Below are 72089 nucleotides of genomic sequence, written 5' to 3'. Positions count from 1 at the left end.
TTGTTCTGGCTTGATGTTATTTTCATATGGTGTATCCAACGGGTTCAAACTTGGGTCACTTAAATTTACCAGACACCTGCATTTGACTCAGTTTTTTTACCTGTACTAAATTGTTAAAATCAATGATAATAATTCAGATTCTCTCGTGCCACGAGCTGATATGAACAGAATGACGTCTCCGTGTATTATTGTTATGAAGGAAACTCGAAAGTGAAAGACTTAAAATTTTGCTCAAACTTTACTTTCTGAAACTTTCAACCATTGCCTTACCAAATCAGGAATAAAAATCGGGGGTCACCGTGCAAACTTTGGCACCAGTGAAACAAATAACCCAAGATTTACCGATATTTAAAACTCAAAATGGCCAGCATCCCGGTTAACTCTATGGCGAAAAAACAAAATTTTCGATTTTCGAAAAATTAAGCCAAGAAAAATATTTCTCACACCAAGAGCTTTAAAATGAACCCCACAAGTGGTATATAATAAAAGAATTGTACAAGTTTGAGAGTCCGACTATCTGTCCCCGAGGCGCGTTCTACCTTAATTATCACATGCCTCAGACGTATGCCGAACGTCGCACGCACCATATGATTCGATGCCACTAACTCGTTGATGAGATTGCGGGCCGCATAGTCATCATATGACTGAAAATGAACGGGGGCTATTTGAATTGACAAATTTGGGATTTAAAGCGTTCAATTACATGTTTTACATGAGTTTTTCGAAACATAATTAAAAGAATCGATAGACCGCATAACAGAGATTGAAATATATCAATGCGCCGTTCGATGATGAAAATCGTTCCATTTTTTAATGGATTTTCGTCTAAAATGGAAATAAAGTATATGATTATCTTTTGCCAATAAACCTTAACATTTTAAATGAAAACTATGTAAGAGGGGCATGAAATATAAACATATCCCAAACAAGGGACTATGTACCCTCGAGACGAGACCATTTGCCCTCCTGACGTCGGGCAAATGGTCACCTTCCGTCGGGCACATCATCCTTAGTTCGGGCTATAATTATTGTATGCCAGGTATTAACCTTCATTGAGAACAGAATTAACAAACGAAAAGTTCTAAGTTCAAATTCATGCGCTTCAGATCACTTTTCTGCTGTTAGATGTGCGAGGGTTTAAACATCTTAGTTTTTATTCCAAAAGGAACATGCGAAAGTGTACAAAGGCATAAGAACTTTTCAAATGTCTTTTGACATTGCATTTAATAGTGCATAACAAAAAAGAAAGTCATATAAATGAGATCCCAGACACCAATTTGAACGGTATTGTCAAGGCTTGTCAATTCACATATTTCAACAGAGAAATCGTGCAGCGTGTTCGCTAAAGGGAGGAAAACCCGATTTTGGAATGTTCAGCAAAACGCTTGCCACGTGACTATTATGCAAATAATGACTATGTACTGTGCACGGTCGAATTTTACAAAATCAGGGCTTTCAGGAAATATATGTTTTATTGGGGTTTGGGACTTCTATAGCTGAGAAAAAAATAAAAATCTGAAAGTGTCTATAATGTATGTAGCTATCTTAAAGTGACGAAGTGTTTGTCATGTCGTGTCAATTAGTCATGTCTTGAAAAGAATATTTTAAGCAAACTTATGCGCAAGCAGCTCATATTAACATTTCATCAAAGTTATTTTTAATGCATTGATCCGTTGTCGACATGTGTTCGCTTTTATCTGTGAATGATTTATTCATTATGTTTACCAGTATCGATGCTTTCATCCTCGAATTTATAAGCTTTGAACAGAATGTGTTAATTGTACAGTTACTAAAATGTCTGTCTGGCAGCACGACAACCAGGTAGACTCATATATACAATTTTCTTTTTTGAAAACTATTATGGTGAACATATTTCCTGGCAAATAAATGTACCTATCGAATAATTGAACCTGTCTTAATCTTTGTTGAAAGAGTTTAGCCTTGCGAAATACTGTTTTGTCTGACAAACACGTCTCATTGGTAGAAATGGTGTAATATTTTTTGTTGGTTCCATATTTCAAATGAACCTTTCAGCGATTTTGATGACTCATTGTGTGGTGATTTGTACGATTAACCCTTTGAGCGTCAAAGTCAATTTTTGTCATCCTTATAAATTATACCTCAGTCAATTTTTGTCAGATTTTTGTCAAAATTTTGATAAAAAACTGAGGCCAATAAAATGTTGTGTTCATTTGGTCCAAAATTATCAGAAAAATTACAGAAAAGTTTTAAAAAATTGGTAAAATGTTGGACTAAGATTTTGATTGGGAATAATACAGCACTCAAAGGGTTAACTGCGAGAAAGCTAAACTATACGCTTAAAGGTATACTGTCATCCGTTCCAATTTTGCCACAGTTACTATGGAAGACAAAATCTAACCAATCACAGATTTTAAGCGGGTGGCCTCTTTTAAAAAACAGTGCCCTCACATGGGCATTTTGAATACCAAGAAACGCCCCTTTGACCATATATGGGTATATTTAGATTGCAGGTGACTGTATACCTTTAATCTCCCGTAGCACTGGCAGTATAACTTGTTCGCAATTTTGTTCATGATTTTCCCCCGACAGCTTTGTTTCTAACTCCTTTGGAAGATGAAATGTTAATCATTAGCTTATCAACACAACTCACATGTACATACTCACCGCTGTAATCATCGTTTAAAAAGTGAATGGTGCGATTCTGTATATATTCAGGCATTGTCGGCAGTCCATAACCTATTCCATAGCCCGTCAGAACACGTCAAAACACGTGTGACAGAAATGACACAAAAGATACTGAATTTCCTGGGGCCACAAAAGCCAACAGTCCACATTTTCGACGCTAATCCAAGAGGGACAGTCGCAGACGTGTTGCAACAAAGCTTCCGCTAAATTAAAACGAAAGTATTTCTTTACAAGTATGCTTAATTTTTCGGAACTCATTTTATCAACTCGCGTGCATTTGTTCGGCTGCGTGTCAAAATTCTTAAAAGCAACGTAGATGACGCCTAATAATCCGACCGAAGTCTTAAATTTATATGCATATGGAACTAGGAACCCATCTTTTCCTGCATATCTTACAAAATTAACCGTAGGATAAGGTTCGACATAATGGATTATGGTAAAAGAAGCACGATAATGGAGTAAAACAGCAATTGTTCTGCATATTAAATAAAAGAGGTAAAGATAATTCGCGCATGCGTTAGATCGTTAGTCTCGCTTGTCAACGACCTCGAACATGGGTTCGAGCAACTCTGCGTTCGAGCTACTCTATCTTGCACATGCCGGAGCGCACATATAGTGCGTCCCGAGCTGCGAATCAGCGAGCAACCACCGGGAAGTTCTTCTTCATATAAACATTGAAAAGCTGTTAAATCTCGATAATTTATCGCTTAAATTGCATCATTCTTCTTGATCGAGCTTCGGCTGTTCCACAGGCTCCCGAAACAGGCTCATGAAAAATGTTTTAGAGGCAGTTATTTTCAGATATGTCAGCCCGATGACCATACACACATATCTTTTTATGGCATAAGCGTTTACTCATCACCACAAAAACGTTTTTATATAAAAAATAATGAGAGGTTTTTATTGTGTGCATTGAATACCGGAACTGAGTCTCCTGTCTTCAATTGACTCAAGATATTTTTAAAGTGTTTTCATTACTGCATGCTGATGATGATGTTATGAAAACTGTCGATTTAGTTTTTCTAATTATACAAAAGACTAATGGATGTTTAGGTCGATTCTGTAGAGAATATACTATGGGTGAACCTACAAGCGAGCGAAACCAAAGTATAGTAAGCATTGTGTTTCGACATGCTGATTTAGCATGCGCGGTTTAATGGGTATGAAATGGCAAGTCACTCGAAGTTGCAAGACATCACAAATACCTGCATGTGCTTTTTATTGTCGTCAAGAATACTTGGTAAAAGAAGCATAACTTTAGCTAGTCAAGCAAACAAAGCACTTAAAGTTTTGTCACTTTCCGGTAAAAAATTGTTATTTTACGTCCTTCTTTTACGTCGTTCTATTTCGCCATGACAATATTTGTGCGACTTGTTGGTGAGAAATCCTATCACAACGTCGACATTGCCGGAATGCCACGGTGCGGCGGAAAATTGCACAAGTGACCGTGCACCAGATATGTACATTAACTGTTGGCCCGAACATAGCCGCGGCTACACACTTCCGTGTACAGGTTACGCCACATAAACTACTCGTCTAATATAGACTCTAGCTTAGAGAGCTCAGATAATATTATCCGATAATGTCTAAAGTGCCAATGTCGCGGTATCCTCAGATTTTGCTCTGACAAGTGATGACAATACCAGCTCATTGAGACAAGCCAGTCGTGAGATTGACCGTAAACTAAAAACTCCAGCATGGAGCTAGCAACGTTGCTCAATTTTTGGAAACGTTAGCAACGTTGCTAGCTCCATGGTCGGAGGCTGATCTCGCCGCTTTACAGTGGTTGACGTCTTTTTCGTCTGTTTTTCTTTTCTAGGGAACGCACAGAAACTCATTTACATATGAATTTGTCGAACAAATGCCAACATTTCAATTCGACGACATCATGACAGATGATGCGAAGTTGTTGAATTTTCTGGAGGGCTTACGAGACTTTGGGTTCACAGTTTTGAAAGGCGCACCTGCAGAAACTGGGCCTATCGTGAAACTTGGAGAGCGGATATCGTATTTGAAACTTACCGTTTACGGGTAAGTAAATAGCTAAACCGAGCAAAACAGTTTGGATATCATATAATAATTTCATATACCTGCCTTACTTTTGTACATATACAGTGTGCCGTCATATGAAATTGTTTTTTATTTGTTCATGGACATGAGAAGTGAGATTTGACAGACAAAATTGATATGCGGTCGTCTGGTCAAGCTCGTTTGGACTGCACTTACAAACACCTCTGGGGCGGGAGAATTGACGGGGGTTGAAAATATGAAGAGCATGTTGAGGGATTTGGGGACTTTAAAGGGGGACTCGAAACGAAACTGTCTCTGATTGATATGAAATATGTGTTCTGTCGTCCTTTTATAGCTGTAATGTTTGGCTAATTTTCAAGTTTGATGGTTTTGTTCTGTGTATTGACTGCAATAGTCTATAGTTCTACTACTTGAAGCGTGATGAAAAGTCCAGATTTTATCTTATCAACACAGCCATATGTGTACAGTCAGCATTGTTGTTGTTGTTGTTGTTGTTGTTGTTGTTTAAAATTGAATTAAAGTCCTGACTAAATTCATTTGTCATCAATATTATGATGAAGGTCTTTACACGTATGGAGAGTATTTTGCCAAACAGGGTTATTTGTTATTCTAGCATGATGTTGGGAGTAGAACAAGTAACTGCAGTCAATACACAGAACAGAACATAATGGAAAATTTGCCAAAAGGTACAGTTAATGTCCCTTTTATACAGTAACTTTATTTAGGGACTGGTCAGTTTCTTCGGCCGGGGGGGGGGGGGTGCCCGGTGGATTATTTTTTGCCGACGTCAAAAGTGACTGAACCCCCTATTCCAATTTTGAAAGCAGGGTGAACCAAATTTCGAAAACAGGGTGACCCCCCCCTCTGCAGGCGACAACTGTCTGTAACACAAAAGGTGGACACAAATTATATATATGTATATATATATATATATATATATATATATATATATATATATATATATAATATATATATATATATATATATATATATGTATATATATATATATAAATCAAACTAACTACAGAATAACAACTTAGAAACTTTATATATAATATTTTACATACATTTATATTTTAACAGTCATTCTGTGTTTTAAAGACATTGTTGACATGTCAGTTGTAAGATAGGAATTCAAAGTGCCAATTTTAAAGATTGAAATGCAGTATTTCGAACGAGTTGTGAACGTATTTCACAATTTCTATGCTTAACCAGATGTCCCGTACTGTTGTACAGAAATGGATGTCAATCATTTGTATCAAAGAGGAAAAACCAGTAAATCAAAAACTGTGATGGGTGTTAAAACTTGCCAGCCATCCAATTAAATCTCCTGAGGAGCCATAGAGAGGCATTTTAGCCAGTCTGATGTATGCAGTGTCTGAGATGACCTTTTCTTTTAACTTTGAAACCATAAAAGCACAGCTAAAAATGACAAAAACTGCCCTTTTAACTGTTATTTTGTTCATAAAAAAGCATCATTCTACAGAAAACCTGAGACACAAAGGAAAATAGTTGCATCAATGAGAACGAAAGATATCTTGTCATTTTTCTATCTCTAAAATAAGTCACTGTATCAAATATATATTGTGAAATATTTGTGCATGTTGCTTTCTCATACTGAATTCTCATAGAGAGAACAGAAAACTATCAGGAATTTGTCATGCTTTTCATATGAAATGCAGATTTCATAACGGTACACTTTCACTTAGCAAACATCAAGATATCTCTGGCATATATCTCTGATTTATTAAAATAAGGCGCCCGAAGGGCGCTGAGAAAAATATGAAACATCCTGATATATATGTCTTGTATATTAAAGTCATGTACAGGAGGGGCGTGCTGAAAAATGTCTGATATGATATTAAAATAATGCGCTCGAAGAGCATGCTGAAAATGCCTGATATGTTAAAGTAAGGCGTGCTGAAAATATATATGATTATTAAAGTTACGCGCCCGAAGGGCGCGCCGAAAAATGCAACTGAATGATGAAATTTGAGGCTGACACGATGCATTTTAGGCAATGATGAGCCTGTGTTGAAATCAAAAACACACTGACCCCCCCCCCCCTATTTGGCATTTCAAAAACATGGTGACCCCCCATCACCAAAGTAAAAAACAGGGTGACCCCCCATGAATCCACCGGCCCCCCAGGCCGAAGAAACTGACCAGTTCCTTATGTGCTATGTCGTTGAATGCCTGCCACAATTAAGCTATGCCATTTGTTATTACGTCATGCCGTTTTTCAGGCGACTAGTCGCCTGCTGCTTAGGACGAAATGCCTTGTGTTCACAGCACGGCGTCGTGTCGCCTGAGGAAACTGAGGACACCACCTCTGCGCATGCTCAGAATAGTCATGCTTTTAGCTTGTTAGTATAGTTCACGAAACTCGAACAGGAACGATACATACTGTAAACTGCAAAAAAACTAACCAATCAATCAATAACTTAGTAAATCAATCTATAAATAAACCCCAAACAATATCGACCCCATCCCTATTAATTCTACTTCTTACAAAAATTACTGAATTTACTCTTTAAATATAAGATCCACTGCTGAATGATAATTTCTGCAAATGAGTCATCAAATTTTTCTGACGGTCCTTATACATGGATTGCTATTTCAAGGCATAGAAACGACGAAAGCATCGATCAGGTCGGAACGACATAGACAACACATCAGCCCGACGAAAGGCGTGGTGAAAACGCACACAACCGTCACGTGACAGATGCTCGTTTTCATCAAGTCATTTTCGGCAACCGGGAAAAGTTCTTAATACCTGATAATCAAAGCTGTTTTAGGTTCCAAGACAAGTATTGGACACTTCAAGAACTCTCTGCCGAAAAGTGAGCTCGTAACCCCATTAAAGTGTATATTTTCTGAAAGCCTAGATATTGCAGAAATATGCGTTAACTTCTAAACTTATATGCTCCAGCTTTGCAACGTCATCGTGATATTAATATTTCCTCCCTTTGCATCGAAGAAAATTTGTATAAAATATACTTCCTGATTATTTATGTTCGTCATTTAATCGAAATTTATTTCATTTCAAATTTACTGACTCCTTCTCTCTGTCTTTGTCGATCAAACGAAGTATTTTCATCCGCAATGTCCTGTCCTAATTCGTCTGATTTTTCTATCGTATAACCTCTTGTGACGTAATCCGGCCAACGAACACTGACAGACATGGCTTGACAGGCCCAGTAGAGTACTATACAAAAAAAACCCCGGACAATGTGCGAGATGTTTTTGCGAAACGGCGTTTAAATCAAGTGTTGCGGCGCCACACCAGGTCATTGCATGAGAAGACACAGCTATACTGAGAGGACAGCACTGAAGTTTGGTTATTTCAAGACGGGGAAGTCGAGACGGTAGCAATGGCGGTGACCAGAACAAAATTGTTTTAATAATGAATATAACATCAGATCTATTGAATATACAGTGTCCACTAGGTTTTACGGATCACCTCTGGACACAGATTTTTAGAGTTTCACTCATTTCTTCTATTACTGGTGCGTTCGTTGTTTACTTTGTCAAAGTTCATTCGGTGATAATCTGGTGACAGCGTCCACAGACTCGCTTATGAGAGTTTCTTGTTTACAAACAATGTATTTCGTGCACGCACGTGGGTGGAGGGACGGTGGTGCACGATATCTAGATGCACCTCATCATCATAGCTGCAACATTTAAATTATACGATGTAGATTATGACAGACATGGTTTAGCTTTCATCAGGGACCATCGTACCTTAGATACAGCGTTAACATTGGTCGTATAGATCCCATGCGACTCGGGCCTTTGAGCGCAGTTCCGATGACTGTGTACCCCTATTTAATGAATATAGTAAAGCTACGTTGTGACACGGTCCGTCTATTATACAGGGACATTGAACCTGCATGAGAGGTATAGTTCTGAAGAATTAAAATAATCGATATTTTTTGGTGATTTTGATGATTAATTTTTTTATCTTTCAATTTTTGCCATTCCTTCACATTCTTTGATCGGCGATCTCTGGTAAGCTGAGAGCTGGTTTTTACCGGGTACAAATGTATTGTCACCGTTGGATTCTTAAATATTGTTCCTCAGACGCTTATCATGCAAAAAATGAAATTAAAATATCAGTGTCGAATGTTATTTTCAAACAGTCTTAGTGCAAAACGAAATACCTCTCATATTGAACCATTGTACATGCAAGAGGGGTACATCTCGTGCTCTCCCTCTCGGCCTCTTGCACATTCTCCCCTTGCAATTTCAAATTGCCCCTGAGAGATGTCTTACTATAGCGAAAATCCTGACTTATTACACATTTTCACTCCTTTTGCGGCAAAGTCGATCGAGAACCTTTGATACTTTGATATCGGTGTTATGTATACAGTGATAGACTGACACGGTTTTTGAATCAAATAAAGGTGTTTTTATATGAATCACCCATCCTGAGTATGTTTAAAGTATGATTGGAAGTATCACAGTAAGGAAATAATGGGAACCTCTGATCAACATTCGAAAATTTTGTTTCATGGGAGGGGGGTTGCAAAATTTAAAGAATGAAGTTTTTATCAGACATTGAGCTTTGAACTTATTATGTCGCCCCTTATCAGAGCCACACCCAATAACATCAACCAAACGGCAAAAGCAGGCGGAAACGAAAGGCAAAGTTTTTTGACTTGCTCAAAATTGACGAAACTTGGTATGTATATTGAAGATACTATGAGTTAACATCATTTAAAGTCGTTAAGCATTTTAAACTTCACCAATTTCTAATTTGCATGTTTAATGAACTTTTGAGATTAGGGATATATCTGAATCGACTACACCAAAGTTTATGAAACGTACTATGTACATTAAAGATACTATGATGTAACATTATCGAAAGTTCATTTCAGCCAATTCCTAATTTGCATATTTAATGAACTTTTCTAATTGGGGATATATACATCTAAATTGACTCGACCAAAGTTGACGAAACTTGGTACGTATATTGAAGATACTATGATACAACATCGAAAGTCATTAAGGCCAGAAAGAAAAAATAAATTGTTCATCGGAATCGCCGCTTCTACTTTGCCCGATTTCGAATGTGTTTTTTTTGATTTCGGCAAATTCATACTTCCGCATTGCAAATACTTTAGTATCGCCGCTGGCGGCGCCCTACACTTCGTCGGGTTTTCGTGGACATGTGGGATTCTGAATGAGACTTCCGACGTGTCGGCACTGAGCTCTGTCAAACGTTGTTGCGACGTCTGAATTTTGCAAACCACGAAACAAACTGGGTCAAATTTGGCTGAAATTTCTCCGTTTTGTCAAGGTTTGTACACCATGACTATTAATTTGATCGGCAGCATTCGATGTGATGGCCAACACAGGACGGTGAAATTAAAGACGCTGAGTGTTTGTCCTGATAAAACGTTTGGCGATATGTTTACCAAGATCGTGACAGCAGACGATGGGCGGTGCATCGGATTAAATTTATTTTATTTATTTTATTTTATTTTATTCTCGTCAACAGCGCCGGCTGACAGCCACTTACAGACAAGTAAAAAATGAAATATAAAATACAAATCTATTAAACGACAAAATTGAAAATAAAGAAACTACATAAAAGAAACATACGACAGAAAGTCTTGGATTAAAAATCACACAGACAATGAAAATTGCATCGAAAGTATAAAAATTTATGACAATGAGAGCATGTTGAAATACTCAGAATATGTTGTGCAAACACCGACTGTATATGTAATTCCCTATGTTATTGTTGAGAAATATAGTGTTGAATTCAATAACCAGTATCAGTGTATCTTGTCTGAGATATTTCTGGTTAGCCTGAAAGGGGAAAAGATTATTTTGCCTTGTCTGCATCCGGCAAAAAGTCCGAGGGACCGCGGTTACCTTTGGCCTAAAAAAAAATTTAAAAAATTGGCTCGTCGCTCCTGAATCTCGTTTGAAAAAATCCGATGAACAAGTTTTTTTTTCCTCTGGCCTAAGCATTTTTACTCCAGCCAATTTTCTAATTTGCATATTTAATGAACTTAGGAATATTTATCTGAATTAATTTGACAAAAGTTGACGAAACTTGCTATGTACATTAAAGATACTATGATACAAGATTATTGAAAGTAATAAAACATTTTTACTTCAGTCAATCCATAATTTGCATATTTAATGAAATCATTTCAGTCCATTCTCAATTTCATATTTAATGAACTTTCCTCATTAGGGATATATACTGGGATTTACATGATCAAAGATGGCAAAACATGCTATGTACATTTATGATTATACCAGGTTATAACAATATTGAAAGTCATTTCGCATTTTCATGTCAGCTAATTTATAATTTGCATATCTAATGAGCATTCACAGTTTGGCATATATAGCTTGAAGGACTTGACCAAAGCCAAATACACTTGCTATATAAAGTGGTGACACAATGACAGCAGTCAAAGAAATTAAGTATTTTTATTTCAGCTAATTACATATTTGTATACTTAATGACCTTTAGAATTAATCTGTGGTGAATATTGTTCATTATGTTAATCATACTGTCAATGAAATTGCAAACATGTGGCAAAAGTTCAAATTTACACATAACTGCAATATATAATGGAAGACGTGGGCATTTACAGTTCATATCTGGTTACATATGTGCTAGCTTTGGGTCGCTTATTCCGAAAAAGCCATTTTCGCCATTTATAACTCGCGCTTTATCGCTGTCTTCACTCATCTGTATACACGCAGCTTGTTTCTTTGTTTGATACCCTGATGTGGATAAACAAAAGTTAACACTTTAGTCAATGTTGTGCATGTTATTTACATTTAAAGCTTGCACTGACTATGCTTTCTTCATTCATTCATTTACTTCTGGTGTTGCAGGAATGTAGTTTCGCTGAAAAGCAAGATAGATCCTCACAACTTGGGGTTTACTGGACACAAACTCGGTCTCCATACCGACCTGCCTCATTATCACTACCCACCAAATGTAAGTTACATGAAGTGCTGGATTGCTGGACTGCCAAAATAACCGACGTTTAGTCATTTTAGCCACTTTTCATAGCCGCAATCATGGAAAGCTACAAAACATTGTATACGTAGAGCCAACCTGCTTCATTGAAAATGGCACCGGGATAATGAGATGCTGTCTAGCGTCAAGCTGTTTGAATTTTCGCAATGATACGTTCTAAATATATCAGTATGATGTTCCTTAAAAAGATGCACATATTTTCATTTTTATCAATACATATGTTTTGTTAGATTATGCATCGACTTATCCGATCGATTTGTTATCATCGATTTAACTATTTACTTGTTTATTTCTTCATACCTTTCAGAGACACTCAAAACATTTCGAGAACTCAAACATTTCATAATACGTTTTTGGTCTACCACTTGTTGGGCCTCACTTTGAAGCTCATGAAACATATAAAGATGTGACCGGCCTAAAAACAAAAATCTTATTTTTACCTTAGACTAACAGGGATGTCGGCCATTTTGAATTTCAAATGTTAGTGATTAGTTTATCTAGTATAGAAATTTTGAACCTCCGCCAACAACCCCCCCCCCCCCCCGATTGTTATTTTTGATTTCGAAAGAGCAATGAATTAAAGTTCCTTACTGAAAGTTTGCACACAAGTTTAAGACTTTCAGTTTCGAGGCGTGAACTACCTGAGCAACTAGTCAGTTATTTCTTTAACATCTTGGCCTGTCAGCTGTTCAAGCTATATACCGTTTTAGCTGCCGTTAGCCAGTGTTAGCCCACTTACAACCTAGCTATCAGCTATTTTGTTATTTGAGTAATAAGAAACATGTATTCTCTTTTATTGAACTCTACGGAAGGAGCTTTCGTTATATACTTCCTACTTTTCTGTTATCGTCCATTACAAAATATAGTTACTGGAGTTAGTCAGCTTACATTCTACTTTCAAAGATATTCTTTACAGTATGATAACTGTATCTTTCCAATTTCCAATTAGAATTACTCAAAACTAAACTTGAATCATTACCTAAGATGGCAAGCAATATTTTGTAATTTGTGCATTCCATTCCACTAACAATTGTAACTTCCTACATATTTTAAGTAATACAGCAGTTTTTAGCTCAGTCTGTAACGTACGTTCGAAATTTAAAGCCCAGTCGATACAAACTTTGTCCAAATACAGATCACAGTGTTTCACTGCATCAAACAAAGTGCAGCAGGTGGAGAGAGCGTTTTCGCTGACGGTTTCAAGACTGCCCTTCAACTAAGGGAAGAAAACCCCGAAGCCTTCCAGATACTGTGCGACACTAACTGTGATTTCATTAACAGAGGTCAAGATATGATCGAATACTATACTAAGTGTTCCCGGCCAACATTCAGGTAAATGCTTAGAGAAATGTATTTGGCATCCATGTGCAGATACCAGTTGGTAAATATCGAATCGATTTCCTTCAAAAACTGTCACTCTTATTTCTCCTGTAAAAGTTGGTATCATTAATCTATTACCTAGCCGTCAATGAGTTTGTATGTGGTGATGTAGCACCTTCTTTTATTTTCAAAACAGGTTGGATAAAGATGGCAATATTTCAGAAGTTTACTTCTGCAATGTAGCAAGGGACACAAGACTACGCATGCCGGTAGAGAAAGTCTACCCTTATTACAAAGCCATTAAGTCTTACGTTGAACTGATGTACCGGCCAGAGAATACAGTCAATTTTCGATTGCAACCTGGTAAGCGATCAGTATAGATATAAATATAGACAGCAGATGTAACCTAACTTTTCTTTAGCATGATCCATTGTTTTAAAATTGGAAGTCGTCAGACTTGTCAGTTGTTGACTCTAACATGGTCCTTCCACGTGACTCTAACTGTAGGGGCTTGCGTAAATGTCCGTCCCCAGGGGTGGGGTAGGGGTAGGGATGTCTTGATCACAGCACAGGTTTCTTGCTTCTATTGTTTATTTTATTTTAATACGCTGGACTATGATATTGCCAATAAAGATTTATACTACCGACCTCGGGTGTCTTAACTTAGCTCTGCTTTTGTAAAGATTTTGCTTTTTTCTCCTTCACTGTGTCCTGTGATAATCTCACACCAAGTTTTATCACAGTTGCATCAATTATCGGATGCGTTTTATCGCCTAATGCGCCAAAGCAAGCAAGGGTAAGTTACTAATCTGTGGACGCTGTCACCGGATTATCATCGGATTAACTTTAACAAACTCAAAAACGAACGCCCCAGCAAGGGTATAACAGACGAAATCTGTAATTACTTGTTAGGCAAAAACATGACACAGTAAAAGAGAAAATAAATATTAACAAAACCAGTGCTTGGATAAGACCAAGACACCCAAGGTGCGTGATATAAATCTTTACTGACAATATCATAGTCCAACGTATTCAATAGTCCTCTTTTATTGACAATTGTTTCATGCCACCATTTTCCACCATTGGATGCACCATTTAGTACCATAACATTCTTTGTCAGGTGACATGGTCGTGTTTGAGAACACCCGTATTCTGCATGGACGAAACTCATTCGAGGCTACTGAAGATGCCGAGAGACACCTGGAAATAGCTTTCTTAGATTGGGATGGTGTCTATTCGAAGATACGGTGTCTTAGGGAGAGGCTGGCAATGTCTTTCCACGAATATTGATTTCTGAAGCCGCAGACAATCATGTCGTTGACTCTTGAAGTGGAACGTAGAAATGACCAGGATTACATCTGCCGAAGTGAAAACAAGAATCAAATTTAAATTTGAAACGATTTTAGTGGAGCTTATCATATACATTTATTACCATTTGGCGTGTAGCATGTTGACGTCAATCTGTCACTTCTTCTCTGAAAGTCACCGTCAGACAACTTTGATACTTGGCATGCAACAAGAAACTGGGGAAGACGTCACTAATATTTGTTCAAATGATATCATAAATAATTATAATATGCAGCTGTACTTTTTAAGGGCCAGCTCTCTCATTTTAGTGATTAGCATCCTCTACAGCAAAGCTTCTATCTATCTATCTATCTATCTATCTATCTATCTATCTATCTATCTATCTATCTAGAAAATTTGTATAGCGCCTAATATCCAAAGTTAAACAATGCTCAGTGGCGCTTAGAGTTACAATGAAAATGCTCTCTGGAAGATGTAAGTTTTTAAGCGTCTTTTGAAAATGTTGACATTAGGAGAGATTTTATGTCCAGGGGCAAAGAGTTGCAAAGGACAGGAACTGCTTGTTCAATTGCTTTCATTATTTTTGTAAGCTACGTTGTCAGCGGCGCGAAGCTTATCTAATAGATGGATGTGAGTCGTCGTCCGTCGTTCGTGAACTTTTACCTTCAAAGCTGCTTCTTCAAAACGGCGAGTCCGAAACCTTTAATATTTGGAGTACGGGTCCCCAGGAGAGACCTTAACCAGATTTGTCGAAATTGTAATGAAATATGCAAATTTGTATTTTTGACGCCAATAAAGCTATTTTTGGGCAAAAATCTTCTTATAACGGCTGGTCCGACAGCTTTAATATTTGGTATAGAGGTACCTAGGGATAACCTCATTCACATTCTTTCGAATTGTGATGAAATATATGCAAATTTGTATTTTCAAGGCAATTTTTGTCATTTTGGTCAAGAAAATCCTTTAAACATCTTCTTCAAAACTGCTGGTCAGACAGCTTTTACATTTGAAATATAGGTCCTTAGGGATGATCTACTTCAGATTTGTTCAAATTGTGCAGAAATATGCAAATTAATATTTATGGCAATTTCTGTCATTTTTGGTCGATTCTTATCACCAAAACCATTTGTCTGACAGCTTTGATATTTGGTATACGGGTTCATAGGGATAATCAAAAATTGATTAATTGATCTAAAAAATTATGATGTAATTGCAATTTTGTAATTTTGGGGCAATTTTTGCCATTTTTGATCAAAAAAATTGTCTCGCAAAAACTGCTCGTCTGATAGCTTTGATATTTGGTAGACATGTTCCTAGGGATGACCTTAATGTGATATGTTCAAATTACGATGAAATCTTCAACTATGTATTTTACAACTGTTTTTACCATTTTTGGTCAGACCGTCGTGAAGTGAGCTATCAAAGATTTCCACCTTCATCAACACATGAATCGTAAGTTATTCTCCATAAAACACAGCGCGGAGCTCGGCCGCTTTGTCGCTTGTGTTTAGGCGCAAAGAGCTAATTTAGATTCGTTAAAATATGCAAATTCTAATAGTCGATAAAGTTTCAGAACTTCTCTGAAAGTGAAATAACTGTGAAATTCTAATGCTATTAAAGTTTCTGAGAATGTGGTGAAATGGTTCATTAACTAGCATGACATTTGCACTTTTTGACGTTTCTGGCTAGATTTCAGTCAAGTTGGTAATTGTGTCAAGTAAAGTCATTTAGCACAACTTTAATGTGTCGATGCTATTTTGAAATTTCAATGTTTTGACTTGCATTCCGCATTCCGGCCCTACGCCGTAGTGGATTTGCGCATGCGTGGAGTAAGTTTCTCCCGGAATCATGACAACTCCACGACATCACGATCGGGGAAAAACAGTCATGATGCTCTATTACTTCGCGTTCGGTAATCACTTCTTGGTCTTCTGGCCAGAGGTCCATATATCTTTCTTTCATGAATATGACTTTGTTTGTGTACCGTCTATTTACTGTCTGTTCTGTGCTGTTTTGTGTCTATGTTTACAACTATTGTCTTACGAATTCTGACCTGCAGTCATTGGATTATGGATTGGTATGATTGCGATTGATTTACTCACAGACTTTGATCAAGTATTCTTCTTTGTATCGGGGAATTCCTTTTTTCCCTCCACTTATTTTTATGGAATTCCCTTTACAATATCTTTGAGGGTCTGAGGGATATAGAGCTTAAATTTTCTCACGCTTTTCACATTTTAATAATGTTTTAATTTTGTTAAATAATTTTACGGTGATAGGCTATTTTTGACGTCGACGTCGATCTTTTTGTAAGGTGAAATAAGGTATCAAGATTGATGACATGTAAGGTGAGAATTATTATTTTAGTTGTTTAGTTTATTGTATCGGAATAGTTAGAATTCGATGAGGAATTTATTCTGGTTAAATTTCACATAATTACATCCAATCAATGGAGTGATTTTTCACTGTTCATTTCAGACTCCCTTTGATCATACAGTACGGTGGCCCAAAACTACGTGTTCTTCGTATGTGACAGTGGCCAAAAGTTGAATGCGACGCTAACATCGAATGCTGACACATAAGTCGGGGAGGAATTCTAAATCTGGGAGGTATTACTAAATAAGAAGAACACGTACTTTTGGGCCACCGTACTGTAGTATTTTCTATTTACCGTGATATATGATGGAAAGCAAATAACAAATGGGATTTATGAGGACCCTATTCAAGCTCTTTTTTTGCAACCCGTAGAATCTGTATACATGGAGCTAGGAACGGAAATACAACTTTACAGGTATATTTGATCTTTTGAATTTCATAGAAATAGCGAAGCTGGTCCAGATTTCAAAAAAAATAGTGGTTACCATCTCGTTTCTTGTGATTTTTTATTGAAAACGATGCCCTTGACACATTACTTTGCGTAAACACACTCTTTTCATAACACAAAGTAAAATATTTGACGAAAATCTCAGTGTGATCCATTAAAACTTCGCCGATGCTGACATGTACACCTTTTTTTTGTGAAGAAGATAAATTTATTTGAACATGGTCACAAATAAAACAAATCTACATAACTGTGAATGCATTAAAATTATAATGCATCTTGTCTGAAACAAACAAAAACAAACAAAAAATAAGTAGCTGTTTAATTACAAAGGTCATCATATGAATGCATTCAAGATGCATTCTTCTCCTTCAAGTCTTACAAGTCTTGAAAACTTTGTGATGAAATCCTCAGTTTTGTTCATCATCTTATAAGTGAAGTATAATGTGTTCATCCATGAGGAAAGATAATATTTAATTGCATAACATAGGATTGAAGGGAAATTTTAATCCCATCAAGAATAACTGAATTTCGATGGGTTAAAGTTTCCCTTCTATCCTATGTTAAGCAATTAAAATTACCTATGAATGCCTGTTAATCAGATGCGAAAAAGGGCCACCTGTATGCATTTCGCGGCGAAGTGTAAATGAAGTTATTTTGCTCACAGTATTAGGTAATGAGGGGATTATTGACGATGATTATATCATTTTTTCAAATTTCCATGGGATTACGAGAAAGTGGATGTAATCAGATAATTTTCTTGAACTACAAGGCTATGATCACCTGATCCAATCATTTTCCGAATGATCTCTTGATGTATTATTGTAGTGTGTCATGATCAAAGTTTCACTTTATCACAATGCTGAACTAAAGATCGATTACTTTTACCATGTGCACACGCCAACGAGATGCTGTTGTTTAGATTACCCCAGTGGCTAATGAATGCCTTCTGATCTGAATAAAACGTTGTGTATCTTCAGAACGGCAGTGTTTCACACAAGCGAGACTAGACGAACCGGAAGTTGACCGGGCAATTCATTTCGCATTCCAGTTTCTTCCAGTGATTGTCATTCCGAGTGTTTTTTCACAAAGGAACAAGCTATAAAACCTCTCGACCAGTATTTGCCATTTGCATAAATCAAAAAACAGACAGACAAATAGCTAGATAGATAGATCATGTGGGTTGATAGATTCTCTGTGTACTACAGCATGCTGGATGTATGGTGACAGCGACTGTGTATGAAGATGCAGACAGAGAAGATACATGTAGAGGGACAAAGAGACGACGAGAAACAGGGAGAAAGGAAGCAATCATTGTTCGCCGGGTTCGTTCAGTGAAATTTAAAATCGACGGAGGCTATGCTACACCAACAGGACTAAAATACCAACATTAATGTGGAAATGGAAATTCAAACTTCATGGTCACTGTTTTGGCCATGAAATGATATGATTTTAAAGTGACATGTATCCCTTTAAAAAAAATCAGCGATGATCACAAAACTGTTTCAGCTTAGTCATTTTGAAGGCAGTAACATAGGATGAGCGATATTGGCGTTGGTTGCCTTACAACGAAAACTCGCAGTGAGAGATATCCTTGTTTTCGTGAAAATTGTCTTCCTTCAGTGACTGTCACTCTCACTGTACATGTGTTTTAGCCTAGGGAGACTTTTCAAAAATAATGTTTACCAACGGTAAATTGCAGCTTGTAAGCTATGTTCAAAAAAGGAACGCAGTCCTCGCTTCTAGCGTTTATGCGGCTTATGCTGGCGTAAATATGTTTATCTAATTTGAATAGATAAGGCTAACAACGTGAAAGAGAGTTCTGTAAAAATATGCGAATCACTACCAGAGGAATAATTCCGATACCTTTTCATACCCCATGAACTTCCATCATGAAGGTCCATCAAATGTTGTTTCAACAAATTTTGCAATGTTTTGATGCATTATTTAGACAAAACATGATCTAACCTTTCGCCAAGGGCATTTGGCGAGAGATAAGCAGTATGGACCACGTGATCCACTGCCGTCCGCCGATAGGATTCAAAATTATGGTGAAGTCACCGTGGTTTAATGACCAGTTAGTAAATACAGCAGTCATGAGCGTTCGTCTTACACTTTACACCCTTTGGTGCAGCAAATACTGAGTCCGAATCACCACAAATTCAAGTAAATCAAAGTCCGAATCAAAAACCTTTATCTACGACTGAAACTGAACTCATTCCGTTCGAGACCCGTGGCCCCAACATGATATCATCACCGGCACAAAAAATCGGCGTCATCAAGGGACTTTCAATTTTTATTTTTATATTTTTTGATTCAGATGTAGCTTTACCTACACTTTTGGTATTTAAAAATTGAATTCGTTCTAAGTTGATGTCAATGTTCTGCTGGGAGTGCTTGAAGACTGTGAGACAATCACAATTATCGCCTGTGTTGTTTGCTGAATTATCAACCTCAAGAATGGTACAAAATTTCATTACAATTTTCTTCTGACGGAAATCCTTGTCTGATTCAAACGTTTGATAATACGATTGTGACTGGCGAGGCTACATCATTATGCAATGCACTCGAGTCGAATAGATAGACAATGTCTCTGTTTTTCTTGTGAGATGGGGTGAGGTAAGGTATGAGTAAGGAAGGTATACAGCTGCCGCTATGTACATGTCATAAGTACGGGCCGAAAAAAAGTAGGAGTTAGTCTTGTAAAATATGAATTTTAGTAGCAGTCAATACTACAAGCTATAGAAGTCGAGCGGAGTCTGTAGCCACGGTCATTCCACTCGCTTTTGTGGAGTGACCGTGCTTAGTGTCGTTCGACCATTTTCAGCTTTTGTGCCAGGTTTGGTACAACAAAGCGTCTTCAGTTCTCTTGTACCGATGTCGCATCGCAATTGCCAAGTGGCGTCAGAATTCGAAAATACCACGAGACCATCAATAGTCCCTCGTGGAGGGACTGTGACGAAGATAATATTCAATCAAACTTCACGAGGTTCAGGTGCAGCCAACGGAGCTATTCATTGATAAAGCTATTCCAAGAGCAATTATGAGGGCAGGGGAATTTTAATTTTGCTAGGGCAGGGGACATGTTTTAGGTGGCAGGGGAGCAAATTTTAATTTTTTTGTAGGGCAGGGCGGATATCGATTGATTGTCCTGGGGACAGGGCTTGGCGAAAAACTTTTTGAGGGGAATTGTTTCCAGGGCAGGGGAAATTGGCAAGTTTTTTTTCGCCACAGGGCGAGGGAGCTTCAAAAATTCACAGTGGGGAGGGGAAACAGGCAAAAATAAGTGGGGAGTGGGTAAAAATGAAGTTTGAGTGTGGGAGGCCCGTAAGTCGAAAAATTGTCTGTGGCAGGGCAAATTATGAACAGCTAATTAATTAACCTCTTGACTTAAAATTAGTCAGTTAACATTATTTGTCATGCACAATATATCTTATCATAGTAAGGACCTTTTAAAAGTGCATTGTTCGTTGGCTGCACCTGAAGGTTCCGTCGTAAATAGTCTTTTTTTTTTTTTTTTTTTTTTTTTTGAAAAAGATAAATTTATTTCAACATAGTCACAAATAAAACAAATCTACATAACTGTGAATGCGTTAAAATTACAATGCGTCTTGTGTGAAAAAACAAATAATTAGCTGTTTGATTACAAAGATCATCATATGAATGCATTCAGGATGCATTCTTCTCCTTCCAGTCTTACAAGGCTTGAAAACTTTGTGATAAAATCCTCAGTTTTGTTCATCATCTTATAAATGAAATACAATGTATTCATCCATGAGGAGAGGTGACATTTCAATTGCATGACATAGGATTGAAGGGAAACTTTAATCCCATCAAGAGTAACCGAATTTCGAATATTCCAAACTGTATATTTTACAAAGGAAGTAATACAGTAAATAATGTCAGATGTTGCATTATTATCATTTTCGATTCCTGCAATTGCTAATCTTTTGATATTGATATTATTATCAAAGTTGTGGTTTCTGACAAAGAAAGAAATACATTTCTGCCAGATTTCTTTAACATATTTACACTCAAATAAGATGTGTTCCAGTGTTTCTTCTTGGCCACAAATATGGCATTTCCCATCACTTAAATTGAAAGTTTTGGCCAAGCTTCCTGTGACTAGGCCTCGATGGAAAATCTTCCAATTTAAATCATTTACTGAATTGCTGACAATTTCTGTTGAATTAAGACGGCTGAATAGAGTAACTTTGTAACTGTCAGTAAGACTTAGATTCTCAGCCCATTTTTGACCAATCTGACCTCTGACTGCATGCCATTTCTTATCAACTAATTTCCAATAAAGTGACTTGGTTTTGACCTCACTTTTTGTCAGACCATAATTCTCTAAGTCTAAGATATCATAGTTTTCTTCATTTTGGATGTTTGAAGAAATGATTTGTTTCCAGGAATCTGGAATAGCATTGAGGAGTGTTTCATACTCTGTTTTGATTTCCTCTTGCACATGTCTATTTGTACCTCCTCTAATTTTTGCAATTATTTCCATTGTTGAAGCCAGTCATTTCTGTCATCATTCAAATGTCCCTAAGCCTTAAAATTCCACTCTTGACCATTTGTCATAAAAGAGGACACTTCCTTCATTCTTAATATTGTCGTTATACCACAGAACTTCTCTAAGAAGATTCTGTTTTGATGTTGGCAGATTCACTCTTGTAAGTCTAAGTGACTTCCAGGTATTTAACATATCCCCATACACCATTGGGGTTCGTTTGTTGTTGACTTTGAAATTGAGATGCAGGTAGTGATATCACTATTAAGGTAAAGGGCGACGAATTCGGACGCGCACACGCTTTAGAACGTTTCTGCGCAGATTTAACTCCAGCCTGCCGCAAATGGGTTATTTTGCAGCGCATGTATTTAACATCACCTGTCATTGTTGAAATTGCGCTTTTACCTAATTTTTTGACCCAGTCTCTTAGAAATACATGTGACCTATAACCGTGTCATATTTTGACCCCTAGGAAGCTGGATTTTATTCAATATGAGCGCAAAATTAACATTTCTCTCCCATTTACTTGGCGCATATTACCCATTCACCTGGAGATATTGTAAAAAGTAGCGTGGTGACACCCTTTTATTAAAAGTGTAAACTAAATGGTATTATGTCAGGATTTTATTCGCCAAGTTTGGTCAAAATGACACCATTCAAAGCGACAGGAGGAAAGTTCGAAAATTATGTAGTGATATAATTTCGATATCGTCATTTTGTAATCGATACTTATGTTAAAATTTCTTTACAAACATCATGAAAACTATACATTCGATAGATATTGATCTTAATCCTTGGTATTTATTAAAATTAACTCATTTGCTAAGCGTTTTATAATTGCTTTCTTTAGTTTAAGTGAATTATATCATTTTTATTTATTTCTAACGACGCCATTTTAACGTCCGTTTCCATGGAAACGAGCGTGGTGACCCCCATTTTTTATTTCATTTTTGCACTTGCACAACTTCAAAGAATATTTGTGCAAAGTTTCAAGAAAATGACACCACAACCTAATTTTGACGTAATTCGTAGTGCTTCACCTTAAGTTTATTGTCATAACTCGCTATGAAATATTTTGATAAGCTGGCCCATTTAGGGGTCCCCTTATCTGGATTTTTCTCAAATAGTTTCATAAGCCACTTTAATTGGAGTGCATTAATTTTTCTTCAATGTCGACAACTTTTTTGCCACAGTCATCATATCTTTGAATGAAAATACCCCTTTTTATAACTTCTCGTTTACCTCTCCAAATAAATTTCCATAATTTACTATTTGCTTCATTAATAATTTCCTTAGGTACGTGATCAAATGATGCCAGGTACCATAATTTTGATGCAGCCAGCATATTAGCTACTATTGCTCTGCCTTTAAACGACAGATTTCTAGTATTCCAGATCTTAAGGCAATTCGTAAATTTTTCCATCACTGTTTTCCAGTTTTCTCTAGATGTGTTACTGTTTCCAAACCCAACTCCCAAGATCTGTAAACCTTGTTCGAGAAATCGAAATTTTTTAATTTTTATCCACTTGATAAAGTCAGTGCCAAAGTTGAATTTGTCAAGGACTTGAAAAAGGAAGTCTCTGTTTAACCTGTCAAAGCTTTTGTTTGGTCAAGACTTATGACAATAAGAGGTTTATCAGTAAAATTAGCGTATTCAATAATATCTCTAGTAAAGACAATATTATCACCTATCTCCCGCCCGTCGTAAATAGTCTTCCATTTGAGACAATGGATAGGAGGCCCTCTACGGCTTTATTATGAAGATCGTCCCTTCTTACCCCAGCCTGAGCCAGTCATATGAGTCTGTGCCATATCGTGCATTATGTAACGAAGTGAGAGACAAAGTACATGTATTTGACGTAACAGCGATCGATAGAACACCGCAGTACAGTTACATGCAAATACAGTGTGGCATACTGCGTGTCAAGGCCACACAAACAGCATCAGAGTTGATCGACATCGACACAACCAAGCAGAGGCTGACCACGTCTACAGCCGTAGCGCTCGATTCGTCGGTATGTTGACAACAGCTTCAAGACTTGCGGGCCGCTCTCGGTCGCTTTTGAATCTATCAAACAGCGTACGATGCAGTCGGAACGTTCGACCTTTCAGGAGAGCGACGCGATGGCTCGGCACTGCATCGGCAGAGTCAAATGGCGATCATAACAATGGCGTTCAACCTGCGAGTGGAGGGCGAGCCTTCGTTTCTCGCGGTGTGACGTCGCAGGCCGCCCCATCTGTATCAGATGAGGCTCAACCTGCGATAAAAGGGTCAAAAATCTGCGATTCGTCAAAGATGGTATTGTTAGATTGGGACGATGGAACTGTTTCCAGATATCCCTTCGTCTGGCTGCGCGACAACTGTCGGTGTCCAGCCTGCTGGCATCAAGACGCAGAAGGCAGGATCGCTCTAATCGAGGACTTGAACGTGGACATTGAACCCGCTAGTGTCACCGTATCCGATGACGGGGCAAAGGTAGACATCCTCTGGCCAGACAACCACCTGTCCCCGTTCAAAGCAAGCCTGCTAAAGGATGTGACCTTCAAGGATGAACTGCCAAAGAGAAATATCCGCATGTGGGGATCTGAGCTTCTCGACGAGATGCCAACGTTTCAGTTCGATGACGTCATGACAAAAGATACGAATTTGTTGCATTATCTTGAAGAGCTACGAGACACTGGAATTACATTGATGAAAGGCGTACCCGCGGAAACCGGTCATGTAGCAAAACTTGCGGAACGGATATCGCACATGAAACTTACCAGTTATGGGTAAGGCGTCACCATACCTACATGAATATGTACACACAGTCAATTATGTTAATTTATGTATGTATGTATGTATGTATGTATGTATGTATGTATGTATGTATGTATGTATATGTATGCACGGTCCCTCCACAAAAGGAGGGACCGTGATGTATGTATGTATGTATGTATGTATGTATGTATGTATGTATGTATGTATGTATGTATGTATATGTATGGTTGTATGTTTTGTATGTAGGGTTTGGTTGTATGTATGGTTGTATGTTTGGTTGTATGTTTGGTTGTATGTTTGTATGTATGTATCTTTGTATCTATGTATCCCTGTATGTATGTATGTTTATGTCAATTGGTGCATTATTGTTCAGATGTAAGAATTGTGCATCCTGTTGATGTTTTCAATGTGATTAAAATCAGATGCAGCGATGAAGATGTCCACTTTTGCTTGTTATTTCCTGTTAATCTATGGTTTGATGGAATGGCGGACAGTTACATTTCCGATAAATGCGATAGAAATAACTCTGTATAAAAGCGATGCAATGGTCGTGTGAAGTGTAATTCCATAGAGTGTGTGCAAAGAAAAACGGCGGTGAACTGCGTAGAGCGTTTTGCGTCCGAGTGTTAACCTCTGGTCAACCCGCAACCGGTCCCTTGTCGTCTATGTTGTGCTGTCGCGTGGTATTACGTAATGGTAAGCGTGGTGATGACGCCACTCCGCGCAGATACAGACTGCTTCACTGTTGTGATTACTCTTGACGTTGCAGGTATACTCACACTGTGAAGAGCAAGGTTGGAACCAACAGTTTGGCCTTCACCGGATTGAAACTCGGCCTCCACACTGACTTGCCGCATTACCACTACACGCCTAGCGTGAGTAATTACATAACTTTAGAGAACATGTTCTGCAGAGTATAGAATTGATGCTCTTTTCCATATTATATTCGAGCACGGTCCCTCCCTTATGGAGCTACTGTGATTCGAGTATAAGTTGGTGAACTTGGCAGATATTTTAACACGTAAATTCGACAACAATTTTTGGGCTTCCAAGTCATAGTTACATATTGCCATTTGTATCTTTGAACTGTCTCAACATGTACAACATACACACTCTTTAATTGGCAATAAAATGAAATGAAATGACATATGGTGGCATGAGGTATTCGAATATGACATGAGTAGTTGAAAATTTCAGTAAATCCCACTTTGAACAGCATGACGAATTTCTCCGAGAGACCATTCACGCTAGCCAGACTCTTTTATTTCCACCTCACGATGCTATGCAAACGCTCAACGTGTTTAACTGTAGCCAGAATTTTGAGTGTCGTCTATGTGGCATAGACACTTATTAGGGCCTACACGATGGAGAGTTTGGTGTACGCCGTCTTTGCTCTGCGTGGCAGGGCTGTGTGTTACCGGCATTATACGGCCTCCCACCACAGGCCGTATAACGCCGGTAACATACAGCCCTGCCACGCAGAGCTAACGCCGTCTTAGTGCGATATAGTTCTGGCGCCGTCGTACCACGGATTTGCTCACTACGTCATCATTACATGCATCTAACGTATCTAATGTTGGAACCATTGGGATGCACACTACAATATTTCAAATCAAAAGGGGAAAAAAACAACGACCCACCAGTGTATGTTTTTTGAAAGCCTCGAAAATCCAATCTCAGTGAACTCACCTTTGCCATTTTCCGCCACGGTTTGTATACAGATCACGGTATTCCATTGCGTCGAGCAAAGCGGAGGTACAACTGGCGGAGAGAGCATATTCGCCGACGGTTTCAAGACTGCGATGCAACTGAAAGAGGAGGACCCTGAAGCCTTCAAGATACTTTGCGACACCCACTGTGATTTCATTGAAAAGGGTTATGATATGATTGAATACTACACCAAATCTGCTTGGCCAATTTTCAGGTAACTGTGTTTTCAAAGTGTGCTGTACGGATACAATCGACAGGCTCAGTTTGATATATTTCATTCTGGCTCTCTCTCTCTCTCTCTCTCTCTCTCTCTCTCTCTCTCTCTCTCTCTCTCTCTCTCTCTCTCCAGTCTGACACAGGTAGTGTAAGGTTAGTCATGTCAAAATATACGGTAAATACTTCTTAGAATATAGAAAGGTATTCTGAGTTTAGTCGAATTTGTAAAAAAAACCCGACGTTTTAGTACAAGTGGATGGTGAGTACGTAAGACTAGCTACAAAGAATGCTGTCTCCCTCTGTTTAGAAATTGTGTGACTAACAAGCTCGAGTGGGTGTAGCCACTGAAAATGAGGGATTTTGCTTTACTTCAAGCTCTCCCGACACGACAAAGCTAAAGAGATGTCTTTTTGAACTCCATTGTAATGTCGAAAGGTTCGGGCACTGAGTTGTTTGTTTCACTGGGTATAATAAACCCAATATCTCATGATAAAAAGGACGATAGCATGAAGTGTTACATGCCCTCGGACTTTTGTTCACTACTAAACGGCATTATTTACGATACAGCACCTTTGGCTCTACTTTATTACAGTTATTAGCACCATCCCGTTGGCAGGCAGTAACACGCAATTTTGCTCCCCCCGCTATCATTTGTGATTACTTTTAAATGATTTTTGCTTTATAAATCTCAAAACAGCTTTGACAGACACGGCAATCTTGCAAAAGTACACTACAGCAACGCTTTGCGGGACTCCCGACTACGCATGCCTGCAGAGAAGGTCTACCCGTATTACAAAGCCATCAAGACTTATGATAACCTGATACACAGGGAAGAGAACACAATCATCTATCGATTGCAGCCTGGTGAGTGTCAGCAGGATCTTACCCAAAGTTGATCTCAAGACTAATAAACGCATTATTAACAAAAACATTATAAAGGAACAAAGTCTACATTTACGAACAATACTAAGGAGTTCCAATGTTTGCAGAGCTTTGCGACTGAGTATTGATGGCTATCAACATGCAGAAAGGCAGGCCACATAGGATATGATATATATATATATATATATATATATATATATATATATATATATATATATATATATATATATATATATATATATATATATATATATATATATATATAAGAAACTGTAGGAATTCAGGTGATCCCCAGTGGAGCGTGGAGTGGGGTGAAGATAGAAGAAACTTGGGTTGACACACACTACCACACCTAGTTGTTAGGTTCCAAACGTATTTATTATACCTCAAACACAACGTTTCGCTCTAAATTTAGAGCTTCTTCGGGTGTTTTCTACAATAAAAAGTACGAACATGAAAATTACAATGGTTGAATTGTGTAGGAAAACGAGCAATGTAGAGTTATAAGTCTGTGAAAATCTGGAAATGAGATAAATTTCCAGATTTTCACAGACTCATAACTCTACGTTGCTCGTTTTCCTGCACAATTCAACCATTGTAATTTTCATGTTCGTGCTTTTTATTGTAGAAAACACCTGAAGAAGCTCTAAATTTAGAGCGAAACGTTGTGTTTGAGGTATAATAAATACGTTTGGAACCTAACAACTAGGTGTGGTAGTGTGTGTCAACCCAAGTTTCTTATATATATATATATATATATATATATATATATATATATATATATATATATATATATATATATATATATATATATATATATATTTATCTCATACATAAATATATACATATATGTATGTGTGTGTGCATGTGTGTGTGTGTGCATGTGTGTGTACACACGTGCACATACCTTGGTCTTTGGAATGTATTTTGATGTACATATTTGTCACGTGATGTTGAATACTAATATGTCTTCATACGCAGATGTGCAAGTAGGCACATGAACAGTCCCCATGTGTAAATAAGCTATTTGCGTTTTTCTTGAATGAGAGGAAAAAAGTTTTCACGGATTGTTTGACTGACTCGTTGACTCCTGTTCTTTGCCAGGTGATATTGCCATGTTCGACAACACTCGCATTCTTCATGCAAGGAAGGCATTTGAAGTCACCAAAGATGCCGTCAGACACCTTGAATCCACATACTTAGATTGGGATGGAATTTATTCGAAGATACGTTGTCTCAGGGAGAGACTTGGAATGCCCTTCCACGAATATTGAGCTCTGTAATTGGAAATCTTGGCACGCCGAGTCTGGGAAACGAAAGTGGACTATATATATATATAGCAGCATGAAATGTTAACGGGTATGAGAGCGCCCTCATTTTATCCTTTAGCTGGGCGTAATCCTACTCTTCGAACTTGCGGCGGCGCTGTCACTGTCGAAATACACAAAATAATAACACCCTGTCACAAGCAGTATCCGAGCAGCAGTCTTGAAGTTTGTGGCAGGTGATTAATTCTCTTATCGTTGAACCTTTGCCGTTATAATCTTGTCCCAAAGGTAATACACACTGGAATCTAGATACATTTCGGAAGATACATTACCAGCTTGTTACTAGGACTTTGTATTTCATTGATAATCCATGTTTGTATGTTTGCTGTGTTAGCTAGCTCTTGAAGTAATTCATCTGCATCGCTTTGCCCCGGTAGCCACACACTTACCTTGGCCGTATGCAACTTTCATCACCGGTACACCAATTGCATACTATACCAAGAGAAAAAAAAACAGTCTCCATTTCATAGTAAAGCAATTACAGGTCGCTTTGGTCGTCATCGTCATTGTCATTGTCACCATTCGTGTTTTCATAACAAAGCCTTTTATTGTATCATACAGCGACTCACCAAAAGTCGCATTGCAAGTGTACGTGCTTGTGTGTACAATGAATAAATTTGAGGGTAAAAGTTGCGACTTTAATCACCAACGCACCATCTATTAGTCTCATGTTCAAGGTTATTTTAATTTTTCAGAATACCCTTTTACGATTAGCACTGTAACAATGCCGCTTATCAAATTTGGGGGAATGGCGTCAGACATGATATGTTAGCGAAAAATTAACCTGAACTTGTTACAACGCCTATAAACAAATTGTTTTATTTCATTCAAGATTGCTCTACGGCAGAAAGCTGTGGACGTTTTAGTTTGGACTTATTAAAAGTCTGTTCTGATTGTAAAGTGAAAGTTTCAAGATTCAAAAACAGAACTTGCGGCCTAGAATTTCCGAAAATCCAGTGCACACTGACTCCAACGTTTGTGTGAACAACATGGAGAACGCCGCCTTCAGTTTGGTGCGCATGCGGGAGTTTTGACAAGAGTGCTGTACGTTTCACTGTTCCAGTCTTCGTGCGTGTGCTTTTAGATGAACAAGGCTGTTTGTGTTTGTGTTTGTTGATCTTTTTATTCGTAAAATGTAATAACGATGTCAGTTTGCAATCCAAGGACAAGCAAGCTTTAATAATCGGTGGTTTGCCTTCAAGTGAAATAATTACCTTCAACTTTCAAGCCGATATATTTTAGAGATGTTTTAATTAGTGTTCAACACCTCCAATTGTTAGGTCTACATTCAAGTTCAAGTTCATAACCTTCTTTTTCATAACCTAACTCTATTGGCAGTTCATCGTTTCATGTGTTTGGATTTAAAATGCACATATTTAAGAGCTTTCACTTTTGCGAAGGCTTGACAACTTCAGACTGGACTCTAGGGAGCGATTTGATGCTGTTAACTTTTACTCGATTTTAAACCTTTAGTTTCAAAGTAATAAGTCTTTACTGTATTGAAGTTTCTGATAGTGCGTACAATCAGCCCAAGCATTAGAGAGTCTGTTATGAAGAGATTTAGTTTCCAAGCATCCCCTATTAATGTGCAATTATGGTATTACCAGAGTTTTGTCAGGAGACAAATTAGCAACATTCAATGATGGTTTACCTTCAAGTCCAACACCTTCAAGGTGGAAGTTCAGCACCTTCAACTTAAGTTCCAACTTTCAATCTATTTTAACTGATCGTATTATGAGTTTGTGATGTAAAAGGACAACAGCCGTAAATTTTGATAACATTTCATGATATCTGCTAAAAAAGATACAATTTCTTACTCGTCACCCTAACGTATACGTGGAATTTCAAAATATTAGCCTTGCTGAAATGGCGCATTTTATAAAATTGCAGTGTTATTTTTGACAAATGAATTAAATTCAAACGAAAATTCAGTTTCCAGAAATAGGATTGGGCGTTTCACGTACATGGGCTTTGTTTAAGAGTTTAATCGACATACGTATAATCACCATTGTTTTTCAAGTAGTACTTAGCCCTGTATTGTACTAAAACATCAAATACTCGAAAAAACATAAACTAAGCTATTAGAGCAGAATTGAAGTGCACACATATTGCAGGAACATAATTAGTGGTTTTCACGATTTCGTCGAGCTCAACGCCTGTCAAGAATCCATCAATTTGATACCGAAGACATTTCTCAAGGTATTTTCTAGATCATGACCATCGCATAATACTGTGTAATTTTGCCTGTTCTGAAAAAAGTAAACATAATATAGAGCTCGTAATTGTTTTATGTGTACTGTCACATACTGTCTTTTATCAGTCATACTGTTTATTTTATAGATAAATTTCATGGCTTTTTTCCCGACACTCCCTGTTTTCTGTTGTGTATTTTCTTGGTAAGTCACTTCTATTGTAAAGCATCTTCACGTTGACATATATCTACAAGACCGTCAAGCGCCCACCTCCATACACTGCGACAGACAGACAAAAATAAAACATTGATGTTTCTGGTTGCTACAAATAAACTTTGCCAGTGAGCTTACGACGGACGTATTTTTAAGTAAATAGCTATAGCGACTAATAAAGCACCAACGAGATCAGACCCACACGGTTCTGCTATATCTTTGTCATTTATCGATTTTTCGGTGATCGGTTAACTTTGAGTAGGTGTGTTTTTTATTTTTGTTTTCTTTTATTTATTTGATTTGATTTGATTTATTCAGAACCAACATGCCAAATGTCCACTTACAGGTCGGTCAATAAAAGGCAAGGCAAATACTTCTCTGACACAAACACTTAAACACACAGTGTCACATTAACGTAACTTATACAATGAATCTTTGACAGTCTGGCGGAGGGCAGACCTGACCTATCGGTGAAACATGTCAATAGATTTGATCTTGGAAGAAAGGAAAACTTCGTAACATTTAAACGAGATCTCGTTGGTTTGAAAGCCTATGGGTGACGAAGGCCCCCATTGGAAAGTTGAAATTGATCTGTTCCTGTACTACGATAGGGTGAGTCCACCTCAGAGTGGACATGTTTATGTGAAAGAAATATGGTATGTGTGGCACTTACTAACGAGTTGGTGCTTGAAATGAGCATAAAACGAGGGACTCTGAGCCTGTACAGGCACTCATTAAGCATATGTACGGTCACGTCAATAGATATTTAGCTATATAAGACCTAGAGCAAGTCATCATGACAGCTCCCCCCCCCCCCCCCCCGGTCTTGGCATTTCACTTTCAAGCAGTTTCATCAGTGAATTCGAACTTGTGGCGGAAACCCGGGCGTTTTTGACCCTGGTCACTCGTGGGATTAATTTGTTCGTCGATAGCTGTAATAATGGAAGACTGTTTAATCGGAGAAAAATCACAACAGGGGTAATATGCTGTAAAACCTTTATTCAGTCAAAAGATCTAAGCATTTTCATTGATTCTGTCATTACTTTACCCTTCTCCATACATGACTGGTTACCTTTTGCATCTCTAATATTACAGTTTGCTGTTTGCAAGAGCAATCGCTAAGATGCGGACGGAATCATCCAGTAAAAATATAAAAAAACTGTATATGGACGTTTGATAACTGTAACCTAAGCAGCGTCATCAGGGAATATTTTCTTGAATATTTCTTAGTTGTTTTATCCGCGTTGCTGCGTCACATATATATTAAGCATTGCCAAATATGTTGATGGTTGATGTATAATTAGGAACAGAAATGGTGTTATTGCAGATGTTTATGAACAGAAAGAGACCAGGCGCACACAAAACTTGCAGAAATCACAATACGTTTCATGTAAACTTGAATGTTAGCTGGACTAGTAGATGGTATCACCCGTTGTGAAGGGGCCCATGGGTTGCAGACTCGGTGCCGCGGCAACGTGCTGTAGGGCGACAGGTTGCAGAGTCAACGGTGCCATACCAGCATTCTGCATTTCGACCGGTTTCTGCGAGACGACGGTTTGGGTTGTCAGTGTGTCCGGCGAGAATGTGTTCATGGCGAGTTGTTGATGATACTGGTGCTGCTGATGCTGATGCTGCATGTGGCAATGGGAGACGGGCTGGACGGGCACCAATACGTAAGTGCCAGCGCCACTCACGACGGAAGGTACTGCAGCACCTGGCAGGATATCGACTGGTAACGCAGCTCTCGGCATCGCAGCAGCTCTGGGCTGTAAGTCGACGGGTGGTGACGTAGTTTTGGCGTTCTCCTCCGTCGAATGGCGTGCATGGTTCATCACGGGGTAACCATCGTTATCACCGGGGTAGCCAGGGGGTCCCTCATTGTCCGTGTCAGGCTCCGCCATCGGCTGGACCTTGTTCTTCGCACTTGGTATGTGGATCCGTGTGACCGAGGTCTGAATTAAACAAAAAGGGTAAAATGTGTTTGAGAATTTAAAATCATCATGACGCATGACGTCGCCAGATCCATCAATCAATAAATCTGAGTTCATCATTCCCGAATCCCAAAATATGGTATATTTTCAATTAACTCTTCTTCAAAGTCAGATCCGAAAGCCCCATGCAGTCTTAATCATATCTACAGTTTTTGCATTGTCATTTCTTATACCCATATGATAATTTTACGAAGAACAGACGCTTTCACTTAGGTTTGGAATTTGATTCATGGATAGATATTATAACTCAACGTTGAGTAAAGCCACGACCGGTGACCAGTCTTGTTAGAAGAAATGACTGCAGAAACGTGAAAAAAACTAAAAGCCACGCCCGGCTACCCGGGTCGAGGAGGAAAAATACAGAGAAAAAAACTCTATATACTGAAAGCTGCAACCTGACGACCGGTCGTGTAAAGTTCCAGACGATATAAAGAACAGTGGAAATTCGCCTAACATCTGGTCGTGGAAAGAAATAGCAAAGAAATAAAGCAAAGAAGTAAAGTTCGCCAATGCAATTACTGATTAAGGCTCTGTTTCTCACCTTGGTGACTTCTTGGTCGTCTTGGCAACAGAGGAAGCCGAAGCAAGGTACGACCATCGTCAGAACGAGGATGGCAAAGCAGACGGTCGACATGGCTGCGTAGATGAGGAAGCAGTCGGTCGTTCCCTTGGTAACGAAGGTCGCGTAGGCATTCAGTGATGATAAGATACAACAAGTCATGCAAGCCATCGCCAAGATAACACAGAACGCCAGAAAAGCAGTCTCCTGTGTTCATAAGACGACATGACATTTGCTATCACTCAAACAAAGTCGACGTTTAAGACGAACAGAAATAAACTTCAACATATCAATATAAGATACATTCCCAGAGAGAAAAATTCCTATCGATATCAATTGAAATTCGTTTCAAATACATGTAAATAATGTGAAATATCTACAGAAATGCCAAAATATTCTGCAGTCATGCTGTGTTTAGAAAAACAAATCATATGAAAACGGCGGGAATTTTTTTTTTTCAAATTTTTAAAAAGATATACATATTGTGCGAAATCCGAAAAGTTTGTCAAATATCGGGTTTGGAAAAACTTTGTATTTCGGCTTTCTCACCCACCAAGGATGTTATGATCCATCCCTCTGGGTCCTCTTAAGGATTTGTTCATTTTTTTTGTGCTACTTACTTTCACAGAGTTTCTGTATGCGTTCACGATGCCGAAGATTCCGGTGAGAATTGTCTGAAAATCAAAACACAATGTCATCAAGTTGCCCCAAGATGCGCATGTAGAATTTCATGAATAAGTATCTCCAAACCTTACTGTGACTTCTGTTTCTGAGTATAATTTCCCGAATGACAGATTTCTGTGCATTTTGTTGTCAAGTTGAATTGGCGAAAGGTAACAAGTTGGTAAGGCGTTGGTGTTCAAAAAGTCACAGCGACTGACATGTGAGCGCAATGATTGCGCTACTCAATTAAAGGTAGACAGTCACTTGCAATCTAAAATATGCCCATATATGGTCAAAGGGGCGTTCCTTGATATTCAAAATGCCCGTGTGAGGGCGCTGTTTTTAAAAAGCGGTCACCCGCTTAAAATCTGTGATTGGTTAGATTTTCTCTTTCCACGGTAACTGTGGCAAAATTGGAACAGGTGACAGTATACCTTTAAAAGAAATAGTATTGTTCGACTGGTATTACAACAATAAATTGGAACAATACTTTAACCATGAAGAAGCAACACGATGGCTCCATAAATGAGGTATAGCAAACAAGTTCACTCACCCATCCAGATGTCCAGTAGGGCGAGTAGTAGAGAGGGTACAATTCCTCGCAGTCGTAAAACATCCACACAATAGCAACTGCCAGTAAAGACATGGCGAAAAACAGCATACAGATGCCGGCGGAAAACACCCTCTTGGCGGCGAACTTCATCTTACTGAACTTCGGCCAAGGGGCATCAGATCTGTAATGCAAAAAAAAGCATAGATATCATAACTCAGATAGATTCTTACAACGGCATTTTTTTTTGCCGACAATGGAAAATCTCTGATAACCATAGAAAGCTTTTCGAAAATATCTAGGATAACTGTTGGTATGATTTCCGTTAATGTTACCAACTGGGAAAATTAATGATGTAATAATTCACATGAGCGTTCATATATGATAATTAAAATTACAACTATTTATTTGTCACGATCCTATGCAAGAAAATGTGTTAGCATGTAGACTTTTATTCAAATGATTGTCACATTACTTTAGAATAGGCTTCAAGTTCGGAGGATAAACATTAGGACCCCCAAATGTTTTCAATGTCTTTCTGGTCTACCGCTTGTAGGGCTCTCTGGGAGTAAGAAACAAATTCACCGTCTTAGTTTTTTTTTGGTTTTTTTTTTGAAAATCAAAAATTTATCTCTCCACCCCACTCGAGTTAACACATGGATGGCGGCCATTTTGAGTTTCAAATATCGGAAATTACTGCTGTAGGTAATTTGTTTCTCTGGTATCAAACTAGAATCTTAATTTTTATTCTAAATTTTGATAAGAGAATGGGGAAAGTTTCGTTGTGAAAAGTTTGAGCAAACATTTAAGTCTTTCACTTTCGAGGCGCATGCTACTTTAAATTAGAGTATACTTGAATCATGAAGTATGGAGCACCATTCAATCCGCGAGCAATAATTGTATAACTAAAGGCATAAGAAATAAGGCAAAAGAGAGCTGCGCACACATTACCAAATGATTTAGTTTTTCGTGTCGACAGTAGTGTCAATTATGTGATCTGTTTTGTTATCTCCATAGTGTACTGTTACTATTGGATCGGAGTAGGTCTGAGCCCAAACTACCTATAATTAAAATGACTTACATTTCGGTACTCAATATAGCCAGAAATTCACCGTCCAAATGATCGAGGGCATGCGTCAGATACTGGTAACTCGAAATTGTTTTTGCAAGCAATCAAAACGCGATCAATGGGTTTATTTGTTTTTCTTTCACCGTATCGAACTGTTCCAATCCGCGATCCAATAAATCATGATCGAGATCTGACATAAACTGAAACTATTTGAGTTTCCATAATTTCTCCTGAGGGCTAGCTTTATCGACCACCGTAAACTAATTCTTGAGTAATTGTGTGCGATCATACTGTAGAACATCTGTCCAAGTAACATGCACCCTCCTCAGTCGTCGATCCCATAAATCGATTAATATTTCTCAACATAATAAAACAGAAGTTATTGCAGGTAATTGTATATATGTCCGGGTCAGAAGAAGTTGATCATTAACTAGTATACACCCCTGTGATTTGTGTCCAGTTATTAATTGGGTCACGGTTACACATGGTATTTTCACATGGATGCATATTTGAATTGTTTTGTCCTATTTATGAGGGGTGTGCCGTTTCCTCGAGCATGCGCACTCTCCTTGCAATCAGACCGGGCACGTACAAACCCTGGCGCCTGAAAAATTTACTGTAGCTGCACGGCAAAAACATTGATAACCCCATGCCCCTGAGTTCTTCGCAATCACCTGCCTTAACAAAAATACAACTGTCACATTTTTCAACCCTAGAATTATTGCCCGAGCCAAGTTATGATATGTACGACCAGTTGCTATTAGGGCGTGACGTAATCATTGGATATCAACAATACGCATATCAAGAGAATCTTAAACTGTAGTTAACTGCAGATAGCTTTGTCCTTTTGTTTCTGTCGTCATGGGCGCACAACCTAATCTATTTATTAGGCGTCGCGCCCCTACTTGTGGGGGCTCATAAAGCTCTTAGAGAAATAAAATCTTTTACCGTCTTAGTTTTTCCAAAATCCAAAATTTTATTTTTATCCCATATAGTTAACACAGGGATGGCGGCCATTTTGAGTTTCAAATATCACAAAATATGACCCCTGATTTTTATTGTTGAATCGGTAAGAGAATGGTTGAAAGTTTCATTTAGGAAAGTCTGAGCAAAAGTTTAAGTCTTTCACTTTCGAGGTGCATACTACCTTAAGACCTTATCTTGTGATTTTTTAGCATGATAAGGTAATCAACTGATGAAAATTATGTAAAGTAAGTTTAACATAGAAATATTATATTGTTATTGTTTGATAACTGTTCACTGAGCTCACAGAAATAATATTTAAAAAAAAACAATGCAAATGAAAACAAATAAAGAGATTGCATTTTGTAGAAATTCACTGGATGCTATTTCCTCGTATTCAAGTTCAACCATTGAAGTTTCAAGGTATCCATATTTTATGTCAAAACACAATGGTGAAGAGCTCTCACTTTTGTTCAATGACAAAAGATCCGATTGAGTGCTAATGAGATAAATAAGGACGTAAAAATTTTGATGACATCGGGAACGAGCGTATAAAGTCTTTACTGATAGGATCAGCAATTTAAAAATGTTACAGAAGTAAATTTTTCATACACACAAATTAAAGGTGGTATGACGTGCGATATGTGATATACACATCGTTTCTTAGCGTGTATGTAAGTATACTGTTGTCGCAAAGTAACTAGTCAGTTTCTTGTTCAATCATTATCGCAAATTAAGGAGATATGCAAATTTAGAAGAATATAGACATTAGATTAAGATAACACCTGTGATGGCATTTACTCATCTTTAAAACGTGTAAAACAGGTTCATCTGTGTACATGAAGATGAAGCTTAATGTTACTCCTATAACGCCGATTAGCCGACGTGTGTCGAATACCCGCAACAGAAAGAAAGCAATCAACATAAATACGAATGTTGACATATATTTTTCCACAGGAACACAATCGGTACATTTATCGCGTGTTTATTCCAAGCTTTCAGTATTGGAACAAGTATAGGAAATACTGGATCAAGGACAATGTGAAACGCAAATTCTTCACTTTATACTGTTCTTCATCTGTCAAAACTTAAGATAATCACCGCCAATTTTACGAGGCTTACAGTGGGGGCTTTTGACATAGCGTTTCTATGTCGGTAGTCATTAACTCCTGGGCCGTTTACTATATGCAGTCGTCGGTTTCCTTGTCTTTGATTTTTTACCCTCTGAGCGCCAAAGTCAATTTTTGTCGCCTATATCAAAATATATGCCAGTCAACTTTTTTCTATATTTTGCTTAAATTTTTGATAAAAATCTGAAGTCAATAAAATGTGATGTTCATTTGATCCAAAATTGTCAAAAAAATTACAGAAAACTTCACAAAATCGGTAAAATGTTGCACACAATAATTTTGGTGGGAAAATTGCAGTGCTCAAAGGGTTAACAAGTGCTTTATTCTGTGGATTTTGAAATACTAAGGAAACTGAGTGAAGAATAGTGTATGAAGTTTCTGAGATCGGAAAGATCCAGTCAGGTTCACTGAGACAAACCCTCCATATTGCGTACTAAAATTTCGTAAAGCGATCCGGCTTCCATTTAGTGTCAGGATTTCAACGTATATCATGACCTGAGTGACAGCTTTGACGGGGAACATGAAAGCAAATTCAATATTAAAGAGTTTGCTGAGCAATGAAAAACGTGACACATACACCGTGACTGTGACTTCGGCCGGTAATCTTCCCTGTCAACGAAACTGATCGCTTAATTTCTTCACCGAAATCGTTGCTTACACTGAGAAGTTACACCCACAGCGTGGCATAAACACTCTGAAAGACTCTGATCTGAGTTGACTGACAAATGTGAGTTTCCACAAGGATTCGAAAACTTACACGTTGACGACCGTCGAGAGCTGAGCGGAGGTTTCAGGATGTTGCGATAGTTCAGTGTTCTTACCAGCACCGTGCAGTTGTAATAATCTTACCTTTTCAAAGAAAATACAGATGGGAATATCCTTTAGTATAAAACTTCAACAGCAACTTCTCCAACGTCGTTGTGTATGTTACGCTATTACAGTGGTATTTTCTTTTCGCAACTGTGTCTAGTGATAAAAACTAAAAGTCACGATTCACAATAAATCAAAGCGCGTTATTGATTTTTCACGTCAACGAGCCATAAAGTCTAAAATTCGGTTGCTGGGACGATGGGAAACTTCCGCAACTATTCAACGGGTAAAGTTATTTCAATTTCCACCCTTGAGTGAAAACTGTATCACAAGGTTTTATTTTTTTGGGTTGTCTACACAGAACCATCTTTCTCTGTGTCTGTCTCCCCTACGATAAGTTCAAGCCAATAGAGCCAATAGAGTTTTCTTTGCCTTGTAGTAATCGTTCGGCCGCGCACATTTGACGTGCCCCCTCATTTTATCATCACATTTTTGACATGTAGTAGCAAAAATATGAGACTAGTTTCATGGTATTTAGGAGCTCGAAACAAGATATTTTTGATTGATTGCTGCCAAATTCACAAAGTGTCAACGCAATTTCTGCCTATTATCGGCTTTGCACATTTCAATGTTGTGTAAGTCATATAAAAGGGAATTGATCATGATAAGGAAATGGCGTGAGTCCATCGAACTGCAATCAAAACTTTTTAAATACGATTACCAATCATAAATTGTAAAACGAAATAAAGACCAGTCGTTTCTATGTTGCCCAGCATTTTGTCTATCTTATAACTTTATTTGATTAAGGCGAAACGGTTAGCAATAACAGCTAACAATGTTATAAAATATACTTATCGATTGCATTAAAACAATGGGCGTTTGTTTCCTTCTTGGCTGCGGGTTTGTCTTTAGGCATCCGGTGTACTTCTTAAGTAAAAAAAAAATGTTTTGTGTGTATTAGTCTGATAGTAAATATGAGTGAGGGACAAGGCGAGAGAATATTGGATATACGAGCCTGCACTGCTCTAAGTGAATAGATAACAATAATTCTAACAGTCTTATAGGGTAAATGGGTCAATGAAATCGGTGGTGTCCGGGTGCGTGTGTCCGTACATGTTTGTACGTGACGGTGCACGCTAAGAGCCCCAAAACGGTCGCCCGCGCCGCTCACGTGTAAACATTAGTGTTTATGTTTGCTAGGTTTATGGACGGACGCGCTCTTTGTCTTTGACAAACTGTAAATGTGGTTATCATTTATAAATGATGAGTAAAATCAAAATGTGTTCTGCAACGTTAGCGTCAGTTCGATCACTTAACAGACAGTGAAAGATTCTCCATGGGACTATGGTTTAATAAACAAAACAGAATTAAAGTAGGCCTTGTGAGGCGGTGCATTAAACATAAAAATGGAATAACGTAGCGTAGTTCTTGTTAAAAGGCAACACAGAAAGGAAATCTTCTGCGATATGCAGACAGTAACTCCCTTCCTCTTTTCTTGTGAGATGTAAAGACTTCTGTATGGTTTTGTCGCATGATTGATTCATGATCGTCACATGAAAGCAGAACAACGTTAACCATATTGAGTTTATTCCAAATCTCGCTTAATCAAAACAATTTTTATCACTTCGGGGGGGGGGGGGGGTTTGGAGTTAAAGTGCTCACAAAAGTAATAGAGTATTAAACGGGTGACAATAGCATTTGAATAACTGCGAAAAGATAAATAAAAGCACAGTCGGTAAAATGGATTATGCCAAACGTTGACAACGTCGATCTTGTTTTGGTGCGTTTCAGAGTCTGTGTAGACAAAAAGCGCGTTCCGCATGCCGGGATATCATGCTGGTTGTTAGCCGCGACGATGAACAATAAGTTTTGTTGTCACTCTGTGATGAACAGCGCCCCCATTCTCATCGAACGAGTTACGAAATTGCAACAAACACACAAGGCAGTTCCTTTCTTCAGGTAGTGCACACACAAGTGGCTAATGACAATTTCGAGGGAAATACGAGTGTGGACGGATTAATTTCGCAAAAATTACCTTTCGGACAAAGCAATTAGTTACAGCAGAAGAGTAACTCATTAAGTAGGGGTCCATATTATGGATCACCGGGTGAAGAAAAGGATATGGCAAGCCAAGAAAACCGCCCGACCAGGTAATTGACTGTTTATCGCCTATCCACGCAGTTTACTCTAGTACTATGTGATGTGCACGTAGGCAGCGTGACGGGTTACGGTGTGTGAAAATCAAGCTACTACGTATATTTCAACGGCAATAGGCTTGTTGTTTCCCGATTGTCCCGATAGAGATGTTAGGTAACTGCAAGGCACACAGGGAAGGGCGCCAATTATCTGACCCCAACGTGACTGCACCACACCAGTCACTACAGTGAAGCTGCACTTCGCGCGTGCGTATGTATGTCCAGGCTAGAGTAATATATTATAGCGGTTTTGCGTAAGCGCGTACGTGGGCAACTCCGGAGTGGGTTAGTTGACAGTACCGTATGCAAGTCAAGTAGTTATCTACACGATATTATCACATTCCCGTGTCGAAGTATTCATGGATTAAAGTTTGACAAATCTTCAAATATTCGGTGTTGAAAATGACATTGTTCGTTTGCGCAATTGCAGTGTGCATATACAACTAGTATCAGTAGTTCTTACAGTATATTTGAGATATGGGCCCTGGAGTCTGGACAGTGTATACTAGTATTAAAATATTGTTAACGCCCAGATTATACTCATTGAGAACTACGGACTTGGTTTCGAGTAACGAATATCTTTCGCAAAACGTTGGGTTTTTTTTTTAATTTGTTTCATTTGTTTTTGTTGAATAACTTTTCCCTCCTCTGTCACTGTTCCATTCTCAGAACTCAAAGAAAAATACGACTGGTACAAGCTGAAATACTACAAACTTTTTGACCTCTCCCACGAGTCCATTCCCGATAGCGTGGAAAGGATCGATTCCAGAAGGGTCACCAGGGAGGAATTCATTGAGAGTTTTGAAAAACCTCTGATACCGGTGGTAATCACTAATGACCAGCTTGAGTGGAGGGCTACAAATAAATGGACGGCTGAGGTAAGATAACTAATTTTACATAAACTGTCAAGAACAGTAACATTTTTATGTGCTCTAAAATATCCATATGGAATGCCTGTTCTGCTACATTGACCGTTTCCAGGTATCTAGAGCTCAGTGCCTTTTGCATCTTTGTTTCTCTGCATTTTCACTCTTTGACTGGTTCAAGGGATCATTGGATGATACCAGGTTATGTCTCAAACTCTGTACTGTATTTGTAGTTTCACAGGCTGTCAGAAGCGCGTCCTTATTAAATCATGCTTCATTCAGGTGCTAGAAACCAGGAGAAAACTTGTCATTCACATTGTGTGAAAAATTGTAAACTACTGGTCTGTGTCCCAGTCTTTGAATAAGATACGTAATGATAAGGTTATTCTGAAAAAAATTCTTGCAGAGTATGAACTGGCAATCAGACATCATGGTGTCTGACATCATGAGATACAGCTATGAAAATGCAACATTTGTAAATTCTTTCAGTCCATCAGTCTGAGGTATCCAGAAGGTTATTCACATCTAGCAAATGATATAGCTTATATCTGTTGCATTTGTTATGTGAAAAATTTTCTTGTATTGAAGAGTATTCTTTATGTGTTGGTGCTGAGTAGTATTGCAGCACAGGGAATACCGCTGTGAGCTGTTCAAGAGCAAAATAAAAATTGTTTATGTTTCGTTGGCTGAGAAGATAGACATTATTTGGAATCCCAATTTCAATAAATGATAAAGGCACTTGATCATCATGGTAGTGGATGTATCATCCATGAGCTGAAAGTTTGTCAAAATTCATATTTGCAGCAATTCACACTAACCAATAGATCTCTTTACATAACATTTTCCAAGTTAGCTATGCAGAAAGGTCACGTTTTTATTCTTTTTTTTCAATTAATTGCTATCCAGAGGCTGTCAAGAAAGTACAGAAATCAGAAGTTCAAGTGCGGGGAAGACAACGATGGGTATTCCGTCAAGATGAAGATGAAGTACTACGTTGAGTACATGCAGAATAACAAAGATGATAGTCCTCTGTATATATTTGATAGCAGCTATGGTGATGTAAGTTACCAGTCTCCACACTCAATGTATTCCTTTTCCCTATTTCTGTGTTTGTACAATGTACTTCTAATGTGATCTACATGCTGTAGTTGACCTGTCCTTCTGAAGTGCTAATGGCCTGAAGGTAGTATGTGCCTCAAAAGTGAAAGAATATAACTTTTGCTTAAACCTCCCTAAATGAATCTTTCAACCATACCTGTTTGAAATCAAGAATAAAAATCGGGATCACCATGCAAATTTTGGTACTAGTGAAATAAATTACCAAGATTTACCTATATTTGAAATTCAAAATGGCCTCCATCCCTGTGTTGACTGTATGTAGGCAAATAAAATTTTCTTTTTTTCAAAAAACTAAGGCAATTAAAATTTTTCTCTCACCAAAAGCTTTAAAATGAGCCCCCACAAGTGGTACATGTAGATCAGAAAAAAATTGTAAAAGTTTGAGTCCGAATATCTGTCCCTGAGAGGCGTTCTATCTTAAAAGAGGATCATAATAACTTTTCAAAATTTTGGGAAATTCTGACTTCTGATTGGATCTTTTTCATGAAAACAATCATCAGCTTGCTTTACTCATATTTCATGTAAATTCGGCACACATATCTTCGCCTCACATCAGTTGTTGGACTGATACAAACTTCTTTTCTGTTACTGCTCAGCATGCCAAGAGAAGTAAGCTCCTGCGTGACTATGAAGTGCCAAAGTATTTCCATGATGACCTTTTCAAGTTTGCCGGGGAGGCCAGGCGACCTCCGTACAGGTGGTTTGTGATGGGACCGGCCAGATCAGGGACGGGCATCCATATTGACCCTCTGGGGACCAGTGCTTGGAATGCACTGGTTGTTGGTCATAAAAGGTAAGTTTATTTTGTTCAGTTATATGCTCCACATTATTTTACACCATGACAGATAATTTATAAAGTAAGATGGACAAAATGAATTTGTCAGTGCATTAGCAAACAGGCGGAACATATTACCAAAGCGTACCTGCAGTTATGTTTTAGTTCACAACTTTGTTGTAAGGTAATTGGTGCCACCAAAACAAAAAGTTACGTAATGGATTGCTCAAGCAAACTTTACGCTCTTTCATTATCAAGAATAAAAATCTAGCCTTAACGTGCAGATTTTAAGACCAGAAAAACATGAGACGTACAATTTGCCAATATTTGTAATTGAAAATGGTTGCCCGACCTGTGCTAAGTCTACATTTTCCGTTTACACTAAACCAAGATGGTGAAAACTTCATTTGCTTCACAGGCTTTAAAATTTGTCCACACAAGCAGTAGACCAGAAAAGTTTTGTAAAAATTTGAGTGCACAAAAAAATGTTCTTTAGTGCATTCATGTACCTCCTTAAAAGTTCCAATTTCTAAACATCTGGTGTTAATTAATAAATTAATGGGGCAATCCCTGCCCCCTTCCAACTGATATGACAAACATCATGCACGTTGATAATTCTGCCCTAGGACATAACTCAGCGAAATTTATTTCAATATTTCGTATTTACTGACATTACACTGATGTAGGTGGTGCATGTTTCCAACGCACACACCGAAAGAGTTGGTCAAGCTGCGGCCCGGAGAAGGTGGCCAGCAGAGAGATGAGGCCATCACATGGTTCAAAATAGTGTATCCACGAACTCAGTCATCGTCCTGGCCAAAAGACTGCAAACCGGTAAGTCATTGATCCAACACATTGCGTCTTATGTATCTACAAAACCGGCAATGAAAAAGAAAATGAGAATTTGCTACTTGGTGACCTAGCATGATTAGCTCGTGTATGTGCTATGACAGTTCATAAAACAAGTAATATAATCTTATGAAAAGGTTAATTTGTAGAATGTTCTGTATTTCTCATCATGAAAATGTACGCAGCTTGCAGTTTAAATGTACTACAGAAGTTTCAAAACCAACTTAGCTGAAAATATTTTTATTTTAATTTAATATTTTTTCTATGAAGTGAGATAGTGATTAATTTCCATGTTCTCATAATGGCTTTGTTGGTACATGGACTTCTTGCAAGAAGACATAATAGGAGTTGTATTGCATTGGAATGCATTGGTTCACCAAAATATATCACTTCTGATTTCAGTGACATTAGCAAATTTCAGACAAAGAAAGACAACGTTTCAAAAACCTTTCTACTATCTTTTTTGTAGAAAGTAATATTTTTTTCCCACCATATCTATCCAGCTGGAGATACTTCAAAAACCAGGAGAGACCGTCTTTGTGCCGGGAGGATGGTGGCACGTTGTCATCAACCTGGACACCACCATTGCTGTCACCCAGAACTTCTGCAGTGTCACTAACTTTCCCATTGTTTGGCACAAGACAGTGAGAGGGAGACCAAAACTGTCCAAAAAGTGGTATGCTGCCCTCAAGGTGAGTGAGACGAACTGTCCAGGTGACTGGCCTCTCTCAGTGCTGTTCTTGCCTGCAGGGAAAACGAAGTTTATGGTTTCTGAAGTAATGTTTCTAGGTGCTTGCTGTCACCTGTAGTGTTTGTACTATAAATTTGGGCTAGCGTATGTAACTTCATTTAAGCTCAATTTGTCGTTTTAATCAGCTTTTCAAGAATTGGAAGGACAAAATCAACTAGCCATGCATGTGATCATTTATTATCACAACTGGAAGTTGTGATATAGAGGTGGTTTCAACCGGTGTTTGATGTCGTCCATTTCCGTAAACGACAAAAAGTCAAAAACTGCTGAACAGACTGCGTTGATATTTGGTACCGATACATAGACTGGTTCCAAGGTTCCAATTCCGAAAAATGGAGCCAAATGGAGCGGAGGTTATATAGTTTTGGGAAATTTCTAACCCCCCTTTTTAACTAATTGATTTTAGGGGTCTTTCATATATGTAGTTTTGGAATGTACACCAATCCTGCATTGTGGACTGTTTTATGATTTGTGGAACAGAAATGAGGTTTTGATGAATGTTAGAAATATGCAGGATGGCTGATTCAAAATATAAGAGATTTCTATGCTCTTTTGGGTATCAAAAGCAATAAAAAAAAACATATTTCATAGTTTAGATTCTCACTTTTGAGATGACCCTAAGCATTTGTTATGTAAACATCCTTGAGTCAATATACAGACTTTGACATTCCTGAGATTAAGTATCCATGACCTCACATGTTACAGTCTTTCACTACCATGGTATGGCCCAAACCCATTGTTATCAATGGTGAGTGTGGACCTGTCTACAGGAAATTGGGGTGAACAGGTTAGACAATGCCATGACAAGTTGCAAGGTAGCACCAGCATAGAGTCCTACGCATGTCCATGTGTTCTCACAGGAAATTACAGGGAAAAAAATTATTTGAGAAGTTTCTCTCCTTTAAATAGAAGTATATTACAATTTAAACCTGTCATGGATGGATTGCTCTCAAATGATCTGAAACACAGTTATTGCCCATTAGCAACAAATCTATAGCAAGATTTATGTAAAGTTCATGAACTTACACAAGGTATTAGACAAAAGATGACCATGACTTGCTACTTTTCAACATTTATTTCATTCAGATTTCCTCAGCCTAGTGTATAATTTTGTAATCTTAATTACTGTCAACTTAGCTTTACTAACTTATTCTAACCTCATTATTCTTACACTACTGTTATACCTTATAACCACAAAATTTCAAGAGATGCATATATGATTGTCACTTAACAAACAATTTACAAATATGTCTTCTGCTGTTTTTCTCCATATACATATACATGTCCCTTTTCTCATAAAAATGGGCTTAAAATCGCAATGTGAAAAATAGTCTTTCAGCTGTATGTTGCTCATTGACTTCGTGGTCTGTCTAATTAGTCTCCACGGACACCGTCCGGGGGGACTTATAGGTTTGGTCATGTCCGTGTGTGAGTGCCTGCGTCCGTGTGTGCATCCGTCCGTCTGTTCACGCAGATATCTCAGACATGCCCTTGTCAATTTCTTTCAAACTTTGCACAAGGATAGTACCCTACCCCATACAGATGCACGTCGATTTGGCCATGTTAGAGGACTTTTTAGTTTACACCACCATAGACTACCATGTATAAGTCAGCTGTCTATAGAATCCCATGTATAAGGCCAAGTAAAATAAAAATTTAGTTTGTCATCATATTCATATTGCAAAAGGATTCAGTGACACAGTTTTTAGTCCCCATGGATGAAGTCCAGGGCCTTATAGATTGGGTCATGTCCCTCCGTTCACGCAGATATATAAAATATTTGACAAAATCTCCCGTGACCTTGGTGACCTTTGACCTCAAATATACATATTTGTCCATAACTCAGTAACCACAAGTGCTACACCCTCATATATGGTATGATGGGACACTTATGACGCCACATATTGTACCTCATTAATTATGTGCATATCTAATTTTGAGCGAGCCAATAGAGCTAGGTCTGATTTTTGGTATATAGGGATGACTTAGCAATTCAATTTTTTTGACAAAATGTCACATGACCTCAGTGACATTTGACCTGAAATATACATATTTGTCCATAACTCAGTAACCACAAGTGCTACACCCTTCATATATGGTATGTGGGACACCGCATGACGCCACATATTGTACCTCATTAATTATGAGTAGTTTCACAATGTGCCAGTTGTGATCAAGTGCCATTGGCGCTATTTTGTTCAATTAAGTAAAAGTATTGCCTTACATCTGAATTACATGTAGGTTGTACTGGTGTCCTGTAATGTGAGAATAGAATGATTATACTTAATTATATTCACTACATGCAGCAATTGATTGTCAGAAACTCAATATGTAGAGGTTGCATATAATGATTATTACTGTAATTATTGCATTGTATGATTGTATAAATTTTACTGTAAGGACATACCACCATCTACAATAGAATGCCAGCTCTACCCTCCGGGAGAGAGGGAGGGTTGTGGTGTGCTTTGCTCAGCAAGGCTAGCTCAGGGTCATAACAGGGGGTAACTTCTGTAGACCTTTCCTGGTCGAGTTAATCAAAATCTGTGTAGAGCTCAAAATGCCCAAACAATCACCGTGACGCACTTTGCTGTGACACCCCATCATCACTGATAGGTCCAGTCAGAAAAAAAACCACCATGTTTACATATACGGAAGCCAGAAAATTTAGTTGAAAATCATGCTTATGTATGCCATTCCTGATCCTTTCAGTAAAGTTGTCTGGTCTGTGAAAGTTCCAATACATCATACAAACATGTTACTGTAAAAGCATTAATTATTCAATGGGATTTAATTTCGCTATTTTCTCTGAAACATAAAATCCACTAAATTAAATCCCTGTGAAAATGTTTAATAACAATAGAACCTATTGTTTTACCAGCAAAATCAGTGAAATTAAATCCTAGTGAAATGTCTCAAACATCAAAATAGTGAAATTAAATCCCTGTGAAAATTAATGAATTTACAGTGTTTTGTGCATATACAGGCTTTACCAACTTGACAGTGAAAATGAACCTGTCAGGAGAAATAGCTAAAGATAGAATAATACTGTAAATGTATCAACTCCCAAGCATATCAAATTTAGTTTTTGCATTTGTGGGGGATGTGGGGTAAGGGGGTAAGAGCTGATATCATTTTTGCATGCATCAAAATTGCATAGGGATTTTGGACTTGTTTTCTGGAATCAGGCCATGCAGCAATATTGATAGAAGTAAATAGTCTGTGGGCCAAGCCTTATAAAAGGCTCTAGAAGTTGATTTTTTTAGTCCCACAGACACCATCCAGGGGGACTTATAGGTTTGGTCATGTCCGTGCATGCGTGTGTGCGTCCGTCCGTTCACGCAGATATCTCAGACATGCCCAGGTCAATTTCTTTCAAACTTTGCACAAGGATAGTACCCTACCCCATACATGTACAGATGCACGTCGGTTTGTTTCACAATGCGATCAAATTTGGCCGTGTTAGAGGGCTTTTTAGTTTTCATCTCCATAGACTCCCATGTATAAGGCAGTCTCCATAGACTCCCATGTATAAGGCCAAGAAAAATAAAAATTTAGTTTCTTATCGTATTCATATTGCAAAAAGGATGCAGTGACACAGTTTTTAGTCCCCACGGATGAAGTCCAGGGGGCTTATAGATTGGGTCATGTCCGTCCGTGAGTCCATCCGTTCACGCAGACATCTCAGATATTTTGACAAAATGTCACGTGACCTTGGTGACCTTTGACCTCAAATATATATATTTGTCCATAACTCAGTAACCACAAGTGCTACACCCTTCATATATGGTATGATGGGACAGCTTATGACGCCACATATTGTACCTCATTAATTATGTGCATATCTAATTTTGAGCGAGCCAATAGAGCTAGAGGTCTGATTTTTGGTATATAGGGATAACATAGCAATACTATTTTTTTGACAAAATGTCACGTGACCTTGGTGACCTTTGACCTCAAATATACATATTTGTCCATAACTCAGTAACCACAAGTGCTACACCCTTCATGTATGGTATGATTGGAGACCTTATGATGCTTCATACTGTACCTCATTAATTATGCATATATCTAATTCTGAGCAAACCAATAGAGCTAGCGGTCTGATTTTTGGTATATAGGGATAACTTAGCAATACAATTTTTTTGACAAAATGTCATGTGGCCTTGGTGACCTTTGACCTCAAATATACATATTTGTCCATAACTCAGTAACCACAAGTGCTACACCCTTCATATATGGTATGATGGGAGAGCTTATGATGCCACATATTGCACCTCATTAATTATGCGCATATCTAATTTTGAGTGAACCAATAGAGCTAGAGGTCTGATTTTTGGTATATAGGGATTACTTAGCAATACAATTTTTTTGACAAAATGTCACATGACCTCGGTGACCTTTGACCTCAAATATACATATTTGTCCATAATTCAGTAACCACAAGTGGTACACCCTTCATATATGGTATGATTGGAGACCTTATGATGCTTCATACTGTACCTCATTAATTATGCATATATCTAATTCTGAGCAAACCCATAGAGCTGGATGTCTGATTTTTGGTATATAGGGATAACTATAGGATAGAAATTTTTGACCAAATGTCATGTGACATCGATGACCTTTGACCTCAAATATACGTTTCTGTCCATAAATACGTAACTACAAATGCTATGTCCTTTATATTTAGTAGGGTAGGAGACCTTATGACAACACACGCTTTACCTCATCAATTATGCACACATCTTATTCTTGGCAAGGGAATAGAGCTAGAGGTCTGATTTTTAGCATATAGGGATTAATTAGCAATACAATTTTTTTTTCAAAATGTCACGTGACCTTGATGACCTGTGACCTTGATTATACATATATATGCATAACTCGGTAACCACTAGTTCTATACCCTCCAATTCTGATAGGATATTAGACCTTAAGATGTCACATCTTGTACCTCATTATTATGCACATATGTATTTCTTGGCTGGCCAATACAGCTAGAGGTCTGATCTTTTTTCCCGATTTAGAACCATAACTTAGACATGCCTCATGTGTTTCAAATTGGGAACAACGACATAGACCTATGTGCCCATAGATATCAACATATACACTCCAGTGATACTGCTTAATGACCACATTTCTCTGCCCCATCAAGACTAATACTCCTATTACAAGTGGGGACTATGTCATTGTCAATGACTTGTTTAACCAGATGTTTGTGTAAATTGATATTATGTGAAAAGACAGTTTACAACATGCTTGAATTACCCTGCATGTTTCAGATTTTCAATTAAATCAGCAGGTTTTTAATTTAGCTACAAAGATGTCCTACTCATATCATATAAAGGAAAAGGTTTTAAAGATTAGTGATTCAAACAGACTTAGCTAAATTCATTAAAAATTAGGATGCTAATTAAAACGATATGTTTTATAGTACATGTATGTTGGTCATGCATTGCTTTTATTATCAACTGGTAGTATTTTTACGTTTGATGTTATTACAATTCCCTCTTCAAAAGAGGCAAAACCTTCTGCACAAGCGTCTTGATGTCAATATGAGACAGAAGATTTTTTAACATTTCCCTCTGCTATTCACAGAAACATCATCCAGAACTTGCAACTATAGCAGACGGGGTGGACCTGAACAAACCCACCGAACTACAGTCAGACAGTTCAAGTTCTAGTTCCAGCAGCAGCAGTGACAGTGAGTGCTCCACGTGTTGCTCCTCCGACGACTCGGACAGCGAGGTCAATGACACCAGGAGGGAAACTGACAAGAGGACTAAGCGGTAAGTGTTTGACAAATCAAGCAGTAACAGACTCAAAATGAAATTTGTGTAATCAAGGCTTGTCACTACCAAATACTACAATTACAAACTACTTGCCCATATAGCATAGGCAATACAATTATTTGTTCAGAGAAAAGAAGTAAACAGCAAGTCAAAATGTGGCACTTAATCAGCTGTAAACCTCAGTAGAATAGAGAGTAGGCGGAGGGTTGAAAAAAAAAATTGTCAACACTTGAGTCAGTACAGTAAGAAAATCCAGCCAGCTGTGAGATGGGGAGACATCAAAGATGAGGTGTTGAAAGTAATGTGATCTTCAAAGAAAGTGTGATTTTGCCCTTGTTCAAAGTGTTGTGCTTTTTCAGTCTTTTTTTCAATTACATACAATTTTTTGATGGTTTATCGGAGATTACCGTCCATACAAATGGAAAGTGATCTGAAGACAAGGTAGAGACAGTTGCATCTGACACAGCAGCAAGATTTTTAGACATTTTTGAAAGATTTAGGAGTATTGTTTGAATAAAGCAGAGCTACATTTTTGGGGCAATAAAAATATTGGTCAACTGTTGAAATGGGTATTTAGTCCTTTTAGCTGTCCAATGCTATTCTCATAAGCTAATGGATGCATTATGTACAAATTTTGAGCAGATTCCCCAAAATCCATTCCCGAGATGCCATGCTAGATGTTGTACATGCAACTACCATGCCAGATGTTGGAACTATGCAAACATGAAACCAAGAAACAAATACATATCAAGAAATTTTGATATTAATAATTCTCTTTTCAGGTCAAGTCATCAAAAGTTTTTAATAGCAAATAGCAAATACTATTCAAAAAGAAACTACCAGTATATACATGTAGAATGATTACTGGAGACACATCTCTTTTCAGGCAGTGTTTTAAAAATGTGTTATTCAATGCAATATTGAGGGAAATAATACATGTATTTATTCCAGGAGGAAAATATCTACCTCGGACCATGAAATGGATGACCGGAAGAGCTCATCATCCACACCCAAGACGTGCAGATGACAGGATGGAAAATGAACAAGGATAGGGAGACGATGTACATTGTACACACACTTACCAACTTGAGTAATATATTTTCTTGCCACGGTTGATTGCTGCTTCTGTTTCATATAAAGATACATTTGATTTGATATTTTGGTAGTTTAGCCACAACAATGTTGTCTTTAACCCTCTTCACCCCCATTTCTCTATATAGAGGGCCAACTTTGCCATAGAAATCAATGGGTTTGGACAAAACCATGGTGGTGAAAGGGGTTAAAGAGTAATTTGCAAGAGTGCTGCTTTACCAAGGACTGAGCAAGTCCATTTCAACTCTCCCGGCAAAATAAACATATTGCTAATACTTGCCTTGCGGTCTATCACAGATTAACCTTCACACAGAACATGCCACGCCACCTACTTTCATCTGTTTAGCATAGCTTCATCTTTTTGGTTTAGCCCCTTTGTCTTCAGTAATATATTTTTCACCCGTTTCTAGGCATGTAGGGTTGAAATTGTCTAAGGTGCATGTAGATATCCCTTTCAGAGATCAGTTCCAGAAAAGTGAAGGTCTTCTTTCTGCTGTATGTTTTCCCCTGTCACAACTTCACGTGGGTACATCCCCGCTGTGTTCAATGGTATTGCGGGACCTCAACACAGGGAAGAAAGGGGTGACTGGGTTAGTGATATCATTTATGATCATTTTTCAGAACTAGCCCTGGGGGGTACATCAGTGTCCTCTTTCCTGCAAAGTAGATTTTCAAGTGGTTGCCATGGAAGTAAACCTAAATTTGATAGAAATTTTAAGAGTCAGTGTAATGTAATGTACTCAGTAAAATGAGGATCAATATTATATTATGAAATGAAAATCAATGTGCACAAGTACTATTTTAAGGTGCATCATTGAAGATGATCTGTTTCCATTAGTACTCAATGGTATATGCTTCTTTAGAAGGAAAATTCTTCATTATTTATCCCTGAAAAGGCCAGTCCTTTTTCCCCAATCAGTGAGGAATTTTGTGTTCAAGGAATTTGAAATGTCTTGCACTGGATAGAAAAAGTGAGACAACTGGCCGCCCCTACTTACAGAGACCATTTTCCTGTACTTTTAGTACACTTATTTACATACCAATATCAAATGAACCGTTTATGATAGATATTCACAGGAATCCAGTGGCCTGTACTGTAAAGGCAGAGGCAGTTTGTTCAGGACGCCATTTTGAAAACAGGTTACAAAAACAAAGTCCAGAGCAATCTGATTTTCTGAACCAATTGCACAATGTCTATACGGCTAACCTTTGCTGTATTCAGTGCAGTTGCCTACCTTGATTTGTGTACGTAAAGATTGGAAATATTTTTTGAAATTCAGTAGATATTTGGACCTAACTGATTAGCTCCTAACTCATGCCTCTTTGTGTGGGCAAGTAAATATGTTTCCCATCACTCACTTTTTTACCGGGTCTGTTCCTGTTTAAGGCAGTACACACCTCAAAATTCAAAGATAAACATTTTTAGCTCAAACTTTCCGTAAGGAAACTTTAAACCGTTCCCGCCTTAAATCAAAAATGAAAATTAAGGGTCACCAGCCAAAACATGGTACTGCAGAAAAACAAATTGCCCAAATACCCGTATGAATGAACACTCAAAATTCAAAATGGCCGCCAACCCTGTGTCAACTCAATGGGGGAAATTAAATTTTTTGATTTTCACAAACAATTTTTCCCAGCCATAAAACTAACCCTAACTCGCAAAAAATGACATCTATCCTGATACCGCAGACCAGATACATGTACATCAGCCATATTTGTACAAGAAATGGTTGTGTAACTGTTAGCACTGTATTGTTTTTTGCATGGCCCTCCAAGTGAAAATCAGAGGTTTGCTTCATAAGGTACAGGCTCCCAAAGTCCCCTTAGTTCTTCAAAAAGATACTATTTAAAATTTATTAGCTCAATATGCGTAGGTCTATAATTTGTACCAGTAGATTTTTTTTTAAATAACATATATCTAAGACCAAGTGTTGTTTTATCTAAGACCGAGTGTTGTTTTCCATTAGTGTATTTACATTGTGTACTACATGTATACTCCCTAGTAGTTCAGGATTCATACAATTGTTTTTTATTGAGGCTACATGCATTAGTTTCCATGGAAACCAGAGAACTCTACTCACACCTGAAATTTCCTAATAAATGAACAGTTGTTGGGTTGGTCACTTCTTGTGATATGATTGGCCACTGAGAGAATTCAAATAATACAGCTGACCATTTCAGTTACTTTTCAATGGATATTGATCCATTTTACACTACATGTATTTCAACAGAAGTAAGTATTATTAATCAGGATTAACGCAGGAGAAATTTCCACAGTATGAATAAAAAATTAACATTTTGTGGTTTTTGACCGGAAAATTTATTTTCTGTCGGGAACTTGTCAGTAATTGGAATACAGCTGTCCCATCAACGCTCTATGCATAGATGAAAATTTTGCAAGAAAAAAAAAATTAACTAGGGATGCAATGGATATACATAATACTAATTATTCTCCTGTGCAGTTGTTGAATAATTTTAACGAGAAGATTTTTCGTAAAGTTTGAAGGAAGAGTAGTTTTCTAATTTTTGAATATATCTATCAGTCCTGTCCGTAAATGTGCAGAGATGTGCGTATTCTGACAGTGTTTATTGCTCGATCAATGTTTGCAGTTTCACCTTTGACCTAATGATGATATGACTGACAGACCTTCAATGATTTGATACAAAAACACTCAGAAAGTATTAATGACAAATTGAATATTATTCACAGATATCGACGCAGACCTCACACCTGCTTTTCTATCATATAAGTGGCTTTGTTTTACTCTGCTAATGTACGTAATGCGGCAGGTCTTGGAACCTTTTTGCAATTCTTTCAGAGAATTTCGAAACGACGTTTGATCACAGTTGAATCTCAACACACAGCAGTAGCTCAGGTAGACTCAGGAATGTACCGTGCACACCCAATTCTGAGCATTCAAATGAAAAAACTGTGAAGTTAACAGAAAATATATGTAGTTTATATCGAGAGAGACAGAGAGAGAGAGAAATCTTCAAAAGAATTTGTAATTTCTAGAACTTCGTAGTAGAAATGATGAAAAGTAGATTATATGTAAGCTAGCTGAGACATACAATTAATTGTGTGCAAAAGTTTCTGTCATAAAAAAGCATTATTTGAAATTGTAGACTGATATGAATGATAATATATATATTGCTCATTTTCCGGAGTATATTTTGGGCCTGTTCCGTGGTCGAGTGTATCTGTTGCATTTCTGTACAATGCAGTGTAAACAGTCAAGGTTTAGCAATTCTGCAGTATAAGATCTATGTTGTATGTGTTTCCCATATATATATATATATATAATGATACCTTGTTGCCTTCTGTATTATCCTTCAAATCAGTATCTTAGATTTTTCACTGGTTTATAACCTAGTCTCTGTAGTTTTTGTGGAGCGTAGGGTGTCAGTGTTTATCGAAGTGAACATTCAGTAAATTCTCATTTTCTGTTGGCGACAGGTTTGTTTATTTACTCAAATCAACTAAAACAAATATTGAAGGACTCCTTCATGAATATGTGCCATTTGTATTTCAAGTGAGTGTCCGTAAAAGACATTGTCAATTTTGTGAAAATGACGTCGTACTTGATTAGAGTAAATTTCAGAATAAACAAGAATATTACCTTTTTTTATATGACAAGTCACAGAGTAAAATTAGCAGGAAAATATTTTTTCTACAGTGTTGCCTTGCTTTGCTGTAGCACAGTGAAATATATTGTAGAGCTTATGTAATGCGTAACTTTATGTCGAATCAAGCAATTACAATGTTAGCACACTTTATCTCGTGAAATCTTGTTGTGTGAAGTCAGGGTTCTCCACATGGGGATTTTGAGGGGTGGGCCACCCCTCTGTTTTAGGAGCAATCTATTCATATGTTAATAACTGTACAAATGAAAGATACGTTTTCACAACAAAAGAATATGCAAATTATACATTGTTATGTAAATTGGCTGCCCCTCTTTTATTCTATGCTGTGGAGAACTCTGAAAGTCAAAAGTATACTTTCGTCTGTGTGAGAAATGTTGCTATTCATTTCTGGAGAAATAGTTAGTTGAATGACAGGGCTGTTCATACTTCAGAGTGTATAAAATGGGACAGTGTGATTAAAATCAGGCAAAGGATTCACTCAGTTGCTTGGCCTTGTTTTTTTTTATTCCTTTATCCTCTTTAAAGTTTTGTTCTCATGGTCCCCAGTTGTGGCCAAGGATGGAAAACATGAAAGGCAATGTGTGAAAGCTGTAACTGTTGATTTTTTTTCACATTTGTCGTTTCTATTGCAACTACAGTTTCTTGTTCTACTTCCCCAAAGCATTATGAGGTTCACAGTATTCAGCTTGTCAACTCAGCTTGTACATGTGTAGACTGAATTGTTATTGTTGGAAGTGAATTCTGGTCTGGACTGAGATTTAAAATGTAAACAATGACAGTGCATTTACACTTATGAACACTGCGTCAACCAGCTGTATGGAGGATACCTGTCTCTACATCTTTGGTGAGTAGAACAAGAACTTTCAAATGACATACAACAAAGCAGTGAAAAAAACATCGAAATTGCAGCCCATTAAGGCTGAGAACAGTTTGAAATTCGATTTTTATTCAGATAAAAAGTGACACATACGGTACGTGGCAATAAGTTGTCAACTTCCAAAAAAATGACGGAGGCAGTAATATACTAAACCTTTCTTAGTTCAAATCAGGAATGTTTGACCGAGAGAGAAGTTCAAGATACATGTACTGACTTCAGTTGCAGCTGCATATTGTGTTTATGTGAACACGCCAGCAATTATAGGCATAACCAACATGATAATATCATGAGAATCTAACCAATCAAGTGTCAATGTTCCCATGATTTTGAGCCATGTGCCGTATGCCCTCCAGGATTTGCAAAGTTCACGCATGAAAGATGTTTTATCATAGGTTTTGGCCATGACACCGCAACTGACATCATACATGCCACTCTGATCGTCTGGTTGCTAGGTTTTTCAGGCACAAATCAGAGAAAGACCATTTCTCAAAAACTGCATCCTCACTCTTTCAGCGTTTCCATAACTCAGAATATGTCAAAGAGATGAAAGCACTAAATGTTATTTCCTTTCCGCCAATGTAAAAAAAGCTGAAATGTAACTTGCATTGGACTGTGTTTCCCAGTCGGAAACTTTTCATACTTTTGTAGTGTTTTGAAAACAAAAACAGAATAACAGAAAAGAGTTCTAGTGTCCATGTACCCAGCAAGGAGTTGTGAAATTTTTTTTTGATATAATTTTTGAACATTGACAAGATATGTGATAATGTTTCACAATAACATGATCATTTTAAAAACTACTTTGCCATGGGCGGAAAAATATTACCGTAAAATAATTATTTGGATATTCTACATTAGTGAGTTTTATGAACCATATTGGTTAGATCGCTAATTGAGATGGACTGCTTCATTCATGTCTAACCTTTTTGTTGAATAGTTTTGAAAGGCGCACTTGTGTTGACAAATTGATAATGATTTTCACATGTGTGTTACCCCTTCATCGCAAATGACCTTTCAGAACTGCTTCAAGATATATAGCCATGTCTTAGAAGTGTACACACAAACAGCCAATGTATTTTCACCTTGTTCTTTGCGGTATACATTGAATTGCCAGTACTGAGACAAAGTGTGTTTAGTTTTAAAAACTCTGAATAAAAAACCCTCTGATGCGACATTTGTGTATTTCATGTGCAATGTCCACATAGCTTTACTATAAAAACAGCATTGTTCAAGATGTTGATCATATGTACTCTTTGGTCTTAATGTGTAGTCACTCATTGTGGAATTATGTGCCAGTGTAGGGTTCAGAATTTTTTTTTTTTATTAAATGTACCTATTACTATAACTTTTGTGTTGAGTGGTTCCTAGTATAGACTGAAAGATCCCCATTGCTCGAGGGCGCTCTGTAAGCTCCCCAGTGGGGCGAGCGTACAGAGCGCCCTCAAACGACGGATCTTGCAGTCTATTCCTAGTAATGCAACGCCAGATTCCATACTCTCACATGTTGGAAAATCAACATGCAGACATAGAAGGGATGAATTTCCAAACTGACAAGGAGGCCCTTCACTGCTGCGAGTGTATGCGATACTCTGCCTGGAGGGAGTAGCTGTCACCTGCCGTGGTCTGTGTGAATGCGGATCACTGTAACTCGCTTTGAATAAGCAATGTGATATTTTAGTGTTTTCGGATTTTCACTGCTGTCAATATCTTAATTTAGCCAAAAAGACGTCCTGGCAGTAGGGAATATAGGGAAAAGTTTTAAAAAAGACATGTTTTACAGTATACCAACTCTGTCAAGGGAATATCTGCCGTGGCCAAAACCATGATTGCCTAACCCATCAGACACTTGAATATCTATTCTTGTTACTATGACACAGGACTGCAGGATTGTTATTTCATGCCGGAAAAGAGATTAAGACATCTTCTGAAATATCGTGATTAGAAAATTCTGAAATTTTCCGTCAGTCGCTATATTAATCCATTTCGGCTATTTGGTGAAATAATATTTAGGAATCTGGAAACTTTTGAAATAATTACCCAGTACTTGACCACCTAGGCGTTGTAGGGGTGGACCATTATGTCATGGGGGAGATAGTTAGTTTTGAAGAAACATATTCACATGAAGATCAGCCTATAAAAATGTAAATTTGAAGGAAAAAGTGAGAGTCGTACGAAATCTTCAAGTTTGTTCTGTTATGTGTAATATGTGATATAAAGAGACCCTGGCCGGGCCCGCTAGCTTGCGTAAGAACTTCTGAAAATATGATGTCATCGAAACCCCTACATTGAACTCAAGAGACCGCTAGGGGGCTTCACAAATCAGCTGCAATAGCGTTGACATGTCAATTTGAAAAAAAAACCTGATTCCAGGGAAAAAATACTTGCACTTATATAAAATTTTAATCAACTTATAACAAGTTAATCAACAAATTGTTCAAGAAAGAGTTATTCAAAATCCGAAAGCTATTTATAGTTCGGTTGAACTTTTCCTTTAAAATATGCATGTCAGCTCCTAGCACCCTCTTCGCAGATCTAAATGGCACATCCCATAATTTATACACAGGAACGTGGGACTTCTTTATACGTACAGAAATTTGCAACTGATTAGGGATATATCGGTGTGTCCGACGTGTTGTTAGACCTCATCCCAATGAAAGATTTGTTGTTGCATGTTGGGCATTTGAGAACGCTTTCTAGGATGTCATTGACTCATTCTTAACCCTCAGCTTCCTGCTATTCAACGAAGCACAATCCCTGCTGGTGACAATGTATGGACATTTTTACCATCACTTCTTCCGAACTATGGTATCAGCTGAATCACTAGAATAGACGTCTTTTTAAGTGTTCAGGGAAGTGTTTACACAAAATAATAAAATTCTTATCACTGATAACAGAGAACCATAATGAAGAACCAAGTCAATTGTTAGCGTAACTAGCTCCTGTAAAATGAAAGATCACATCGTTTTCTTTCTCACTTTTTTAAGGTTCGAAAGTTGGGCGTTGGTCGCTAGTTGGTGTTGGCGCCATCACTGTCTAGTCTTGAAGTTACTTTTGTTTTTAATAAACGACTTCCGTCTATTTTGACTTTCATTGCTCTTAGTCAATACATCATGAATGGATTTTCATACAATTGAAACACACACACACACAATGAATTTGCAAAATCTCATGGGTAAAAAAATATGAAGTTCAGAGATGTAGCATGCTGTTGCGGTAACGGTTTGGCTATGTGTGTATTGCCGTCAACTGAAAAGTGTACAGGCACGTGAGTCAACAATCAAACAATTTTAAATTTTAAATGTTGGAATTTCTAAATTATCTACCAAGGTCACCGGTGTGTATGTATGGTCATATTCAGGAAATGATACAAAGTCTCCTCTTCTGTGTGTTCATAGATTTTGCTTTCATTACAATGTCTAGATCAATTGCCTTGGAACAAGCATCCATTGAGAGGCTGTAGGATCTTTTAGACAGGTGTAACTTTTAAAGCCCCTTTTCGGTAGCAAGCTATTAAAGCCCCCCCCCCCCCCACCTCCCGTTTACATAGTGAAAGGTGAGTACTTCTGTTTATGGGGTCCTTGGGGGGGGGGAAATGAGGGCACAAACAGACACTTTAAAAGTGTGGATCGCATCTTACTCAAAGAGAAGACTTTCCATTCAGAGACTCACTGTGTCTATTAGAAATAGAAATACATGTATTAGAAATTTGATTTTCGTCTAGATTTATCGTTCAATATGTACGGTATTGTCTCAACAGCTACAAAATTTGTATTCCCGTCACGTAGCTAAGGGAGCGTTCAGTTATTATGGCCGGGGGTGGGCCGGCAAATTCTTTCTGCGCATCGGTCTAAATGAACCCCCCCCCTACCCATTGCACAAAAAAAATTGATGATCCCCCCTCTTAAGATGACAAAAATTTCATGACCCCCCCCCCCCCGACATTGCTTGAGTAAAGCTGCACACACAAACACCTCGGGGCACGATAAAATCCTAAAAAAGAGATTTTCAGATTTTTTCAAATTACCCTCCTTACAAACTCACAAGGTGTTAATGTTCAAATTTCCCCTTCTAACTTGCTATAATTTTGATATTACCCCTCAAAGAGATTGGACAGAAATTACAGGTGGATAGCAATATTTTTGCACAAGCATGTGTGTACAAAATTTTGATATTTGGATTTAATTGATAATCAGCTATTGACAATGTTGATTCACTATACGTGGTAGTCTGTGAGAAAACTTTTTCAATACAAAACTATATCTATGCATTGATAGATATTTGATAATTGACATAAATGTACTTAACTAGAATAGGGTTGTTACAACTGGTATGTGGACAAGAATTAAATTTAGAATTTCACAAACAATGTTCATCCTCTTATACATGGGAGTCTATGATAAAATTGTGAATATTTTGTTCTTATAAAAAACTTGCTATACTTGTGCATATACAGACGTTCAATAATTAACACAATTGTACTTGATTAGAATATGATGGTTAAAGGTGCATATTATATGTACAAGAAATCTGATTATGGAATTTCACTGAAAAGTTCATCCGCTATACATTGGAGTCTATGAGGAAACTATGAATAATTTTTTTCCAATACAAAAATAGGTAAACCTTTGTATTTATGTACTCCAGATTATTAATATCAATGTACTTGATTAGGCTAGGGTGGTAGCAAATGGATTTGTTCGCCAGAAATTGGATTTTGGAATATCACAGAAATGTAGATTCACTATATATGGGAGTCTATGAGATAGATATGAATAATTTCATTCTGAGACAAAAATAGGTAAATCTGTGTATTTATGTACTCTCCATTCAATGTGCTTGATTAGGCTAGGGTGGTTACAAATGCCTATGTGTGCAAGAAATTGGATTTTAGAATTTCACCGAAATGTTGATTCACTATACGTGGTAGTCTATGAGGAAGCTATAAATATTTTTTTCCAATACAAAACTATTTAAATCTGTGTATTCATAGACGTTTGATAATTCATTTTAAAGTACTTAGTTAGACTAGGATGGTTAAAGGTTGATATGTGTCCAAGAAATTGGATTTTTGAATTTCACCGAAATGTTAATTCACTATACATTTGAGTTTATGAGAAAACTATGAATAATTTTTTTACAATGCTAAACTAAATTAATTTCTGCTTTCATAGGTGTTTGATAATTGATACAAATGTACTTGATTCAAATAGGGTATTTGAAAGTTCAGATATGGACAACAAGTATGATATTGGAATTTCACCTAAAAGTATAATTTCACTTTTCATGGTACTACTACAGGTAACTGTTAAATAATTTCCCTGACAAAACTTGCTATATCTCAAATATGTAAGTAATAGGAATTGTTCATTGCCCTCAGTGAGCTCGATTTACAATAAGACAAGCCTCAGAATTGCCAAGTCAACTTCCTTGTGACAGATAATTATAATTTTGTTCAGATTTAGTTAAATGACTTCAGAGAATGAAATCATGCTCCGAATCATTTTTATCTCCCAGAATATTTCTGAACACTGAAACTACTTTTTGACGGGACGGATACTTATGAAAATTAAGTGACCCCCCTCTGAGCTGTTTGAAAAATACATGACCCCCCCCCCCTTTGCATTTTTAGGTGACCCCCTGGATTTTGCCGGCCCACCCCCGGCCGTAATAACTGAACGCTCCCTAAGCTGAAGGAAACTTTAATTCGCGCGCGCTCTCATAAAGGACCACGAATGTGTTTCGGCAAGGATGTATAAGAATATGAAGTAGCAAAAAGCCTTTTTGGTAGACTGTGAAAAGTCAGAAGTATGTTAAACTTGACATCTTCCGGAGGTATCTACCTTTTTGATATCAAATTACTTGAACAACTGGAATTAATATTGCTTTCGTTGAGTTTGGTTCTTTGTCCATTATGAAAACTAAATTCAACATTGCTTTATACATCGTTTAAATACATGAACTAGGTCATGTAGCTGTCTTCTGCTAAATTATCAGCATCATCAGCATTCGTGATTGAATCTGCCGCATTTCAAAGTCTCGTGTCGATCCCTCAAGTCGATACGGCTGCTCCTCAAGTTCAAGTTGGTAAGTTAATTAGTCATAGCGCCGCCACTGCTGATTTATTGACATCATTTCCTCAAGTTCACCGGTAAATTCCATGCCGAAAATGTCGAAAACTTGTAATATAACAGAAAACAACTGTTATCCAAACGTAGTCATTAATTAATGATTTGGAGTGATGTTTCGTTTGGTGCAGTCTGGACGTTCTGAAATCTATGTAGGTACAAAAATTGCCTTTGTTTTGGAATCGTAGATTATATTTACTTCTTTCATTATAAATACCGTATAGCATCCTCTCGTGTTTTTTTTCAAATAACAACATGGACAGAGTTGCCAAACCATTGTAATCGAAGCATTAAAGAACACATGATCAGCGCGTACAATGACCTGTCTCCGACATTTATTTTATTAGGTTACTGGAACAAGAGTCTTACTTTTGACTGACCGCAAAACCCTTTCATCCTATTAGCCTGGTTTGTATCAGTGAAATTCATGCTTAATAGACGTCGAAGTTGTCAATATTGCAAAAGCTTGTAATCCCCGGGTTTATTCACTGTTAACATTGTTAGCACAGGGTGCATTTCCATTACGTGCGAACATTCTGACCGACTCGTAGCTGATATCTGCTTCGGGCAATTGCACCACATGGGTATCTTTACTACCGATCGACTCAATACCAGCCGTACAGGTCACTGCTCGCATAGTTCTACACGCTCAACACGACTCTTCGGGCCCGACAGTCTGCAAAATATCGCCCCCAGCGTTGTGTTCGCCTGTATTACCTACTCACCATCTACATGTACCAAGACAAGGCAATTGGATTGTTCCGTGGGCGTACACTGATCTGTTCATCTGCCGTTGAGACCAGCTGTTTCACCGATGCATACCGATGCAACAATAGCAGCGCAAACACCAGCAGAATAGAGTAGCTGTCCACGAAAGATTTGAAATCGTTAATGTGTATAAATATAACATCAGCTATATATCGAACACGACTTACATTGATGGCATCAATGATAAGGAGCTTTTTACATACACCCGAAAGAGACGACACATCTGTCCTAATGAGGCGTTTACCATCCAACAGTCTGTTCGGAATTTCAATCCTGATGACTGGCTGACATCTCCTTACCACGTTTTACCTTTGTCGCCATTGTTTTTGTGTCAGTTATTTAATTTCCTGGCAAAAAGCGCTAGCTGCACAGAGTCACCTGGAACTGTCAGAGTAAATAGCACCACAAGAAAATCCAGCATGCTGCCTTCAAGAACACAGATCGGTTGCATCGGTATATAAAGCATAACGCACAATATGCCCATACGAGTGCGATATGAAGTTATTGTATGTTTAGCGAGAGAGCATGTACATCCATATTGCTGCCATGGGAACAAAATCCCTCCGTGCTGCTTTTTAATGTAAACGGGGACCTCTATATGGCAACGCCTTACGTTTAGATTTGTAAAGGCGTGTTTTCCTGTTAGTACAGCAATCAGCCTAAATCCCCGAAAACACACACAGTGTTTATTTTGTACACTGTAACGTAATTACCGCTTTGCTAACGCATGGCTAACTCGATAAAGCAACCTAAAAATTTGTCGATTTTAATGTCCCGTACGTACTGTGCGCACGAAGATTTCATAGACTTTTTTAAAAATCTCCCCAGATGCGTTTTACCATTGCTCGAGGATACAGTGGAGAAACATGAAAACATAAAAAATAATCAAATTATTGATTCTTGGAATATTACACCTGATTCAATTGGATATCAAGTCGGTCTAATTTTCCCTCGCAAAAGATCGCTGTCTGCCATCTTTTATGTTTTACTTTAATCACCTGCGAGGTATTAGTAAGTCTGCCCGGGGTTTAAGCCGCATTAATTTCCCTAAGCTTCCAAATGGTATTACATTCGTCGGTCAGGACGAGATCAAATAGCGCCGCTATGCATGCGACGGCTTATTTTTAAGATGGACTCATGTAACATACAGGCTGATCTAGTTCCCGACAAGGCAAAGTTCAACATTCTGCTATTCGCTGCACTTGTGCTCCATCTCACCGACTTCTGTTTTTTTCTGTGTTAAAGAAACATTTCTGGGTTAAAGAAGCACTTTAAATATAGTTACATCTAAAAATTTCCTGAAACAACAATTGCAATCAGCGCGTTCGTAGTGAGCTAGACCAAGATCTTCACGTTTGGTTCCGCTAATTACTCAGATTAGCACTGGCATCCAATTAAATCGTGCAGCCAAGACACGTTCTCCTTGCTTATTAAAGTTCCAATTGCTTTGATTTTTTTTTATCTTTTCTGGCTTGGCAAAAAACATGAAAACACTCAAATTGCTTTTCGCCGTTTGATAACCAAAATTACATCAAACTATTATCGCAGTTGGAAGTCGTTTAAAATGCATTTCTTAATTTAGTTATAAGAATCATTGGCGTGTTTGTAGTGGGCAGAATGACGTACGCACGTCGGTGGCCCAGGGGCATCGTTTCTATTTGTCCGACTGTTGTTCGTTTTTGACAGCGTGATAGACAATGTCCTTGGGTCTGACCCAATCCGTTTACTGCCGATCACTTGTAAAGTACATCGATTTTTGAACCTCATGGGTCTTTGACCGGGCAATGATCTTGGTTATCCTGCGGCAACCGCGCTCTTGATGTCAGACCTGATGATGCCTTCGTAACACAAGATTTAGGGCCCGGGTAATATTGACGTCACACAGTAGACTCAGTAGCGGAATTGTCGGTTGAATCACGACATAGCAAGAAAAACAGACAGAATTGAAGATAAATTGTCTTTCAATATATGCCAGCAATATGTTAGGCCAGTCCAGCACCGGATGGAGCCATGCATGATATCGAGGTGAACGGGGAAATACTTCTGAGTTATTGAATGATATTACGTGACTTCGTGTACTTCGAAACGATTTGAAAAAGAAGGAGGGAAAATTCACACCACTTGCTGATTTGTGAGTTCGAGATTGGGTAGGTCCAGAGTTGACTCTAAAATCTAGCATGGCGGCGATGTGCCCTTCGACAAGAAACTTTACTTCCCATGGCTCCGTTTCTTGGTAATGGATAATGGACACCTCATATTGTATTTTAGCTTTCTCTTTTTGAGGATGGATTGAGTATAATGAAACCAACTAAAAAAGTGATAATAAATGAAAATGTATCTTACTTCCTAGAAAAACACTGTACCACCTTATTACTTATATGTCGCATCCATGTTATCTCCAAATAAAAAGAATAAAGAAAGAAACTCCCATCTGATATATATATATATATATATATATATATATATATATATATATATTTTAATAAAATAGATTTTAAGGTATATATATATTTATATATATAAATATATATTTATATATATTTACATATATATTATATATATATATATATATATATATATATATATATATATATATATATATATATATATATACATACACCTTAAAATCTTATTTTATTAATGGAGGGAGACTTTTAATCTCCGTTCTCCCCTTTACTTGTTCGTAATTCGGTTTCGTTGCCTTTCTTTTCCTTATTGTGTGTGCATATATGTGTGTGCTGGGGGGTCCCACATTAGTAGACTGCTGCTGGCTAAGCATGAATGTATTTTTATATCCATTGACGACAGAGTAAATTTTGGTCGGCACTGGGGACAGAGTGATGTCATCGCTTTACTGGTTGTCGTGACACTCGTATATTTGTTGTGAAAAGCCTTGCCCTCTACTCGAATACTCAGTTGTGAGGTGAATGGTTAAGTCATGCTATGGCGTGACGACTGTCCATTAAAATTCCATTTTGCCAGCGATTTGTAGCTACCTCTAAATCTACTTTTAACACTCCAAGCGAGAATAAAACTCATTAAAACTCATTTCGTGTTGCGATTCGCCAAAATACGTCACATGACGCGAAAATAGATACGTCTGGTCCACATTGAATTGACAAAAGTGACGTCAGAGGGTATTTTTGAAAGACTGTTTCCCTGGGAAATGGTGTTTGACCAAATTTGGAAGCGTGACCGGTCACGTGACCGTAGTGTCCCCTGTAGCTTTGAAACAATAGCGGTTGACTAGAATGTGATGTGCGCCCTAGCAACTAGCCTTACTCTTAACAGCAAGAATTTCCATTCCAGCAGCGTAGGAACTTGAACATCTCATCGACGAAAAAGATTCAAGTGCAACCAGGGATGTTGCTAGGTATATTAGAATATTTTTGGAAGAAAGTGGTAGGCCTACAACAGTTAGTACCGCCGCTGTGGAGAAATCGCCAAATGAACTTGTCACAAAGGATTGATGCGGTGCACATTAAAAACCGTAATATAATACAACATAATCGTGTGGCGTGTTATAAAACACCGTACCTATAACCCGGTCTTTATTCGGGCTATAGCGCCCGTTTATTACCCCGAGGGCCCGTGTGTTACCAGAAACACATCGCTATACCCCTCGGTCGGGGCCCACGGCGCGGCCTCGGGGAGTAGCGATGTGTTTCTGGTAACGCACGGCCCGTCAAGGTAATACACGGGCGCTTTAGCCCTCATGACCCCTCGGGGTGTTTATTATCGTTCCTCGGTATCGTTTCCTCTGATATTCTTATTGTCAGTTTAAGTATTGTAATATGCATAAAAATAAACTGCAAACACTTCTGCACATACAATTTTAGTTTTAAAGTGATAATTGTTGCAAATTTTGATAATAATTTAATACGTTCTGATTTACAAATCAATTACATCTGCATTGTTCGTGGAATGTCGAAATTCGAAGGCTTAAGCATCGAAAACGCAACGGATTGTTCAAAATACGCAATGTCATCGTTGACTTTGTAATTCTGGTCCGGACTAGAATTCAATTGTCAATTACATTGGACCTTCCAGACACGGAGGCTGTTTTGACAAGTTGAACAGCGAGCATTCCGTTGATTTGGGAGAAGAAAAAGAAACTGCATTCAACAAGCAGAACCACATTAGTAGTCACTGGAAATATTTCTTTCAGTGATCTTGTTCTTTTTTTATTCGTAGCATCTAGTTAAAAAGTTGTCGAGAACAAATAGTGTTTGCGCATGATATAAATACTTGAAGGACATGTAATTAGGCTCCCAACGTCACTAAATATTATTGATAGCCACGAACTTGTTTGTAAAAAAAACAAAAAAATTGCTCGTCGCCATCGCTGTTACGACAGCGAAATCCAAGGTAACGATAAATGTTTTCCTCTCTGGCATCGGCCTGATTAGTCGAGCCAACGATTTACGAGTGACGTATAAAGCGGCGAGATAACAGCCATCCGGGGAGTAGTTTTCCTATAGTGAATTTTCAGCGTATTTTTATCGATACTCTGCCTTAGTTTTAAGAGAGAATGGCTGTAGCTCGTGATAAATTCTGCAGACTCAAGTTTTAAATTTTGTGACAGGCAGAAAGCAGTTGTCGATGATTTGACTGGCTGCCTAATAGGTTAATACGCTTTTTTTCAAAACGTTTGATGTACAATGACGACAGTGAAAGTAATTCATTCGTCGTTCAAAGCGTTTCCCATTCTACGGCTCGTGTTGACAAGCTGAACACGAGGCGTTCCGATTTGCCCCAGGAATTTTAAAAAGGGCACTGTTGACGATAGAAATAAACTAGCAATTAAACCGTACATGTACTATGTCAATCTCCCTCGATGGAACACGTCTGAAAATGCCATTTTGTGGATTCTTTCCGTTAACACGGCTCTCATTCGAGAGGTTCATGGTCGGCGAGAATTTCCTCCATGACAAATTATCTCACTTTGAAAAGGGAGCTGGTGCTTTTTAACTCTGGGTTGGGACTAGACTCTCCACAGTCACTGTGCCTTGTTTTGTGCGCGCCGCGATGGGCCTTCATTCGAAGGCTGTGCAGCTGTGAGCACGCGCTGCCAGACACAGCGACTGTCCGTTTTTGCAAGTATATGAATATTCATAAGGGTAGTGACGTCAAAAGAAACACCTATCTAACTGGGCGGAGAGAATATATACTAGTAGCTGGTAGACCTATATACGCGGTATGTTTTTATTTTTCATTTTTAATTTTATTTGGCTATGGTACTTGTCATTTTTTTATTAACAGATGTATGGAGTTCCATAAAGTACCCGGACCAGGCAGAAATCCGACCGGTCGCTTGCAAGAACGTCCAGACCCTGGGATTCGCGTCGCGTCTCTGAAGGGCGCGCGCGTGTTCCAACAGGGAAGAACGCGAATCGCAGGGTCTCTGCCAGACTAGGCTGGGACGTGTAACGATGCCCGGGTCACTGGAATTAGACATGTCAATAAAGATGGCAATCTTTTAATATGTGAAAGGCCTTTTCACCTGGGAGTTCAGTGCTTTCCCGTCAGTGCATCAATTTGATAAGAAGAAAATGGCCAAGTGGCATGTTTTATGATACATGACATTCAACATTTATTTTAATATTTAAGTTCACTTCAATCTATCCATTATTTCACGTTATAATGTATGAGAGTATATATGACACATGTACCATTTTTATTTAAGCTTCCTACAAGATTCGGCAAGTTTTGAAAAACATATAATACTTACTTCGTTTTATTTCATGAGAAAAATGCTCAAGGTCGATGAGGAAACTCTAAAGCGACGGCTAACACTTTAAAGTGTTGTGAGCTTATTTTATCTGCACGTCATGCTGAGCACGCTTTCATCCTAACCATACACGCTTTCCAATTAAAATAATCATAATTACAGTATTTGTAAGTGGTCTACGTCATTGAATTGAATAAGGTTTGGTTTCTTTAAGTCCTATATCGATACCAATAATGGAGGTTTATTTCTGTACTGGTTTTTAATGTCCGTATGTATCTATAAAGTCATGACAACTCAATGAAGTGGCGATGTTACTTACCAGGCTATAGGAAACTGTTTCCGAAAAAAGGACACGCCGTCACCAGCAATCTATTAGAACACCGCCTGACAACTTTTTGCACCAAAATACACAAATTGTCTCAGGATATTATTGGAAATCTTGACGTTCTATGTTTTTGCATATTAAACGTGCTACTCTCGTTTTTTCCAGTTGAAGGTATCCCGCCGATGTACAATCACAGCCGCCTGTCACTCATTGACAGTTCGAAGAGATACTCAAGACAGCTTCTTGAAATAGTAGTCCCATATTCAGGGTAGTGATACACACATCGAATGCCTTATATGTTTTAATATAATACCAGACACTCCAAAATTTACAAGCCCTTTACAAAATAACCATTGACTTTCAACTACACGCTTTATTTTGTTTGTAAGTTATAGTATGGTGGCTAATTATGTGACCTGTATCTTCGCATTCCGATGATTACTCTAATGCCCCCAGTAGAAACACTAACATGCTCTCGTCCGTCAGTCTGTAAGTACATACATACATACATACATACATACATACATACATACATACATACATACATACATACATACATACATACATACATACATACATACATACATACATACATACATACATAGAAAGATAGATAGATAGATAGATAGATAGATAGATAGATAGATAGATAGATAGATAGATAGATAGATAGATAGATAGATAGGTAGGTAGGTAGGTAGGTAGGTAGGTAGGTAGATAGATAGATAGATAGATAGATAGATAGATAGATACATACATACATACATACATACATAGATAGATAGATAGATAGATAGATAGATAGATAGATAGATAGATAGATAGATAGATAGATAGATAGATAGATAGATAGATAGATAGATAGATAGATAGATAGATAGATAGATAGATAGATAGATACATACATACATACATACATACATACATACATACATACATACATACATACATACATACATACATACATACATACATACATACATACATACATACATGCACGCACGAACGCACAACGCACGCACGCACGCGCGCGCGCACACACACATATACATACATAGATACATACATACATACATACAAAGATAGATAGATAGATACATACATACATACATACATACACATACATACACATACATACATACATACATACATACATACATACATACATACATACATACATACATACACACACACACACACACACATACATACATACATACATACATACATACATACATACATACATACATACATACATACATACATACATACATACATACATACATACATACATACATACATACATACATACATACATACATACATACATACATACATACATACATACATACATACATACATACAGCAGACGAAATATTTCATCACTCAGAAAACTTGGAAAGCCCCTCGTTCCCTTATTATACATACCTGCAGGCCTTGATTTCGAGTTAATGGCAAATCCTTCACTGAATAGATGCAAAAAATGATGGTATGATGTGAATATATCGGATCATAAAGGGAGAGCCGCATCGTCGGCACGTCAAAAAGATATACTTCATGCTCGGCGTATACAAGTCCATAATTCTTAGTATTCCTTAATCATTCTCAATCAGGTATTTCACGTAATTATCCCTAGCGCATGCGGGATGCCTTTTGCCTCTAGTTCTTCTTTAATAAAGCCATTTGAATTCATAAATCAGAATGGGCTATCTTTGATTGTGACACCAGTAAACTTTCTTTCAATAGTCTCGTAAACAAATTTATATACGCTGGTAAGATACTTTGTGAAAAGACCGCTTTAAACGTTTTACACATCGTCCTGCTAAAGTCGCTTTCCATGCATGTAAACAGTCCCCGACTGTTCATGCACCTGATTAAGTGTTTTTTTCTCTCGTAAATATTTCACGCGGGAAATTAGCGAGAAACTCCTTAGTAAATATTTCACGCGGGAAATTAGCGAGAAACTCCTTATTTTTTCTCAGAGGCATTTTGCAAATGTGAATATATCAGGTACAAAAATAGGTTTGTGTTGAGTGATGAAGTTCAAGGCACGCACGGTTTTGTGAACCACGAAATTATGTAATATGCAAGGTCCTTCGTAAAATATTCCGAGTTACGTTTCGGTGTTGTCGATCAATTTGTGTTTTGAATAAACCGGTACATTTGCATGCACATACTCAAGATGGAGTAGCTAAGCTTATTCTGTTCCCTGCTACTTGAGTTGATGGCGTGCATTAAAAGTATAGAAATCTCTTATTTATGCACTAAACGTTTTCAGCGGGTCCGATTTATTACCCTAAGGTTACAGTGAGCTAGTATCAGCAGAGATTTGACGCACCATACGCTCTTAGATGTCACGTATTTCATTTTGCATTTTTTTGCTCTTTGACAAACTCCACTGTGCGACTCGAGACGAAGATGAAAAAGGTGAACCCATGGTTCATCCCTTACGAAAGAAATACTTGTAAGC

The 72089-nt window shown here is 37.8% G+C and overlaps 5 protein-coding genes across 6 annotated transcripts in view; 4 read left to right on the top strand and 1 right to left on the bottom strand.

The window, feature by feature from the left end:
- Nucleotides 1-1909, top strand: part of LOC139140288 (gamma-butyrobetaine dioxygenase-like) — a 10865-nt gene extending 8956 nt beyond the window's left edge. Inside the window, exon 5 of the mRNA XM_070709436.1 lies at nt 1-1909. This exon is cut by the window's left edge and continues 1034 nt beyond it. The gene's annotated coding sequence lies outside the window, so the exon portion shown is untranslated.
- A 2606-nt stretch (nt 1910-4515) lies between these two features.
- LOC139140287 (gamma-butyrobetaine dioxygenase-like) lies at nt 4516-16077 on the top strand. Its single transcript, XM_070709435.1, has 5 exons — nt 4516-4698; nt 11566-11671; nt 12849-13045; nt 13230-13396; nt 14154-16077. Exons 1-5 carry the CDS (start codon nt 4529-4531, stop codon nt 14321-14323), a joined length of 810 nt encoding a protein of 269 aa, XP_070565536.1. The 5' UTR covers nt 4516-4528; the 3' UTR covers nt 14324-16077.
- Nucleotides 16078-23453: 7376 nt separating this feature from the next.
- LOC139140286 (gamma-butyrobetaine dioxygenase-like) lies at nt 23454-29228 on the top strand. 2 transcript variants are annotated; one of them, XM_070709434.1, is made up of 5 exons: nt 23454-24447; nt 25206-25311; nt 26496-26515; nt 27060-27226; nt 28349-29228. In XM_070709434.1, the coding sequence occupies exons 1-5, from the start codon at nt 23693-23695 to the stop codon at nt 28516-28518; spliced, it is 1218 nt and encodes a 405-aa protein (XP_070565535.1). In that variant the 5' UTR covers nt 23454-23692; the 3' UTR covers nt 28519-29228. The 2 variants fall into 2 exon arrangements, with proteins under 2 accessions (XP_070565535.1, XP_070565534.1); XM_070709433.1 differs by lacking the exon at nt 26496-26515 and adding an exon at nt 26158-26360 and having other exon boundaries at nt 23476-24447.
- A 2728-nt stretch (nt 29229-31956) lies between these two features.
- Nucleotides 31957-38741, bottom strand: LOC139140285 (uncharacterized). The gene is made up of 5 exons (XM_070709432.1): nt 38660-38741; nt 34744-34924; nt 34148-34201; nt 33510-33734; nt 31957-32929 (listed from the first exon to the last, which is right to left on the bottom strand). Exons 2-5 carry the CDS (start codon nt 34891-34893, stop codon nt 32390-32392), a joined length of 969 nt encoding a protein of 322 aa, XP_070565533.1. The 5' UTR covers nt 34894-34924; nt 38660-38741; the 3' UTR covers nt 31957-32389.
- Nucleotides 38742-40643: 1902 nt separating this feature from the next.
- On the top strand, nt 40644-58015 carry LOC139140284 (bifunctional arginine demethylase and lysyl-hydroxylase JMJD6-like). Its single transcript, XM_070709431.1, has 8 exons — nt 40644-40862; nt 41577-41785; nt 42680-42832; nt 43489-43685; nt 44354-44501; nt 45020-45208; nt 50866-51056; nt 52011-58015. Exons 1-8 carry the CDS (start codon nt 40808-40810, stop codon nt 52084-52086), a joined length of 1218 nt encoding a protein of 405 aa, XP_070565532.1. The 5' UTR covers nt 40644-40807; the 3' UTR covers nt 52087-58015.
- Nucleotides 58016-72089: the final 14074 nt, after the last annotated feature.

Source organism: Ptychodera flava, chromosome 9, assembly GCF_041260155.1.
Source record: "Ptychodera flava strain L36383 chromosome 9, AS_Pfla_20210202, whole genome shotgun sequence".
NCBI lineage: Eukaryota > Metazoa > Hemichordata > Enteropneusta > Ptychoderidae > Ptychodera > Ptychodera flava.
The sequence above is the reverse complement of the archived record's forward strand: the minus strand, read 5'-3'. Positions and strand labels throughout refer to the sequence as shown.

Excerpts from the sequence above, each read along its gene's own strand:
- LOC139140284 (XM_070709431.1), top strand. The coding sequence starts at position 40,808 with ATGGATCACCGGGTGAAGAAAAGGATATGGCAAGCCAAGAAAACCGCC. Across the intron at positions 42,833-43,488 it reads TTGATAGCAGCTATGGTGAT|CATGCCAAGAGAAGTAAGCT; the intron begins GTAAGTTACCAG and ends GTTACTGCTCAG. Across the intron at positions 44,502-45,019 it reads GGCCAAAAGACTGCAAACCG|CTGGAGATACTTCAAAAACC; the intron begins GTAAGTCATTGA and ends ATATCTATCCAG.
- LOC139140287 (XM_070709435.1), top strand. The coding sequence starts at position 4,529 with ATGCCAACATTTCAATTCGACGACATCATGACAGATGATGCGAAGTTG. Across the intron at positions 4,699-11,565 it reads TTGAAACTTACCGTTTACGG|GAATGTAGTTTCGCTGAAAA; the intron begins GTAAGTAAATAG and ends CTGGTGTTGCAG. Across the intron at positions 13,397-14,153 it reads CAATTTTCGATTGCAACCTG|GTGACATGGTCGTGTTTGAG; the intron begins GTAAGCGATCAG and ends ATTCTTTGTCAG.
- LOC139140285 (XM_070709432.1), bottom strand. The coding sequence starts at position 34,893 with ATGAAGTTCGCCGCCAAGAGGGTGTTTTCCGCCGGCATCTGTATGCTG. Across the intron at positions 33,735-34,147 it reads CATACAGAAACTCTGTGAAA|GAGACTGCTTTTCTGGCGTT; the intron begins GTAAGTAGCACA and ends TTATGAACACAG. Across the intron at positions 32,930-33,509 it reads ACGACCAAGAAGTCACCAAG|ACCTCGGTCACACGGATCCA; the intron begins GTGAGAAACAGA and ends TGTTTAATTCAG.
- LOC139140286 (XM_070709433.1), top strand. The coding sequence starts at position 23,693 with ATGTTGACAACAGCTTCAAGACTTGCGGGCCGCTCTCGGTCGCTTTTG. Across the intron at positions 25,312-26,157 it reads ATTACCACTACACGCCTAGC|ATCACGGTATTCCATTGCGT; the intron begins GTGAGTAATTAC and ends GTTTGTATACAG. Across the intron at positions 27,227-28,348 it reads CATCTATCGATTGCAGCCTG|GTGATATTGCCATGTTCGAC; the intron begins GTGAGTGTCAGC and ends GTTCTTTGCCAG.